At 37.6% G+C, this 72,089-nt stretch overlaps 3 protein-coding genes and 1 pseudogene across 3 annotated transcripts; all 4 read right to left on the minus strand.

The window, feature by feature from the left end:
- Positions 1-22,431: 22,431 nt before the first annotated feature.
- Positions 22,432-23,746, minus strand: LOC125477462 (transcriptional regulator SUPERMAN-like). Its single transcript, XM_048584609.1, has 2 exons — positions 23,526-23,746; positions 22,432-23,398 (listed from the first exon to the last, which is right to left on the minus strand). The coding sequence occupies exon 2, from the start codon at positions 23,361-23,363 to the stop codon at positions 22,644-22,646; it is 720 nt and encodes a 239-aa protein (XP_048440566.1). The 5' UTR covers positions 23,364-23,398; positions 23,526-23,746; the 3' UTR covers positions 22,432-22,643.
- Positions 23,747-30,345: 6,599 nt separating this feature from the next.
- LOC103963688 lies at positions 30,346-31,456 on the minus strand (annotated as a pseudogene).
- A 13,960-nt stretch (positions 31,457-45,416) lies between these two features.
- LOC103963668 (FHA domain-containing protein At4g14490) lies at positions 45,417-49,424 on the minus strand. The gene is made up of 2 exons (XM_009376502.3): positions 47,420-49,424; positions 45,417-45,935 (listed from the first exon to the last, which is right to left on the minus strand). Coding segments are annotated over exons 1-2 (1,149 nt in total). The 5' UTR covers positions 48,568-49,424; the 3' UTR covers positions 45,417-45,934.
- A 142-nt stretch (positions 49,425-49,566) lies between these two features.
- Positions 49,567-57,130, minus strand: LOC103963669. The gene is made up of 7 exons (XM_009376503.2): positions 56,970-57,130; positions 56,573-56,689; positions 54,247-54,316; positions 52,747-53,003; positions 52,270-52,386; positions 51,491-51,533; positions 49,567-50,277 (listed from the first exon to the last, which is right to left on the minus strand). The coding sequence occupies exons 2-7, from the start codon at positions 56,663-56,665 to the stop codon at positions 49,766-49,768; spliced, it is 1,092 nt and encodes a 363-aa protein (XP_009374778.2). The 5' UTR covers positions 56,666-56,689; positions 56,970-57,130; the 3' UTR covers positions 49,567-49,765.
- Between the last annotated feature and the right edge of the window lie 14,959 nt (positions 57,131-72,089).

The raw sequence follows: 72,089 nt of genomic DNA on the forward strand, positions 1-72,089 counted from the left end.
TATACAACCACACATTTTTGTGAAAGGTTAAACAAATTAGCATGCATATATGAAGCTTTATCCACTGCCGACATGCTACGCAGTTGATAAGCTTCACCTCTGCCAAGCACGGAATGATCAGTTAGATTTACACTAATTCCTAAAGTGTTGTGATACTTGCTACGTAGCCCACGAAATTGGTTACATAAAAAGCAAGGAGTTTTCTTGGACCTTTGCTTACAAAATTCCATACAACCACGTACTTTTGCTACAAAAAGTTAGCAAATTTCATAACCAAAAATCTTTAGTATGTTGTGATGCAAGCCACACAGCTTAAAGGATTGAAGAAAGCTAAGGTTAACAGCCAAGTGGTCAAATGGACTCGTCTACTTCTGTAAGTAAGCCGTCTGGCTACCGACTCTATAGCTAACAACTTTGCAAAAGTTCTACACCAACACCTATGGCTGCATAGGCTACGCAAACCTGTCTGCTTATAAAAATCAACACATTTGCCGCTGGCCTAAAAGTCAAAGGTTGGGCATAAACAAAAGAAGCGAAGATGATGAAAAACGAAGGAAGCAAGTTTATTAAATTTCCTAGCAAAATTGATAAACAAATAGCAAAGGCCAAAGGATTTCAAGCAAAGCAAAAAGCAACAAGGAAAACAAAGAAAATCCTAAAGGTTACCCAAAAGACCACTTTTCAGTAACTTGGACATCCCACGATTACACGGTTGCCATACCTTCAGCAGTCGCCATGCTCTCAGCAATGACATCATCCGATGCTTCATCCTCGACTGCCCTAACCTGGGCACCAACTTCTCCGACTACTTCGCCAATAGAAGTCTAAAAAATAAAGGCAAACAAGTCTTCCGAAGAAATAGATAAGGTCTTGAAGTCTTTCCCAGCAGACTCAAAGTCAAACGGCTAACCAAAGAGATGATCTTCATAACCCAGCTTGTAAAAATCGGCCTGACTCTGAACAAGTGAGCCTCGAGCCCAGCCTTCTCATTGTTCAGCTACTCGTTCTCCTCGAGCAGACCAACACAGACATGCTGCAGCTCATCCACTTCCTTCTTCAGACTTTCATTGATCTTCAGTGCACCTTGAAGTTCTAACACTTGGGGTTCAAGCATATCGATGATCTTCTTAAAGTGGATTACTTGATTATAAGTAGCAATCAACTCTTCATCCTTTGCGTATGCAGTAGAACGAAGCTCAGAAATGGCATACTTAAGATCTTAAATATCAGGTATGTAACAGCTAATCTCTTGGCATACTTAAGATCTTGAATATCAGGTATGTAACAGCTAATCTCTTTCTTTGCACTTTCATACATTACTTGGATCACGTCAAGCCTAACGATCTCGTGGCAAAAGGTCTCAAGCTGCAGAGAAGTGAAGGCAGAGATATTGGACCCGTTCAAACCGATGAGCTCAGACTCCAACTTTCTAATATTTCAACAGAAAAATAAGCTTCAGCTAACATAGTTTTTGCCATCTCCTTAATGGCCTTGGTATCTTCTTGGTCAAGGAGCATAAACTCGGTTGCCAGAATCATCGTTTTCTGCATCATATCAAGTAGAACAGTCCTTCTATATTGGGTTGTATGCTTCATAAAGAAACTTGGGCAAACAACCCTTCTAACGTCATCAACAAGTTTGGCACACTTGTCCATATCTTCAAGTAGATCAGGCTTAAAAATGCATAAATCTCAACAACCTCCCCATAAACAAGATTAGTGGATTTCTCACAATTGCCCACACGAGCAGTCTCTTCTTTCCCAGCAGGTGAAACAGTTTCAGCAGCAAGAGCCTTTTCGAAGGTGAACCAGACTTAGCTCCCAACAGATGTCTCAGTACAGACTTTAACATTGGGGGGCATAACAGAACCTCTACGTTAAGCAATCTTATCAGTAATCGTACTAGCCATTTTCAACATGACAGTCATCATAGGCTCAGATCTAGCAGCCTCATTTTTCTTCCAATCGAAAGAAGTCAAGTTAATCACAAGCCTCTTAGTAGAGGTAGACCTTCCTGAACAGCGAATGAAGTCTTCTTCCACCTTCATTCATAGTAGGCTCCACGACAGCAATAGAACGAGCCAATGCATCCACCTTGATCCTCTTCATCTTATCTCTCGGGAGTAGCCCACCTTTCTCCTGGCAAAGAGGACTAAGCAGCAAACGCTATTCACGGTACTCAGCAGAGGAGCTTAACCCATACTGGCTTTTACGTCAATTTTTCTCTCGGACCAACAGGCAGGATGTAATACCTGAAAATTTTAAATATATGTATTTGATATTCATAATTATGAATATGTGGAGAAAATAGAAAATAAATCGATTTATTGTTATGAATTTCGAACCAGGAAAATGTGAAATCCCGTTTCCGAATTTTATTATTATTTATGTCATATAATTTTTCGTTAAGTGGAAAATAATGAAAATGCCCCTAGTTGATTAACATAATTATACGAGGACGTATTTTTATCCTCATATATTTTATCATATTTCTTGGCATATTTGGATAGAGCTCGATCTCACGAATGCGTAGGCGCAAACTGTTTGTGAAACGAAGTTATAAACGAACGAAGGTAGGTGTAAAATAGTCATTTGCTAGGAATATTGATAGGAGCATATTTAGGCGACTTACTTAGCTTGTTTTCGTGCATCTATGTTGTTAATTCATAGTTGTTTTAGTAGTTTAAGCCATTTTCGTGTGTTTTTAGGTTCATATGGCTAAGGAAGCAAAAAGATGCATTTTGGAGCATTTTGGAGCAAAATTGGGCTTGGAATGGATAGCATATGTTTGGAGCCAAAGTGTTGGACGAATTTGAAAGCCTTGTATGCACTTTGGACATAAAACAAAGGGCCTAGCCCAATCAAACAATCCTTTGAGCCATGCAAAACCTCTAGCCCAATCAACAAGCCTTAGCCACATGCATTCACATGCATCACAACCCCAAAACCATCAAGAAACACCCATTCACACACACATGCACTCACATGCATTCACATGCATTTCCACCTTCCTACTTCATCATTTCACCACATTCTCCTTCTTTAACTCACATGCATTCTTTATTCACTCTTCATCATTGCATTCATTCTCCAAACACTCCCTTGTTACCGTGGCCTACCCCTCATTTTCCAAGCTTTTCATCATTCATCACACTATCCTTTGCCATGCAATGAATCATCCATACCATACAACAATTCCATGCCGTGGCCTTCACTTCCATTTTCAGCAACACCTTTCCAACCTAGCTAACCCTACATGCATTATTTATTCACTCTTCATCATTGCATTCATCACCAAAGAACTCCCCACTTCATCCATTCACATGCATTCACATGCATCACAACCCAAAAAATCCCCAATGCCGTGGCACTCCTTTAGCATTTCCAGCTTTTCCCTTTACATTTCACATGCATTTCCACCTTCCTACTTCATCATTTCAGCCACCATTCATTCTTTAATTCACATGCATTCACACACACTTCACACAAACAACATTCACATGCAAACACACGCTTCACCAACAAACAAATCAACAACACATGCACCAAAAACATCCATGCCGTGGGTTCCCTTTGCTCCCCTTGTGCAATTCCAGCTTTCACATGTTGTCCTAGCTGTTTTTCCATCATTCCTCCACACAAACACATTAAACAAACAGCCATATGTTCCCTCCATTACTCCTATAAATACCTTTGCATTCATTCATTCATTCATCATCTCATTTCATACACAACACCACACCACAAACACTTCCATTCCTTTCCTAGCCGTGAGTCTCCCTTAGAATTCAAAAAACCATTCTTCCAAATTCCACCACTCCTCATCCATTTCCATAATCCCCCAATCCATTCAACACACCAACAACATCCCTTAGTCCTTGTGCCACAATAAAGAGGAAGATAAGAGGGCCTAAACGTTCATACAATTCAAGATTGAGTTGTTGGAATGTTTAGGCATTTCTTTGATTTCAATGTTTAATTTCAATTCTCTTTGTTTTGTAATATGAGGAACTAAACCCTTTTTGGCTAGGGGTGATTTCAATACCATGATTATTTATGTGATATGAATTGATGAATTCCGGTTATGAACTCTTGATTCGTGAATGCAATTGGCTTAACTATTTGATGATTAACTTATTTGTGTTTGTTGATCGAGGGTCGAAACTTAATTAGCATGCATGAGTATGTGGCTAAAGTTTAAGAAGGTTTCACATAATCGTTACTAACTTATACTTGAAAGTAGTGAAGGTCGCTTGTCACGATCGCGTTAAGTTTAATTCTTAGCATGAGTAACATGATGTCATAGTTGCAAATGCTTTGTCAATGCTTATGGTTTTCATTATTCTTAATGATCTTCGATTGTATCTCTATTATGATGACATGTAGGGAACTTTTGAGAATGTTTTGGGTTGTCGAATGATGCCATCCAATCCAATAATATAAGAAAAATCTGAGGGTTAACTAGTGATGTCACGGTTAATTTGGGGCATTGTCGTTCATAATTCAATGAAGGAATAACTGGAAATTGATTCATATGCATAAATATCATGTGTGGAGAAAGAACCTCTAGCTAATTCACCAACCATCTTGTTTCACAACACTTGTTTACAATCTGTCCATTTTTGCATTTTGTTTGTTTATTTCAACTTCGTCAAAACTAAAACCCCCTTTTTTTTATTTTCCTTGTTCCCAAGTGTCTTAAATCTGTTTTAATTTAGTTTTTATGTTTTTAAGTCAATTTAGAAGGTTTTAGCAAGCCCTCCTAATCCCCGGTCTAGAACGATCCCTCACTTATCCATTCTACTACAATTGTCAAACGAGGGTTTAATTTGAGTGTCAAGTAATTCTCACATCAAATTTTGGCGCCGTTGCCGGGGATTAGCAACTTTGTTAATCCCTTGTCTTTATTTTTATTTTTATTTTTTTTGTTTTTCGTGCATTCTTATTTCAGATTCTTAGTTTGTTTGTTTTCTTGTTTTTCAGGTACTGTGTATGACTCGTAGCTCTCGGCCTATTATAGAGAACATCTCCGACTTTGACGGTGATTTTGAACGCACTTTGAGGAGAACGAGGAGTCAACAAGAGCCACCACAACCTCCACCACAACCTGGGCTTGAAGAAGACAAAGTAGGTGTAGAAGAAGAGCCCATGGATCAAATTTTTGAAGAAGAACAAGCCATGGCAGCAGATAATAGAACCATCAAGGAGCTTTCGGCCTCGGGTTTGGATAATGCATTGCCTCTTTGTATCCAATACCCCACGGCTGCAGAGGGGAAGACTGAGGTGTTTGAACTCAAATCCAGTTTGTTACACCATATTCCGAAGTTCCATGGCTTGTCTATGGAAGACCCCAACAAACACTTGAAGGAGTTCGAGGTGGTTTGTTCGAGCATGACCCCCGTCATTGTGGATGAGAGTATATTGAAGATGAAGGCCTTTCCATTTTCACTTATGGACAAGGCCAAAGATTGGCTCTACGAACTAGCCCCGGAAACTGTGACTTCATGGGAGAGTATGAAGCGTGCTTTCTTGGAGAAATTCTTCCCTACTTCGAGAGTGATTCTCATACGGAAGAAAATTAGTGGTATTCAACAGAATCATGGTGAGACATTCCCGGCTTATTATGAGCGCTTCAAGGGCCTTGTAGCTTCATGTCCTCAACATCAAATGAAGGAGGAACTTCTCCTTCAATATTTCTATGAGGGCCTCCTTCCTATCGAACGTCAAATGCTTGATGCATCAGCGGGAGGAGCATTGGTGGACAAAACACCAAGGGATGCCAAGATTCTCATAGCCAACCGAGCGCTCAACGCTCAACAATATGAAGGAGTGGGCTAAAGGGAAGCCCCACGGCAACAAAGTGTAAATGAGGTGAGTGCTATTTCTGAAATTCAATCACAACTTGCTAATCTTACTTCTCTTGTTTCTCAGGTTGTGATTGGTCCAAAAGCATAAGAACACCAAGTTTGTGGCGTGTGCTCAATTCAAGGGCATCCATCCGACAAGTGCCCTCAACTAATCGAGAATGGTGGGTGGGAATCTGCCAATGCAATTGGTTTCCAAGGGAAAAATCAAAACAACCCATACTCGAACACTTACAATGCCGGATGGAGGGACCATCCAAACTTCAAATGGAGGGAGCCACAACAAGCTGCCCAATAAGGAGGATTTAGGCCAAACCCCCCTGGTTTTTATTCCAAGCCGTATACACCCCAACAACCCCAACAACCTTCGACATCATCTCATTCAGGTACGTCCTTGGAAAGTGATCAAGCTATGCAATTACTAACCTCTATTTCGCAGGGGTTGCAAAATCAAAACAACCGGATAGCAAATAACGAGAAGGAGATGATGGATATGAAGAAACAAATAGGGCAGATTTCTGAGTTCCTTGGATAGATTAGAGAGCAAGGAAAGCTTCCTAGCTCAACCACAGTCAATCCAAAGGGAAGATTCGAATCCGCCAAGGCCATCACCCTAAGGGGTGGAAAAGAAGTTGGGACCGAGCCAAACAATCCCAAATCTGCCCAGAAAGTAGATGAAGAGACGACACAACCTGAGGAAGTGTCTAGCTCACCCACGGAAAGGGTGAAAAACCCAATGCCGCAGGCCCCCAATCACCCTAACTCGGCCAAATCAGGTAATTTAAGTTCAAATTCATGTACTTCACGTCCTAATCTGCCCAATGTACCTTTTCCTCGCAGGTTCATGCAAGAAAAAAAGGAAGAAAGCGAGAAGGACATTCTTGAAACGTTTCGGAAGGTGCAAGTGAACATACCGCTTCTCGATGCAATCAAACAGGTTCCAAAGTATGCTAAATTCCTCAAGGACCTATGCAATACAAAGAGAAGAAGGGCAAACAAAGAGGTAGTGAAGGTAAGCGAGAATGTGTCCGCTGTTTTGCAACGTAAACTGCCTACCAAGTGCAAAGACCCCGGTAGTTTCACGATTCCTTGTGTGATTGGACATAATCGTTTTGAACATGCCATGCTTGATTTAGGTGCATCCATAAATGTCATGCCTTATTCTATTTATGCATCTATGAATTTGGGTGAATTAAAACAAGATGGTGTAATTATACAATTGGCCGATCGTTCTAACGCGTATCCAAAAGGAGTTTTGGAAGATGTGCTTATGCAGGTGAACCATTTAATTTTTCCGGCTGATTTCTACGTCCTAGACATGGAGGATTCAGCCCATTCTACATCTTTGCCGATTCTCCTTGGTAGGCCATTCATGAAGACGGCCCGAACGAAGATTGATGTATACAAAGGCACCTTGACAATGGAATTCGATGGGGAAGTGATTGATTTTAATATTTCTGAAACTATGAGATATCCCGTTGATGACCATTCTTGTTTTTCCATTGATGTTATCGATTCTTTGGCGCAAGTATACCTTGAAGAATTGAACGAGGACGCCCTGGAAACAACCATCACTAAGGCCATAGAGTGCAAAAATGAAGGATTTGGGCCAATGCAAGGCCACGGCAAGGAGGAGGAATTCTTTGCCATGGGTTCTAGTGAAGAAATAATTGAGGTTGTGGCAGCCCTTGAGTCATTGCCACAACAATATGGTAAGGTTCCACTCTCACTTTCAAATTCAGTTTCCACTAAGATGCTACCTTCTGTTGTTCAGGCACCATCGCTTGAACTTAAGCCGTTGCCGGACCATTTGAAGTATGTGTTTTTGGGAGAAGGAGAAACATTGCCCGTCATCATTTCATCAAGTCTCACGGCAATGGAGGAGGAGAAGCTTGTGAGGGTGCTGCGAGAACACAAAACGGCCATAGGGTGGACTTTGGCCGACATTAAAGGAATAAGCCCTACCACATGCATGCATCGTATACTTCTTGAGGAGGGGACTAAGCCATCCCGAGAGGCTCAACGCCGTCTCAACCCTCCGATGATGGAAGTGGTGAAGAAGGAAATAATCAAGCTTCTGGATTGCGGAGTGATCTACCCTATCTCCGATAGCCGTTGGGTCTCTCCAGTTCAAGTCGTTCCCAAGAAGTCCGGAGTAACTGTTATCAAGAATGATGAGAATGAGCTCGTGCCTACACGCATTCAGACTGGATGGCGAGTATGTATCGATTACCGGAAGCTAAATGCCATGACTAGGAAAGATCACTTTCCTTTGCCATTCATCGACTAGATGCTCGAAAGGTTAGCCGGTCATGCTTTTTACTGTTTTCTTGATGGATACTCTGGATATAACCAAATTGTGATAGCCCCGGATGATCAAGAGAAGACCACATTCACATGTCCCTTTGGAACATTTGCTTATCGTCGCATGCCATTTGGCTTATGCAACGCACCGGCCACTTTCCAAAGGTGTATGGTAAGTATATTTTCCGATTTTGTTGAAAAGATCATTGAGGTTTTCATGGATGATTTCAGTGTGTTTGGGAGTTCATTTGATAATTGCTTGGATAATCTGACCTTAATTTTGAAACGATGTGTTGAAACTAACCTTGTCTTGAATTGGGAGAAATGTCACTTTATGGTGAAACAAGGTATAGTTTTAGGACATATTGTTTCAGAAAAAGGAATTGAAGTAGATAAATCGAAAATAGACCTTGTACGTCACTTACCCTCTCCTACTTCGGTTAGAGAGGTACGTTCGTTTCTTGGCCATGCAGGGTTCTATAGGCGTTTTATCAAGGACTTCTCCAAGATGTCCAACCCTCTTTGCCGATTGCTTCAAAAAGATGTGCCATTCAAGTTTGATGAAGAGTGTAATTCGGCATTTAACCAACTCAAGGAGAAGCTAGTCTCGGCCCCCATTATTGTACCTCCAGATTGGAGCCTTCCGTTCGAGCTCATGTGCGATGCATCCGACTATGCATTAGGAGCTGTTCTAGGACAAAGAAGAGACAAGCGGCCGCATGTCATATACTATGCCTCTCGGACTCTCAATGATGCCCAATTGAACTACTCCACGACGGAAAAAGAACTTCTAGCTGTGGTTTTTGCTTTAGATAAATTCCGTTCATATTTAATTGGTACTAAAGTAATCGTTTATTCTGATCATGCAGCTTTGAGGTACTTGCTCACAAAAAAGGAAGTAAAGCCGAGGCTTATCCGTTGGATTCTTCTTCTTCAAGAATTTGATATTGAAATCCGGGATAAGAAAGGAAGCGAGAATGTAGTGGCGGACCATCTAAGCCGAATGATCCACGAGGAGCATGAACATGCCGTACCTATCCCTGAAACTTTTCCCGATGAGCAGCTGCTATCCATTGAGGTAAGTGAACCATGGTATGCAGATTTAGTGAATTACTTGGTGGCTAAACAATTTCCAAATGAACTAAACAAGCACCAACGTGATAAGCTTAAAAATGATGCACGTTTCTATGTTTGGGATGACCCTTATTTGTGGAAGTATTGCTCAGATCAAATTGTACGTAGATGTGTGCATGATTCTGAATTTCACTCAATTCTAAGCTTTTGTCACACATATGCATGTGGTGGTCATTTTGGCACACAACGCACTGCCCTCAAGGTTCTAGAGTGTGGTTTTTATTGGCCGACTATATTTAGGGATGCTAGAACCTTTTGTATGTCTTGTGATCGTTGCCAACGAATGGGTAACATAGGTACCAAGGACCAAATGCCGCAAACCCCTGTCTTTAATGTTGAAATTTTTGATGTTTGGGGCATTGATTTCATGGGCCCTTTCCCTCCATCTTATGGTTTCACTTATATCTTGCTAGCCGTTGATTATGTTTCTAAATGGGTGGAAGCAAAAGCCACCCGTACTAACGATTCTAAGGTGGTTGCAGATTTCGTGAAAACTAACATTTTTGCTAGGTTTGGAATGCCGAGAGTAATCATAAGTGATTGAGGGTCTCACTTTTGCAATCGGACCATTGAGGCGTTGCTAAGAAAGTACCATGTCAACCATAAGGTCTCCACACCTTACCATCCTCAAACAAATGGCCAAGCCGAGGTGTCTAACCGAGAAATCAAACAAATTTTGGAAAAGACTGTTGGACCAACAAGGAGGGATTGGAGCTTACGTTTAGATGATGCACTGTGGGCATATCGTACGGCGTACAAAACACCCATTGGGATGTCACCTTTTCGGCTCGTCTATGGTAAGCCATGTCATTTGCCCGTAGAGTTAGAGCACAAGGCACATTGGGCCGTGAAGACTTTCAACATGGACATAGATGCAGCAGGAGTTCATAGGAAGCTCCAATTGAATGAACTTGAGGAGATTCGGAATGAAGCCTATGAGAATGCCCGGATGTACAAAGCCAAGACCAAAGCATTCCATGATAAAATGATTCGAACCAAGACCTTCACAGTTGGGCAGAAAGTGTTACTTTTCAACTCTCGCCTACGTTTGTTTCCTGGTAAGTTGCGTTCTAAATGGATTGGCCCGTTTGTTGTTACTAACGTTTTACCTTATGGTGCAGTCCACATAAAAAGCTTAAGGAATGGCGTAGAATTCAAGGTGAACGGGCATCGGTTGAAGCCATATTACGAGCATGGTGTGGGGCAAGTGGTGGAAGACATTCCTTTCCATTCCGTGGGCTCAAATGAAGATTGAAGAGAGTACTCGTCCGGCTGCAAGACGTAAAAGAAAGCGCTACTTGGGAGGCAACCCAATACAGTGAATAAAACAAAGCTTGTTTATTAATTTTCGAGAAATTACAAATGTATCTAACAAAACATGGCAGAAAGATGGAGTCTTCACAAAAGTTGTTTTTGTTTGAGTGAAGACCCACCACGAGGCAAAACTCTAGAAGCGGAAGGCATCGGAGCAGAAGGCATCGGAGCGGAAGGCATCGGAGCAGAAGGCATCGGAGCAGAAGGCATCGGAGCAGGAGGTCTCGGAGCAGAAGGCATTGGAGCAAGAGGCATCGGAGCGGAAGGCATCGGAGATAGATCATTCAAGGCCCCAAACCTTGGTGGAACGCTGGATGACCCAGGAAAGAGGTGCCTCTGGAAGAAAGCCGCAAGCCTTTGACGGTCATCAAGCTCATCAAGTTTCCTCTTCATGCCTGTCGAATAATTGTTGGCAAGCACGTGCAAACTTCGATTCTCGTGCTTAAGCTGTCTGATCTCCTGCTTAAGACTCTCCACCTCCGCCATCAAGGATTCAACCTGACGGGAGCGAGCAATAAGGCGTTGGCCCATGTTGGACACAGAGCCAGCGCACTGAACACTCAGAGCCAGGGATTCTTGAACGGCCAACTCATCGGACCGTCCTGAAAGCAGCTGACTGTCTTTGGGAGTGAGGAGGTTCCGAGCCACTATCGTAGCCGTTGTGGGATCCGTCATCACAGAGTCCTCATCTGTAAGAGGGCCATGGGAAAATAAGAAAGACGGGCACCATACCTTACCCTGACGAGGCGCGACCGGATCACTGCTTAGACTCAAATCTAAGCAAAGGTTCGATGGGTTGGATGAGATAGCCATTGTTCACGAAGTTAAAAGAGAAGGGTTGGATGGAGTGAAATCTCGACGGGCCGGAGACGATTTCTGGGCAATTTTCAAGTGTGCATGCTAGAGGTGATCGATCACCTCTATTAAAGGAGAGGCGTTCACCGATTCAGAAATGAAGAGACACCACTCTTCAAAACCGGAATTTCCGGCGTAAAGATCGCCAACTCGTCAGACCCAATCCCGGCTTTTCAGAAAGCGTGTGTAACGTTGTCAAAAGCTCCCAGCTTTTCAGAAGACGCGTGGAAGGCGAGAAATCAGCTGCACACTTTTGCCGACAAGAATGGGAGACAAAGCCGAAAGCTCCCGGCTTTCCAGAAAGCGAGTGCAAATTTGTCAAAAGCTCCCAGCTTTTTCAGAAAGCGCGTGCCACTTTGTCAAAAGCTCCCGGCTTTTCAGAAGACGCGTAGAGGACATTGCCGCATCCGCACTGCCATTTGCCATTACAATTCCTATATACATCAACCTTCATGGCAAGGCATACACCCACAAATGCATAATTTTCCTTCTCGGCCGAAAATGTAAGTTGCAACCAACCCTCTCAAACATGCTCAGATTTCTCCTTCTCTTGAGAACACACTTTCAAACATGGATGTATCCCCCAAAGAAGATACCAAATGCCTGCAGTACGAATGAGGAAGAGGAAACGGTGGATCGAAGCATGTGGATTCATTCGCTGCCTCTTCGAAAGCAAAGGTATCTCATATCATCAAGGGCGAAAGCAAAGGTATCTCATATCATGCTCTTTCCCTGTCTTTTCCTTTGTCCTTGATATTACTTGCATGGCAAAGTGAAAGAAGCAATCAGCCGGCACTTGGAGTCTATCTGGACTCTATTCCCTGGTTGCTTACCTAGCTTTGCTGAGCTATCCTCTAACCCTCTTCAATACGAATTGGAGAGATTGAACAAAGAAACAGATAAGAGGAGGAAGCTCAGACCTTCGGGGGAAACCAAAAGAATCATGCTGTCCAGTTCAAGAGTAGCACAAAGGAAAATCAACGATCGGAGGAAACCAAAAGAATCTCCAGCTCAGTTCAAGAGTAGCCTGTGGAAAAACTCAAGATGAAGCCTCACTGCAATCACCAAGGAGAAGATGGAACGAACACTCCATAACCAGATTTGCATCTCTAAACTCTTCTCTTTGTTAGATACATTCTGCCATGTTTAGTATGTTTAATTGCTGTTTATATGTTTGTTTGTGTTTAGTGTGGTTTTTAACATTGAGGACAATGTTTGATTTAAGTATGGGGGAGTTACTAAAGTGTTTTGATGCAAATTTGTAGGGTTTTATCCACCATAACTTCAAATGTTGTTTCTTGCTGTTTTTAAGTGTTTTTAAGTGTGTTTAGTGTGTTTTGACTTAAAAATTCAAAAATCACATAAAAATTTGAAAAACATGTTTTGAAAAGCCTAAAAAGAGTGTTTTGAGTCGTTTTTGTGTCGTAGGTCACCTTCCAACACAATGATAAGGATTTGGTTTCTAATTGCATAACTGTTGAAAAGAGTTATAAACATAGAGAAAAGTTTGATTTACTCTTGGTATATGCTTGGTTATGGTTATAATGTATGACTTCACATGCAATCATAAAAGAAAAATTCATTTTTGTAACATGCTTGAAGGAAGGAACTCAAACAAACGCTACAACCCTGAGAGACTTGAGCCTATAACGTTCTTTGGAGAGTATAATCTGTGATTTCTTGTTTTCTAAAGTCGTTGCATGATCTCATTATTCTTTGCTTGGTTACTACTTAGAAGGCGTTTCATCATATAGTTCCAAATGCTAGAACTCATGCCCATTTCATTCAAAGCATGTTATTGATTTGCAAAACACATATTCAAGAAGAAGTTGTGTAATGACCACCACCAAAGCCAAATTGCCATATTTCCCAATTTTATTTGTTTTGTAGGATTTAACCCCGTTGAGCATTGTGTAGCCTACTTTCTTTGTTAACCCGCAATTATCCTCACCTAGCCTAGAATATGACCATCCTTACCCTTGTTCTTGAAGCATAATAAGCAATGATTTCCTTTTGATTAAGGTATTGCAGAAAATAAGTGTGGGGGAAAGAGTGTTTATGTGAGTTGATGTGCCATAGGCACGGCCAAAAAGATGAAAAAAAAAAAAAAAAAAAAAAAAAAAAAAAAAAAGTTGATTTCTGCATACCAAGTGAATTCTAAGCCTTAATTTCATTACTTTGCTTGCTATTGTTTAAAGAACTTTTGTTTATCCCTACCTTTCCTTGTGAGCCAATACCCAAGCCCCGTTACAACCCTTGACTTCTATCGTGAGTGTTGTGCATTTCAATTGTGGAGTTTGAATTTGGTATGAGCATATGGTGTCACTGGTTCTCGCATCTAAGTAGTAAGCATTCCATTCATGAGATCATATCTAAACATGCTTATTAACTCCAGAAATTGCTTTCTTTGTGATACATATATGTGAGTGTTCGTTTTCATGTTTACATCAATCTTCTCACATATGACGAGATTAGGGTGTGTAGTTAGAAAATCTGAGTGAAAATCGAGTGCATATCTTGTAAGGAATTGAGCAAATTCTCTAAAGCATGTTACTACATTCAAAACATGGTTTTAAATGCTTAATTGTGAAATAGTATGTGGTGACTATGATTAAGAATGTACTTAAGTGTGAAGATGACTAAAATCTGTGGGAATGATGATTTTTAACATGTCATGTGCATTGGAAATCCCTAAGACGGTTGTTGGAAGGTTTAGGTTGTGTTTTACGTGTTTAGTGTCGTTTTGTTTGTTTGTTATTATTTTGTTTTGCTCAAGGACCAGCAAAAGCTAAGTGTGGGGGAATTTGATAGGAGCATATTTAGGCGACTTACTTAGCTTGTTTTCGTGCATCTATGTTGTTAATTCATAGTTGTTTTAGTAGTTTAAGCCATTTTCGTGTGTTTTTAGGTTCATATGGCTAAGGAAGCAAAAAGATGCATTTTGGAGCATTTTGGAGCAAAATTGGGCTTGGAATGGATAGCATATGTTTGGAGCCAAAGTGTTGGACGAATTTGAAAGCCTTGTATGCACTTTGGACATAAAACAAAGGGCCTAGCCCAATCAAACAATCCTTTGAGCCATGCAAAACCTCTAGCCCAATCAACAAGCCTTAGCCACATGCATTCACATGCATCACAACCCCAAAACCATCAAGAAACACCCATTCACACACACATGCACTCACATGCATTCACATGCATTTCCACCTTCCTACTTCATCATTTCACCACATTCTCCTTCTTTAACTCACATGCATTCTTTATTCACTCTTCATCATTGCATTCATTCTCCAAACACTCCCTTGTTGCCGTGGCCTACCCCTCCTTTTCCAAGCTTTTCATCATTCATCACACTATCATTTGCCATGCAATGAATCATCCATACCATACAACAATTCCATGTCGTGGCCTTCACTTCCATTTTCAGCAACACCTTTCCAACCTAGCTAACCCTACATGCATTATTTATTCACTCTTCATCATTGCATTCATCACCAAAGAACTCCCCACTTCATCCATTCACATGCATTCACATGCATCACAACCCAAAAAATCCCCAATGTCGTGGCACTCCTTTAGCATTTCCAGCTTTTCCCTTTACATTTCACATGCATTTCCACCTTCCTACTTCATCATTTCAGCCACCATTCATTCTTTAATTCACATGCATTCACACACACTTCACACAAACAACATTCACATGCAAACACATGCTTCACCAACAAACAAATCAACAACACATGCACCAAAAACATCCATGCCGTGGGTTCCCTTTGCTCCCCTTGTGCAATTCCAGCTTTCACATGTTGTCCTAGCTGTTTTTCCATCATTCCTCCACACAAACACATTAAACAAACAGTCATATGTTCCCTCCATTACTCCTATAAATACCCTTGCATTCATTCATTCATTCATCATCTCATTTCATACACAACACCACACCACAAACACTTCCATTCCTTTCCTAGCCGTGAGTCTCCCTTAGAATTCAAAAAACCATTCTTCCAAATTCCACCACTCCTCATCCATTTCCATAATCCCCCAATCCATTCAACACACCAACAACATCCCTTAGTCCTTGTGCCACAATAAAGAGGAAGATAAGAGGGCCTAAACGTTCATACAATTCAAGATTGAGTTGTTGGAATGTTTAGGCGTTTCTTTGATTTCAATGTTTAATTTCAATTCTCTTTGTTTTGTAATATGAGGAACTAAACCCTTTTTGGCTAGGGGTGATTTCAATACCATGATTATTTATGTGATATGAATTGATGAATTCCGGTTATGAACTCTTGATTCGTGAATGCAATTGGCTTAACTATTTGATGATTAACTTATTTGTGTTTGTTGATCGAGGGTCGACACTTAATTAGCATGCATGAGTATGTGGCTAAAGTTTAAGAAGGTTTCACATAATCGTTACTAACTTATACTTGAAAGTAGTGAAGGTCGCTTGTCACGATCGCGTTAAGTTTAATTCTTAGCATGAGTAACATGATGTCATAGTTGCAAATGCTTTGTCAATGCTTATGGTTTTCATTATTCTTAATGATCTTCGATTGTATCTCTATTATGATGACATGTAGGGAACTTTTGAGAATGTTTTGGGTTGTCGAATGATGCCATCCAATCCAATAATATAAGGAAAATCTGAGGGTTAACTAGTGATGTCACGGTTAATTTGGGGCATTGTCGTTCATAATTCAATGAAGGAATAACTGGAAATTGATTCATATGCATAAATATCATGTGTGGAGAAAGAACCTCTAGCTAATTCACCAACCATCTTGTTTCACAACACTTGTTTACAATCTGTCCATTTTTGCATTTTGTTTGTTTATTTCAACTTCGTCAAAACTAAAACCCCCTTTTTTTTATTTTCCTTGTTCCCAAGTGTCTTAAATCTGTTTTAATTTAGTTTTTATGTTTTTAAGTCAATTTAGAAGGTTTTAGCAAGCCCTCCTAATCCCCGGTCTAGAACGATCCCTCACTTATCCATTCTACTACAATTGTCAAACGAGGGTTTAATTTGAGTGTCAAGTAATTCTCACATCAAATATGTAAGGCTCAAATTTGTGGGAGCCTTGTTTAAAAAGGAAGTCACGTGAGTGGCTGAAGAGGGAGAAAGAGGGAAAAAATAAAAAAATAAAGCTGCTTGATGGCAGCAAAGGGAAGGAGAAAAAAGGGGAAGTGCGGGAAGTTAGGGGGAGGCCATTGGCTGCCCAATCAAAACAAAAACAAAAAAGGATGAATCAATTAGGAAATGAGGAGGAGAGGTGGATGAATGCGAGAGAAGGGAAATGAGGGAAAGAAGGGAAGGAGCAAATTAGGGGGGAAAATCAAGTTTCCCCTTGACCCATGCTACCCGACGAGCACCATGGCCAAATTCGGTCATTTTTCCAGAAAATCAAGGCAAACCACTACCTAGAAACAACTCCCTAGCCTTCCCTCTTTCATTTCCACTCAAAATTAGAAGGAATTTGGTGGTAATTTTAGGGAAAAATAGACGGTGGTATGTGTGGGTGTACAGCGGCGATCTACAAATCGTGAAGGTAACTCAACCAATTACCACCACCAATAGGCTCCCCTCAACCTCAGGAACAAAGCCCAAGTAGTGATGGAGGAGTCGGAGTGAGTATGGAGGTTGAATTGAAGCACACCTAATTCTAGGGTTCCGACGGTTCGTGGGCGATTTCACGTGTTTTCTGGCCGAATCGGACCTCGGCCCAGGTATGAAAATTTCTCCCCTCACTGAGATCTATTTGCTTGTAAAATTGAGAATTTTTGGAAATAGTTGAATTTTCTGGCAAGTCGGGGGCAGCTGCTCGCCGTGTGTGGTGGCGCATGGCGGTGGCACGTGGACTGAGGCACCCCCTGACTACCCTAAGCTAAATTTGATGCCCTTATTCCATTTATGACATCCAATTAACGAAATTCCATTGTTGAGTATAATTTCGTTAAGGTCCGATACTTGGATATTATAGCAATTGAGGATTCGACTGTTGGATTGTCACCAAAATTTGATACATTATAGTACATAATATTTGAGGACCATAGAAACTTACAAATTGGGAATCTGACATACTGATCTTCTCAAATTGGATTTGTAAGTTCGTAAAATAAAATGTTGACCATCACCGAAAATTATGATTGGCAGAGATTCGACCATCGGATTGTGGTGAGATTTTAGTATGTTGTTCTAGAAGCATAATGTGGATGTTGAGAAGTTGCGGATCAAAAATCTGAGAGACGGATCTTTTGGTTTAGATTTCTAGGGTTGTGGACCGTATCCTCGATATCGATCGATGATTGACTTTTTTTGTCAACTAAACTGAACTCTAGCGTGCCATTTATCTTAGAGTGTTGTTGGCATTTCATGGAGCTTAATGAGCTCACCATGATGACGTGTGTCTCGATTTATGTATTAGTGACACCATATTGAGTTATACTTGTTTATTAAATGTGTTTTCTATTGAATTGTTATTTTTATTGTTAGCCATCGATCTATGTTTACTAATTGTGATCTAGAAAATGGATAAAAGAATGAATGGTGAACTACGAAAGGCTTGATCCCTATTGAGGGTACGTAGGCAGTCTAACAGGGGTTCGATGCAACCTTAAATATTTGAGATTAATCTTTTGTTGGGAATTTTATTGAAGAAAGAAACTTTGGTGAATTATTTGGAAATTAAATCTTATGTTTTTGGTAAGTAAATTTTGGTTATAGTTTTTGTGAGTGAACAAGAATTTTAAATAAAGAACTATGATTAATAGTAGAAAATTAAACAAGAGTTTAATTTTTAGGCCTATCACCAAAATTATTTTCCGAAATAGAAATTTCGGGTCGGGGCGTTACACAGGAGGCCTGCATGCCCAACATTCCAGTAGCCCATGAAGCCCGCGACCTCCTCATTTCTCTCAATCGCCAGCCTAGCCTGCGTCAAGTCTAAGAGCCTAAAGGACATGAGCCATGCGGCTCGTTTAGCACTGCACCCCAGCGCCTCAATCCGCGACCCCAGCCGCACAGCTGCTCTTGGCTTTAGCTAAGCTGAGTAGCCTAAGTAGTAGTCTTTGCCACAACACCTCATCGGCCCATGCCGAGCCGACTCCTAGCCCCTGCCAACCGACATGCCGCACCACCCCGACAACTGCCCCGTGACAGCACTATCCAAGAAGAAGACAACGAAAATTAATTTTTTCTTACCTGGGTGTGGCATGGAGAAGACAAAGAAAGCAACAAAATACGGTCCTTGGCACAGGCAAGTGTAGAAGATTGCTAAGGGATAGGGAACAAATATCTTCTAGCTTTCTCTCTCTTGTAAGGTTGAATAAATTGCTCTCTGAAGTTGATTTAGTCATCTACTTAAGGTAGACTTAAATAGACTTTGGAAATGATTTATTTCCCCTTCCTAGAAGAATCTAATTTCCAATTAAAGAGGGAATCTATGTTCAAATAGGAAACAATCCTATGTTACCCAAAGCAAGAGAAGACCTCTACACCTGCTGCCATTTCTTGCGAGCAGCCTAATAGGTGTGAGGGCATTTGTGGAGCCAAAAATAATCAAGAAAATTATGACTTTTGGGTAAAAAAGACAAAATTACGTTTGAGGTATACTGGGATTCCCACGCGCATGCAACGGACAATAACAGCTCAATCAAGGTCAAAGGTGATCAAAATGGTATTTATTCAAAACCCTCTCATCACTCCTCATCAAATCCTCACCCACAAGGTAACTCCCAATTATTCTTTTCAAATTAGAATTAATTACCAAATTAATTGCAAGATATTATTTGACATAATATATTGCAATTATATTCAAAATACCACCATAAGTGGCCGGTCCCTATTTCTCCAAATGGGGCCAGCCACACCCTTATATATAGCCCTATCTTCACACCAAAATGCAAGTCAAATCTTTCTCTAAAATTCCCTAAACACTTACTCTCTCAAATTCTAACTTTGGCATCGGAGATTCTTCTGCCAAAGCCCCCCCATTCATCGTGGGCACGTGAGGCTCTTGACCTTGATCTTAGGTGTTAATTGATTTACAGATGCATTTTCATCAAAGGAGAAGAAGGCGGAAATTTGCATCCACAAGCATATAAAAAAAATTTTACAAAATTATGACGGAAGTACCACATTGATGAATTTTTAATTTCAATGACCATTTGATAAACACTATATTAATACAGCAATTTTACACCTATTTTTCCAACATAAACCATCTGACAATTGTACCATAATAATTATTAAAATTTGGATGTGGTAAAACGTCTTTGGATTAGTTCTTTGGGAGGAATAGTGCGATAATCGTTAAATAAAATTGCAATTAAGTCTATGGTTCAAACTTAATTGTCACTTAGTACTACGGTCTAATGCTATTCCTCTTTACATGCAAGTGAAAGATCTTAGGTTCGATTATCGTCAAATACATATTTGAATTAGATTATTGCTAGCCCATTGTGAGGCTAAGCCAAGCCCTGTCCCCATTAGTATATAGATAATATCGTTTGTTAAAAAAAAAAAAAATTCATAACTTAGTTAGCATATAATTTATTTTTTTCTTTTAGTTTTTGTTATGTGATAAATCATCAACTATTGAGAACCAAGCTCATAAATTCAAAATGGTACCTTATTGGTAATTATCGTGGCCAGTAAATAATAATTGAAAAGTGCTAAGGAGATTCTCTCAAAAGTGAGACTTTTTGCCACCTTCTGTTTTTGACATAATATTTTATATATAATGTTGGCATAGGAATTGACGTTATATTATAAGCTGACAAAGAGTCCTTTAGTACTAACTTTTTTTTTTTTTTTTTTTGGGAGTTGTGGGTGGGGGAGGAGTTTGTAACTAAGTGAGTGTCCTGGCTGACGAGTTCTATGTTTGGCTAACAGTTTGGGGTCTCTTGGTTCTCGGCAATTGTTTGAACTGACCCTAAAATTTCATTCCATGTAAGGCTAAGGCCATCATACCATTTGAAACCCTGACATTGTCGGGAACATGCAATCGATCAGGTTTTGGGAAAAGCACCCGATGACCTACCACACACACACACACACACACACACACACACACACATTACATATCATGCATTGACATGGCAAGTCATTCTGTAATATATAAAAATGCAAATCCAAGACATATTTGATAGAGATCCTACCATGTATATATAATTCTCATCGAACTTTTTCATCGATCAAATTTTTCTTTCTTTTTTTTTTTTTTGTACTATTAGCTATCAGCCTATCAATTTTTAGTTTTTAAAAAAAATCAGTCTATTGTAATCCTCCCTCGCATTCAAACAATATTGATATTAATTTTTCTGTTTGGTACAAGTGCATTGACGTGTTGTTTTGTTTATACTCTTTCAGCCAAGGCCTTACTTCAAGATGTTCATTATAAATAGATAGATGCATTCGGGTATTTTCCTATTCTTTGTTCTAGAGTTTATCAGTTAACTTGTAGAGATTAATGTAAAAAAGTTTCTGGGGATAGGATTGCATTATTATCATGTTCTAGCTCTATAAGCATAGTGTTAATATGGACTCGCTAGAATAGACTGCAAAATAACCATGTGAATTAATAACTAACTTTGTTATTATACCAGTTGGGTGGGGTGTTGAGACTCGTTTGATAACCATTTAAAATTTTTGCTTTATTTAAAAAATAAAATAAAAAGTTGAAAAAAATGCAAGATACTTGTCTAAAATCTGTTTGAAAGTTTTTTGCTAACTGGTTTAAGTTATAAGTTTCCATTTATTTGGGACTTCAAAAATGAAATTCTTCTTGAGGTCAAATTGCAAAATTGAGGACATATATAGAATGCAAGAGCATTTGACTAAGAGTCCATAGCATATTTTTGCATTGAAAATTTAAAGTGAGGATCATTTTTGTATGAATATTATGTTGGTAGTCCTAAGGCAGGTCCGAGGATTTCGAGCTGGGTTTCTGGCTAACAAACTAGTTGAGCAACTATGTCTAAGCTGGAAGATCCAAGATACCGATTTTAGGGAGTGGAGTACGATGTATAGTTTCAAACCTTCCTCCCTCTCCTTAATGATAATATTTATAAATAAAAAAAATAGAGAAAGGGTAGAAAAAATAGAGAAGTTGATTTTAGCTAAAATGTGATAACATATTTTAGTGAAAACTCAAGCTAGAATTGTATATTTTCAAACTAAACACTTTAACCAGCATTTCACATTATAAGCTCAACATGATGAGTCAGATTAGAAAAAACCCAAGAATTATTTAACAATGCCATTTTACATCATGCGTGGCTAGCAATAAATTAGTGTGCTTAATTCGTAGCTGATAGGTGAAGTTTTAGTTCCAAGTCTTCTTCATATATAAATTAATGGTAGACCAATTAAACCTGTAATTGTGATGCTTCGTATTGCTGATAGATGATGTTTTAGTTCATCTCTCTCTCTCACTCTCTCTAGTAATCGTGTGGAATGTTGCAAGTGGTTAGATTGATTGTAAGTGACCTAGGTTGGGTATATGACAACCACGTCTTACATCCCTCAAGATACTTCTATACGTACGTTTTCTTAAATAATTAAAACATCAGGAGTAGAATATATATAATCCCAAGATAAGCCCTCAGCTGAACCATTTTACTTTCCCATACATAGTTAAACCAACTGTTTGTGTTGTCACTTGTTAAGTTACAGTTAACCTAACAAGTGTCACAAACCAACAACGATTATATATATTTATAAATCACCAAAAAAATTTAAATAAGGAAGAAAGAACATAGATTTTTAGATGACTCTATCTCTCTCACTCCCTTACTCATGACTCACTGCCCCCTCCTTCTAAAGGGAAAAGAAAGGGACATCAGTAGTCAAACCTCATATATAACTCAGTCATCAACTGCAATTAAACTCTGTGACTAGTAGGCTAATTTTCCCCTCTGAATCAAGATATTAACGAAAACTATGCTTATTTGATAAATAATTCATCAAGAATATGATGTACTAATAATAAAATAGAAAATTGCATGCCAAATATAAAAATATAAGTTATAGAAATTAAGTCACCCGGGGATAACATCATAAATTCATACATTAATTCAATCAAAGCTGCCTGGACTGATAATAATCTCAGATTCAAATAACGTCTCTTCTAATTGTTGGGCCTTTTTCATCTTGTTGTCCAAATCAAAGCTAGGAGTATCCCAATCGAAGTTCCAAATCTAAGTCCTCCTTATTTGAGTCACCAGGCAGACCAATCTCCAAGCCCAACCTAAGAATCGGATGATGAGGATGATCAGCTGCCTTGAAAGTCTTTATGCACCCATGTTCTTCTTCTCCAATGAAACCATCACGTTGACGATCTCCTACTTCACAAAATGATTTTGCACTCTTCTTCACTTTAGTGCCAAGATCCGAGCCTTTGAGGTTTAGAGGGTGATTAAAAATGGTGTCTCCCACAACCCATTTCATATTTTCGCTAGATGACACCAAAAAAGTAGGTGAAGGAGGAGCTGATGGTGATACCAAAGAGGGTAATGTGCTACTAAATGGTGAAATCAAGGAGGATGGTGAGGTTGGTGATGGTGTTGATGAAAAATTAGGGTTAGGGTTTGGCACTTTGTTGAGGTTAAGGTTAAGGTTAAGAATAGTGCTAGCGTGCTGACCGTCTCTTGGGGATGAGCCTTTGAGCCTGGCTCGATCTCTTCGGTGAACATTCATATGGCCACCAAGAGCTTGAGCAGATCTAAATTCTCTTTTGCAGAAGCTACAAGCGTACGATCTTGGGGGCCATGAAAACCCATCAGTATTGTAATCTTCTTCTTCATAGGCAGTCTTGCTGCTCCTAATGGTTCTGGTGACAATACCAGCATGATCTTTCAAGCTGTTGCTCACCAAACTCTTTTTCTCCATGCGTATGCTTTGATTAATCAGTCAGACCTAACAAGCTAGCACAAATCATATCAAGTTAAAAAGCATGATGACCAAACAAAATCTCTCAGAAAGTTCGTTCATGGAAAAATAGAGAGAAACTGAAACATAAAAAGAAGAATAAATTAAAGGGAGGTGACTGACCTGAGAAAAAAAAACTGATCATGAAGTATTGGGGTTTGAGTCTCTCAGAGAGAGAGAGAGAGAAAGAACAGTGATTAAAGTTTTTGTGTGAATAAAAGGCCGTCAAATTTGTAAACGAAAGACTGAAAATCCGATTGGAGGGTACCCCTGAAAGTGTCCCATATGTTTGGTCACTGCTTACTATACGTCGAACCTCGGTCTGCTAGGGTTATACCTTTTTGCCAAATCTAGCTCTCAGTTTTTGTGGATGCCATTCATTTGTATCCCAACTATCATATATATTGGCTTTGTACGTGAGCTTCAGTACATGTCTCATTGTAACTGGCCAGTAGCTGAGAAACTCTAATTATACTAATCGTGTACTAATATATTATTAATTAACTTATTCCCAAGCTCCGATATTTGTGAGCATTAGCTCTAAAGAAATTGCACAATATAATTAGATTGGTAAACTGATCTTTGATCATCAGCTGAACCTTCTAATTATTGGTGAAGTTTAAATTTAGGATAATGTTAAGGAAATCAAATTTTTTAAACCAAATTGCAAACCAAATATTGTGTCACCAATAAGAAACAAGCACATTAATAGATACTTAATTAATAATTCAACCACATCATTTGATTTCCGAATTTGGTTTAAAAAAATTAGTTTTCCTAGCATTACCCTTAAATTTATTATGTTAGGTCATCCTTGCATATATATATATATATATATACATATACATATATATATATATATATATATATATATATATATATCCAGTGAAACTAGGGTAGATGCACTATTTCCCACAAAAGCAAATGCCATATTTCCAGTTATGTATAAAATTTGTTGAAATGAACGAGTGTACAAGTATGATCTCATTAATTTCACAAGCATGAATTTTCAGCCAATATTCATCATTAGTCATTTATGAGACTCATTCACTACTTGTTTTATTAAGAGGTTTCTTAATTAACTCCCATAATTTGCATCAAACCCCATAATTTGCACATGCATGCTTGGCCCGGTTAAGGTGTTTCTTTAATGTTATTCATTAGATTAGACGATAGTTTATGGTACCCTAAACAAAATATCGGTACACTTTAATCCAACGAGGTGTTTGTAAGTGATTACGTTCATGAAAAATAATATCTTATCTTGATAGTGTAATATGGCATCTATAACATAAAAATCAAAAAACAAAATCAAAAATCAAAAATCAAACCTTACTACAATAATAGTAATGTAATTCTGTGTTATTATTTACCTTACCATCATTAAGCACATAGGTATTGTACTTCTCCCATAATATGATTCATTCACTAACAATAACTTACGTTTATTGTAGTTCAGATGTTGATTATCAACATCTTGTTATAGCACCGTTATATCTAAGGTATGAAGCTCAAAAGTGAATAACGATAATAGGTAGTTTCATGACGTTCATTAACAATAACTTATGTTTGTATTGTAACAAGATGTTCATGGTGTAATAATTTGTCGCCAGTGTCGTAAACAATATCATTCTATAAGATCACCATTATTATGCTTTGGACAGTAAACTTGAACGATTATAATCTAATTTTATTAAAACATGGGAGTAGTACCCTTTTTTGAAGATAATTGTAGAATTTCCTAATCATTTAGCACATACGTACCATACTTATCTTATAATACAATTCACTAAAAATGTGCGTAGAAAGTGTGGTACCTTTAACATCACTCGTAAATTTAATGGAACATTGTAGTTTCATTCCTTCATGTTATTTATTTATGCATAATAGCTTGAGAAGAATTTGTAACTTTTGTTCGTAAAAGAACATATATGAAATAATATTCTACACCAAGGGACGGGAAATTTTGGCTAATGTTGACCAACATTGACTGATAAGGAGTGCCATGTCATCATTAGTATGGGTGAGATTGTATTAAGATAAGATTGCGATGCCATTACTAGTATTGGATAAAATTGGTTAGTTTAGCGCAGAGTGTAAGAGACGCAGTTATGCTCGTACAAAAGAGTGGATTGAGCTCATTTTGTAACAAATCAACCATTCTGTAACAAATCAACCATTCATGAATGGAATATACAGAATTCTCTTTCTTCTTATCTAAGTTTTCTTCGTATATATTTTTCTTCTTCTTTGAGATCTTCTACATATTCTGTATAATCTTGGTACAGTTAAGAAGATACACAATTAGTCAATCATAATAATCTTGTATCAAATTCACCTTCAGCTGAGTCTAGTCTTAAACATCTCACTCACAACTACACAAGAATATCATTAGTTCATCATATTACTAGTGCCAGATAAAATTTCTTTCAATCGGAAAATAAATTAAGGTTTCTTTCCGCTTCTATATATATACCTTCCATATTTTCTTGACCTCTTGTTTTATTTTCCAATTACGCACGCATGTTACATTGCATATAGGCTGGCTGATAAGTTGTAGGTTGAGTTGCTAAACTGCTTTACATGTTGTTTCCAGATACTTTTAAGTATAATATATACATGTGTATATATATATATTCAAAGATAAGTGAATGCATTGGTTTACACACTCTCAATGTCTCAAAAGAAAAGAAATCTGAGTGTACGCAGATTGCTTCTTTGCATTTTGTGGTAAAAAAGGAGTGAAAGTTTCATCAGAAAACCCACACAGCCAAAAGATCCTACCAAAAATTCAGAGATTTAGTAAAAGACCCATTGGCCAATTAGGTGAGTCCATGGAATGCTAAACACGGTTTGTGATTGTTCTAAGGTTCTAGAGCCTGAGTGGCAGGGTTTACCCGCAGTGTGCAAACTGGTGCCGTCTGTTCCACTCATAGTTTTATTTTTTTCTTGAAACAGTACAGATATATTAATATTTGTACCATGCAAGCAGCATAGCCGATGAAATCTTTGTCTGCTGCAATAACTAATGGGGATTTTGTTATTGATAATTACCATGTTTATGCATTAGGGACAATGAGAAACAGACGAAACGATGACTATATATATGGAGGCCTATTGGAGCTTAATCATATATTTGTCAGTCATCAAAATTACAGGGTTCTCCATGCTGTCTCATCAAAGTTGAAATCCTTGGACTGGCCTCTCTTGTCTCAATAAAGCCAAGAAAAACCAGGAAAAAGAAAACCTCCCATCACACGATCTCTGTGTGGAGAAATTTTTCATTGTAACTGAAACACGGGGTATATCACGTGTTTTTATATAAGTGGTGAAAATTTTTATTTTTTAAGTTATTAACTTTTTAACATACATATCCTACTATTTATATAGTAATACGTGGTGTACCATCCTGTGTAACAATCACATTGAAAAATTTCTCCTATGTGTGTGTCAAAACTGTGATATATCTAGGAAAATAAGTTAAATGAACAAGAAAATTGAAGAACCATGGTTCCCAATTAACACAAGTAAATCATACATTTATTGCTTAGTTAATTTGAACTTGGTTAAGCATAATTTTCAATTCGGTGTGCATACTTTTCCGATAACCAACGGAAACCACATTTTACAAAGCTTTAGCTTAAGGTAAAATGGTCGTAAAAGATGAATCATTTTTAATGGAGGCGAGGATGTTTTATAGAAGGGAGGAAAGCCTTCCTATCCTACAATTTAAAGGTGGGATAAACCCGTAAAGAGTGCCTTGTTTTAATTTTTTTTTCAGAATGGAGTAGTGTTATTATGTTTCGAGAGTTTTCCACATAGAAGTCCAGCGTGATTAGTATCTTATGTCAAAAAATGGAAGTTTGGCATAAGAGCTTTAAAGATTATGGGCATCTCCACCCGTTGCTAATTGATTTGGCTTTTTTTTTTTTTTGAACAATCGATATTATTTACACTGAAACGGAGGGCTGGTGGGCTTAGCCTCACAATGGGTTAGCAATAATGTGATTCAAATTCGCATTTGACGATAATCGAACCTAAAATCTCTCACATACAAGTGAAGATGAATACTACTAGACTAGTACCATCAAGTGCTTGCTAATTGGTTTGGCTTGGATTTTCACATTTTAGCTAGCATGCTATTAGAGCAATTACACCAATTGGGAAAGGGCAAGGGTAAGGCCAATGACAATGGTTGCCTTTATTAGTCACCTTGAAAAGTAATTGTTTTTGTGAAACTCCACTTCTTGGGTAAGAACAAGGATGATCACTAATCAAAAAATAATTTTTTATTTTTAATGCATAATTAAATGTATTACAACCCTAAAAGTTATTTAATAAATTTTGTAAACTCTTTTCAATGAACGTCAAATAAACTGTGAAATTGCAAAGCATTTTTTTGTGCTTTTAGAAATATGCTTTTGAATTTTTTTTTCTGAATTCTCTTTATTTTTTCCGATTTTTTTAAACTTTTATTCATTTTTTTTTAATTTTTAAATTTTAACTCGATTTAATTTCGGCCGTTGAATTTTGTAAACGATTCAAATTCAATGGTCCCATAGAATGTCACGTGCATTGCCGTTAGGGGGACTAGGTTTCTTTTACAAGTTGGGGCCCATGACAACAGATGATGGCCTACTCTCTTTATTGCGTGTGTAAGATGCGCACCGGACACAAAAAAATAGTAAACGTGGCTAAGGTCATTGGGTCGGGCAATTCTTGCAAGCAAGCAGAAGGCTGGCTGGACAATTCTTGCACGAGCATTGGGTCGCACTGGGCTTGGCCACCATTTGCCCTCACACATTTAGGTCACTTGAGGAGGTTTTTAGGTTAAAGGGAAATTGAGAATCCCTTGCCCTTGTCATTTGGCAAGGGGTGAAATTAGGGCTGGGCATGGGCCAAGCCGGGTCCAAATTTAAACGGACCAGACTGGACCCAGTTTTAAAAGAAAAGGGCCCAGCTGGGGTGGGTACAACAAATTTTAATACGGGAACCGGACCTAACCCAGCCTGTTTGAAACGGACCGGCTCCACGGGTCTTTTTTTTTTTTTTTTAAAAAATCCTGAATTTTTACCATCCCCGCCCAAGGTTCAACACCATCCATCCACCACCACTCATTTGTTGGACCAGAAACAAGGGCAAAATCTGAACTTTCTCGACCTCCCTCTCTCTGGTTCACTGCACTGAAGCATCAAGGCAAACCACCACGACGGAGCTCGCTGCTCCAGCAAGGCATATCAATAGATCTACAGAGTTATGGATGCATGCACATAAAATCATGGACTCACAAATAAGACAAAGAACAAAGTTTTTGGGGACCAAAATGATTCAGGCATCATTTGATTCAACAAATTTTTTGAGACAACAAATTTTTGGACCCGTGGATCCATACATATAAAATCATGGCACCATTTATCCAAAATCAACAAAGGGATCTAGGTTTATACCATTTCAATATTAGACTCAAAATCAATGGGTTCCACTTTGTCTCTAATTCCTTTTCAAAATCAACAAAAGGGATCTGAGTTTATACCCTTCGATTACAAGATCCCTACACAAATAACAACATGCAAGAGACATTGTCCTTCAATTTTTCCTTAATCTAAACATTAGAAACAAAATCAAAGAATGATGAGACTAAAATTTACCTTTGGGCGTCGGGTCCAAGAGAAATTTGAGGGTCGTGAGTGCAGAGGTCTGTGGCATGTGTGAAAAAGTTTGAAGGAAGGAGAGAGTTCTAGAAATAAGGGAGGGATTGAGAGAAATGGTGGATGCCGAAGCTCAAATATGCTTTTGGTATGTTATAAACGGGTCGGTCTGGGGCTTCGGGATACTAAAATTTTGGACCTACCCCGCCTCGTAAATACCCATGCCCCACCCCGCCCCGTCCCGTTTCTCTTCTACTAAATTCGAACCTGCCCCAAACCGGCTATACCCGCCCCGCACTGCGGGTCCTGATCCGTTTGCCCACCCCTAGTGAAATTGCTCTAAGAGCATGATATCATGCTTTGTCTCCTCTGTTTCTTACAAAAAAATTTCATGTGTTACTTGCAAAAAAATGTCACACATAATATAAGTAAGATTCTTGTGTGTATTTCAGGTCAAATAGTGAAATCTTGGGCTTTTTAGAGCCAATTTGTTTAAGATTGGATGCTTGACAAGAAAACAAAACAAAAGTTCGTAAAAAAATTGTTGTGGCTATAAAGTTAAATATTTTATCATGTTCTTGCTGAGAAAATAAATCGACTTAGAGTTTTCTTTTCGACTGGCTCATTTGCATATGAGGTTCATAGTCATATAGACAAAAGTCATTGAGTGGCAAAAGGTTCACTTATGGCCCCAACCCAGCCAATTGATCCATTTGGCTTTTTTCTTCTCCTTTTTTCTTCCGTTAGTTCCACTAGAAGGCCAAAAAACAAAGCTGTTTCATTTAACAACCTAATGTAATAACAAGGAGAAAACAGAGGATCCAAGCTTCAACCCAAAGCTAGTTTCACTTGTGCTAATTAAAACTCAATTCCTAAACACAGCAAAACACACGTTATCATCGACCTATGCCCGAATATGAAATTATTTATATACCTAAACCAAATTTTCTAAAATATTAAATAATCATATCTTGCAAAACAAAACAGAATTTAAGAAATAACACCAAGCCTTAAACCAATTATGAAAATCATGACTTATGCAGCATATATTTCACTTCAAGAACATATTAGTAATACTTCCCTATTTTTTAAGAAAACATTCTTGAGCATGAAGCAATTTCTAATCCATGTACAAAAAGAACAATTTTCAGTAGCAGTGACATCATTGTTTTCAGCAGAAATTTGAATCCTGACAAATCCCAATTCCATTTCCAACCGGAAATTCTTTTCCCTCTCATTGTCCAGCTCTGTCCTCAGCCTTTCAATCACCTGCCTTATTTGCTCCTCTCTGACTATTAGCACCCATATAGCCCTCGTCCTCCCAAGCTCCACTTGGTGAACTCGGTTGAGTGACGGCCGGTTTCCCCACCAAATCTTACCATTTTCACAACTGAATCATTGAATGACTCAGTCGGAAAAACCAAATCGCTGCAAGAAGATTGAGTTGGAAAAATCGGGTCGATATCAAACTCATCCTCATTGAATTTCCCGCGGCTAAATCTCATATCCCTAGCCCTCTGCCTCACCAACTCCCCTTCATCATCTTCCTCTTCCTCTTGAACCTCTCTTCAACGCTCGGCAAACCCAGAAGCACATTCATCATCAAAGAATCTCTTCCCCTGCAATTCTTGAAAAATGAGTGCCTCAGCAGCCTCTCTGCCATCGGTCTCTTCCCCTGGTCTTGATCTAGGCAAGAACCCACCAAGTCTTTGAAAGCCTTAGAGAACTTCTTGTTCTTGAAAGCTTTGTTCTGGGTTTCGTAATCTGAAAGCCATAACATTTTAGTTATCTTCAGAAGCAGAGACTTTGACGGCAGAAGGCCGCCACGAGCCAATTCCAGCGCCGTGATCCCAAACGACCAAATATCGGCATTGTTTTCACTCCCATTGTGCGAATATATCACCTCAGGTTCCATCCAGTACAGTGTTCTAGCGATGTCAGTTAGCCGAGTAGACGACTCCGCAGCTGAATTGGCCTCGTAGACAGAAGAAGAGACCCCGAAATCGGCGAGCTAGACGGACCCATCAGAATCAATCAATATATTTTCGGTCTTGATGTCTCTGTGGAGGTGGCCCTGATTGTGAAGATACGACATGGCGTTTAACGTCTCCTTGAGAACGATAGCAATGCAGGGCTCTAGCAATCTTTCTGGTAAAGCAGAGAAGATTATGGATTGCAGAGAACTAGCGGACATGAACGGCTTAACCATCCAAAGACGGTGGTCGATGGTGAATGATCAATGCATAGAAAGAATTTTGGGGTGGGAAAGAAGAAACAGAGTCTTAGTGCAAGCAAAATGGGCCCAGGATTGGTCGAGATGGACTTGATGGCGACGATAGTAGAATTCATGGCGGTGGAGACGGCCTTGTGGACGACAAAGCTGCTTCCGTATCCAATTTCAACAATGATATTTTCACAATGAGTATTTTATTGAACAGTTAAGTTATTACTGAAGAAAGAGGAATTGAAATTATTACTGAAATTATTAAATTAAAGAAAGGATGAGATCAATTCAGAAGTATTTTTTTTTTATTTAATTTTGAATTAAAATAATTATAACAGACATAATTCATTGGTCTAATTTGGGACCGGCCCATAGTTATCCATCCTACAAACATATCAAGATTCAAAAAAGAATACTGACGCGGTCTCTATTTATTTATGGCCTTCAAGGAGCCGTATGAGGTGAAAATTTCATGTACGGTTCTATAATAGCGATGGTAACAGTGATGCTATCACCAACTATAATTATCTAACAGTTCAAGTACAATTGATATTGCTGAGGTGCAATCAAAATATGGTTTTTGGGGATGAAATTTGTGGCGTCGGCCTATAGGGTTTATCATTTTTATTATTTCTTCCCTAGTAGAATGTGAGAGATTACCTTTTGATTTACCAGAAGCAGAAGAAGAGTTAGTAGCAAGTTATCAAACCGAATACTCGGGTACAAAATTTGCGTTATTTTATGTTGCTTCCTATCTAACCCTATTGGTTTCTTCATTATTTGTAACAGTTCTTTACTTGGGAGGTTGGAATATATCTATTCCGGACATATATGTTTTTGAGCTTTTTGAAATAAATAAAACATGTGGAGTTTTTGGAGCGATAATTGGTATCTTTATTACATTAGCTAAAACTTATTTGTTCTTGTTCATTCTTATCACCACAAGATGGACTTTACCGAGGCTAAGAATGGACCAACTATTGAATCTTGGATGGAAATTTCTTTTACCTCTTTCTCTCGGTAATCTATTATTAACAACTTCTTTCCAACTCTTTTCACTGTAAAGTAACATTTTATATTCACAACGTGTCTCAAACAAGAGAAATAAACAAACATAAAACTATTCATATATATTAACGATATGTTCTCTATGGTAACTGGGTTCATGAATTATGGTCAACAAACAGTACGAGTTGCAAGGTACATTGGTCAATGTTTCATGATTACTTTATCCCACGCAAATCGTTTACCCGTAACTATTCAATATCCTTATGAAAAATCAATCACCGCAGAGCGTTTCCACGGTCGAATCCATTTTGAATTTGATAAATGTATTGCTTGTGAAGTATGCATTCGTGTATGTCTTATAGATCTACCCGTTGTTGATTGGAAATTGGAAACTGATATTCGCAAGGAACAACTGCTTAATTACAGTATTGATTTCGAAGTCTGTATATTTTGTGGTAATTACGTTGAGTATTGTCCAACAAATTGTTTATCAATGATTGAAGAATATGAACTTTCTACTTATGATTGTCACGAATTGAATTATAATCAAATTGCTTTGGATCATTTACCAATGTCAGTAATTGACGATTATACAATTCGAACAATTTTGAATTCACCTCAAATAAATAAGTAAATCTCTTATTAACGAATAATTTATAATTACTTTACTAATAACTAATATAGAAGGAATTTAGGTTTCTTTCGTGTTGTTTGGTCAATAACTACAAATACCAACTATTGATTGGTTGGTAAGAAACGCGTCTTAATTTGGATTGAAAATCCATTAATTAATATATCCATAATTGTTGAAAAATATATCGTTTAGAATTAGAACGACTCTTTCAGATAAAGAATGAAATTAGTCCAATAATAGTACTCACATTTATTCATATCCCTTAGTATTTATTTACTTAGGATTAAATTAGGAATTGCTCAAAAATCATAAAAAAAAATAAATAAATAAATAAAATAAATTTCTTGTCGGGTCTCATCAATAAGGTCATGAAAAACATTTCTATTTATTTATCTCTTATTTTACATATAATGGATTTGCCCGGACCAATACATGATTTTCTTTTAGTATTTCTAGGATCGATTCTTATACTAGGAGGTATGGGGGTGGTATTATTTACCAACCCCATTTATTTTGCCTTTTCATTGGGATTGGTTCTTGTTTGTATATCCTTATTCTATATTCTATTAAACTCTTATTTTGTAGCTGCTTCACAACTCCTTATTTATGTGGGAGCTATAAATGTTTTAATTGTATTTGCTGTGATGTTCATGAATGGTTCACAATAATACAAAGATTTGAATCTTTGGATCATTGGGGATGTGGTTACTTTGCCAGTTTGTACAAGTATTTTTGTTTTACTCATGATTATTATTACGGATACGTCATGGTACAGAATTATTTGGACTACAAGATCAAACCAGATTATAGAGCAAGATTTGATAAGTAATAGTCAACAAATTGGAATTCATTTATCAACATATTTTTTTCTTCCATTTGAATTCATTTAGATTCTTTTAGCCACTTTGATAGGTGCAATTGTCATGGTGTGACAGTAAAAAAATTATAGAATTAGCAATGCACATTAAACTCTGTTCGGTTTTATTACATTACATTTATTTCCCTTTAATTAAAGATTGTTTATGTCTAAAATAGAAACTATTCAATCCATTCTATTAACAATAGAAAATATGCCTTTGTTCCGTACTTTTTTTTATTATAGTCAATTGAATCGGTTGAATTGTTGTTCAATTCATATTGAAATGAATCGAAATTGATAAGGAGTTGGTCAATGATGCTCGAGGAGTTGGTCGATAATTTAAATAATATTTCCTGTATTCATTGGAAAGATATACATAGATAGAAAGATATCTATGTATATCTTTTCAATGAAAAATATTATAAAATAATGGGATTTACGGATTAATCGAGCAGTTCTTCTTTTTAATATCTGCCAAATATTTTTTTGTGATTCCAATCTTTTATCATCATAACTTATTTTGTTAGAACTCAAATTTCTATCTGAAGTTATAAATCCCTTTTTCTTGTCTTTTGTAATTTTTTCTATTTGCTTTATGATTGTGTTTATTCTATCAGTCAGATCTTGCATTTTTTTTTCTGTTAATGAATAATTTGTCCAATCCTGAGATCTAATTTGAATGGACGATTCCTGAATCATCCGATTACTGATTATTGAATCTTTTTTAATTTCACTCAATTCATATACTTCTATTTCTCTCAATCCAAATAATATAATTGGGTTTATTTTTGAGAGTTCTTTTATTATTTCTTTTATAAACAGAATGTTTTTAATGATCCATTTTTTTGGTTTTTTTGAGACATTTAGAAACAATTTTGTTTGTTCTTTAAAAATTCCTAGAATTATAAAACATTTCTTTTGCAATTTTTTAATTTTTTTTTTGAGTTCTTTTAAAATCGGTTCAAAAAATGAAAGTTTTTTTCTGGGAGAACCAAAAGGTAGTTCAGCTTCCATTCCAAAAATTGTTAAAAAACAAAAATCATTTTTTTGACCTTGCTTTTTCTGTGCCAAGGTTTAAGACGAAAAGGAAATAGGATCTTGATCTGAATGCCGTCTGTTAACCAGTTTTTTGGAAATTCTTTTTCTGATAATTGAACGCCGTTATAGGTACATTTAACATGCATTTCTCTATTCCAATCCTTTAAGTCCTCATACCATTCCGGAAATTGAAATAATAGTATACGGACGATATTTTTAGCTATTATCAATGAAGGTAATATAATATATTTTCTAAGAATTGATTGGGTTACTAATAAAAAACCTCTCATTACTTGAGCAAGTAAAATACTATCCCAGGCTTCCGCTATTTGTATACGCACTTTCTCCTTTCTTTTGTCTTCTTCTTTTTTGTGAATTCTGTGTTTTTCCACATCCAATTTCTAAAAATATTTTTCATCCGTTCAGAAATATCAAAAAAAAAAAAAAAAGATTTGTCTATTCGGTCCAAAAAAAGAGGGGAATGCGCATTTGCTTCAAAGAGTTTCCAAGTAACTGTTTTACGTCTTTGAGCACGCATGGAGCCTTTGATTATGTCTCGACGAAAATCCGATTGTTGGGAATAACGTATCAAAGCAACTTCGCCTGTTTGATCAGTATTATTAGTTTCTTTGGTATTAGTATAAGCATCCGTATTTTGTTGGTTATCAGTAAAAATCACTACACGTTTGGATTTTCTTGAACGAATCTGATGATCCTCTACCACAGTTTCTTCGGTTTCCCCCTCCTGTTGTTCAAAATCGTTGATTAATTTGTATGACCATCGAGGAACTTTTTTATTAATTTCTTTTATTCCAATAGATTTTTTTTTAATCATTTTATCGTTGGGAACAGTTCTAATTGCATCAAATAATAATTTTAAAATTTTGATTCGATCCTCTGAATCAATTCTTACTTGTTCGTGTTCTGTAACTAAAAAAAGTCTTTTAAAATTTAAATTTGATGTGTATTTTACAACCAATTCATTGATTAAATTTAATAAATAAAAAATTTCTGTTGTTAATGATTTTCTATCAAATGAATTTATTTTTTGTTCAAATTCTAAGTAATTAATAATAAGAAGGATACCATGAATTTTATTTATCCAAATCTTGTAATTTTTTACAGAAGCTTCATTTATGCTTGAGAGTGTAAACAATTTTTTGATTCGTCCGCGGTAGGGTCCATTGACGAAAGGATCATATATTTTTGGTAAGTATTCTTTTTGAGTCTTATCAGTACACAATCTAGTTCTTTTTTCGAGTACATTCATAACAAGGGCTTCCTTAGGTTTTTCTTTTTATGTTCGTTGGTATAACTCCAATGATTATAAAATTCATTAGAGGGGAATGTTTCTTTTGTGAACAGAGACATCTTTCTTTGTATCATTTCAAAAAAAGTTGCTAAACTGGGTGGGTACGTAAAAGATATTCTTTCTTTTCCATCACTTTGGCATGTAGAAAAAAAATATTGTGACATTTCATTTCTTACAGACTTTTCAAATCGACTGTTTTTTATATATCGTAACGGACGGTTCCAACGTTTATAGTCGAAAAGAATAGTCACAATAGGTTTTTCAAACCAGAAGATATCTCTTTTTTTTAATATTTCTAACTTTGAATTTTCTTGTTCTTGATTCCCATCCAGATAATAAGTTTCATAAACGGGTCTTTTTTTATACCGTGTTTCTTTAAAGTGGAATTGATCCTTTGTTTTTTCCTTTCCATTCACTCGGATCTCTTTCGTTTCATCGATTTTGTCCGTATCCTCCTTTTCTTCCGAAAAAAGGGAAGGGGAAGGATCTTCTTCGGTGGATCCCTCTTGTTCCTGTTTAGTCCCCTTCGTTTCGGAAGTTGTTTCTATTTCTACATCTGTTAGTAGGAGGTGGGGTCCAACAGAAATTGGACCCTTTTGGTCTTTGGGTTTTCTTAGCGGGAAGAAGAGGAAGTTGCCATTGGAGATGAAAACACTAAAATCTTAAAGGATCGAAAATGAGTTTTTGGGATTTCTAGGAAGTGGGTTTTGATGGAGAAGATGAATGTATTCTGAAGAAGAAAGAAAAGTTGGGTTTTAAGTAGTAATCTTGTGAAAGGTTTGATGGGAGGTGTAGCTTTAGGATGATGCATGTAAGCGTCTACTGCTATTTGCTTTTTTGGGGCTTTCCTATTGCAGTTGGGGATCACCCTATGATGACACACCCTGACCTGAATCGAAGCGTGATGGCCATCACGTGAGGATGACGTAGCCATGTGCGCAATGTGAAAGTGATAAAGATATGAAAATGTGGGTAAATAAAAACCAAACTAGCTAGTTTACACTAGATACATACACAAGTGCGAGTAGAAGTGTTTAAAGTATAAATACACATAGTCAGAACATAGGTAGATGCAGTCTAGCTAGCTAAATATTAATTATAAAAGACAAGAAAGAAATTCCTACATTATTTGGAGTCTATCAGAACCGCCGTAGGTCCTTGTAAACCACCAACACGAACGTTTAACTAGAACCTGGAGGGGCGCAAAATAAAAAACGTGAGTGGGCAAAAACAAAGCTTTTTGAAACCATTTCTCTTTCCAAAAATAATAACCCCTCACCATAAACCCGTATAATTTCCCAGAAAATAATAATACATACGTATGCAAAATCATGCTCGAGAGAAATGAAACCAAATATATGCCATGTCAAGTATCTTAGTAATAAATATGTAATCAGGTGATGTGAATCAATATAAAAGGATATGTCAGCCGGAGTCACCTAACGTGACCTATACGGCTGAACCCATAGCTCATAAAAAAATTCTTGCACACAAGTCAGAACCACCTAATGTGATCTAGTAGACAGGCTAGGTGTAAATAAGTACGCTCAAGTGCTACGATCATGTGAAGGTTGTGCGATGAATCGTGGGTCACCTATGAGTCGAAACCACCTAATGTGGTCTGTATGACAGGCTGGCACCAAATTTGGATCCATGGTGAGCGTATGGTGCGGGAGGTGAACGATCACGTGAAGGCTGTGCCCTAGCCTCAGGCGAGAGCACTAACACCGGGGTGCAGGATAATGAGCTCTAAATGCATCTACGTATAACCATACACAATGCAACCACTACCATCATACAATACTCACCTGAAGCTTACATAGGCCTCCGCAGCGTTATTCAATATTATGCATACCCATACTAATGCATATACTAAAATGAAATGCAAGTATGACATGGCACTAAAAACATAATTCCATTTAGATCAGTTTCTAGGCAATGTAAAACATATATACATATATATAGAAAACCAAAAGCCCATCACTGGTATGTAGCAGGGTCGTAACCCCCGAGTCTCGCTTGGCTACGCTTGTCCTTCGAAAACGTCTCACCTATATGTGAAACAACTAATTTAACATTAATTCGAAAGTACATAACCAAAACCATGTAATAACTTCTCATACGCTGCTCAATTGGGGTGTTTGAATATACCATTGTTGCCTGCTCAACACCACGAGCATCCTCATATTTTTAGAAAAATTTTCTGATGTCTCACACGTCCGCCACGCTCAGGCATGTTAGACGGAAACCATGACGGCGTTAGGGAATATTCTGTTAAATAGAAGCATATTATGTTAGATTTACCTGATGCCGTTAGTATATTCTGTCAAAGTTGATGGAATATTCTATGTCTTCTCCGGTGGTCTTCGCCAGAGCTGCCATCTACAATGCCCAATTCTAGAAAATCTTAAAACCTTAATATCTCCCTCAATTCTCAACCAAAATTCACGAATTTTATATAGATTTGAAGTTCTTGAAGTCTAGAACACAACCACACCTATTTGAAGTCCTAAAACTGATGGAAAACGGCCAGAAAAATTCTTGGAATAACCGGCTAACCCTGCAATTCCATAATCGTGCTTATTCGGACGTCCAAACTTCTCCAAAACTAGTCTAAAATGCTAGGGAAGTTGAGTGAGTGCCTTACTAAGCCTCAAAACCAAGTGGATCACCCACAATCACGTCAAAGCTATTTTAGCTCTTCGTTGGAGTTTCTGAATTCTAGGGTTTTCGAGATCAACTCACTTAACAAATGGTACCACAAGATTCTAGAGCTCGAGCAAAGTATGGTTATAGAAACCTCGAGTTTGATATGTAAAATATGATGGTGTTTGAAGGTTGGAGGCCTCAGGTCGTACGAACGAGAAAGAAAGAGAGAAAGAAGAAAGGAGAAGGTAAAGGTTGCACGTGTGTGTATGTGTGTGGTCACGGGTTGGCCAATTTAAAATGGTCTCACGCCCTAATTGGGCTATAGAATTTAGGGCTTACACAAAAGAGTCCAAATAGGAATAAAACCAACCCAATCTCACTTATTGATCCGTAACATTTTCGTTACGAACCCGATTCGGCCCTAACTCACGTCAACACACTTGTGACGATGCATACAATTTAATTATGTCAGTGAGAAAAATAATTTAAAAATATATGCATACATCCACGTCACTAAGCTTCTAGGGCATTATCATCACTTTACACTCTTAGGGAGGAAATATATACAATAATTTTGGACGGGTCGTCACAACCTACCCCCCTAAGAAAACTTCATCCCCGAAATTTCAGCACACTAGCACAATAACATATCAATATCAGTAAAATAGGCGTGGATATAAATCTCACATATGATCCTCTGTCTCCCAAATGGCCTCCTCCACTAAATGGTTCCTCCACAAAAATTTCACCATGCGCATAGTCTTGTTCCTAAGAACTTTATCCTTCCAATCTAAGATCGTCACTGGCTTCTCGTCATATGCCAAGTCTGGATTAATTTATAGTGTCTGAGGAGGTATTATGTGTGATGGATCAGAGACGTAATGACGAAGAATAGAGACGTGAAAAACGTCATGCACCTTTGATAGCTCTGGAGGTAACTCGAGTCTATAGGCGACTTTACCGATTCCTTTAGTGATTTGGTAAGGTCCAATGTAGCGAGGACTTAATTTACCTTTCTTACCGAACCGTACTACACCCTTCCATGGAGATAGCTTTAGAAATACCCAATCTCCAACTTTATATACTCTATCAATTGCGTATTTATCGGCAAGGCTCTTTTGTCAATCTTGGGCCCCTTTCAAATTAGCTTTAATTACCTGAATATTTTGGGTAGTCTCATCAACAATCTCAAGGCCCACTAACACCCTCTCACCAACTTCTGACCAACATAGAGAAGTATGACAGGGCTTACCATAGAGTGCCTCGAAAGGTGACATACAGATGCTAGAATGGTAACTGTTATTGTAGGCAAACTCAATCAAATCCAAACGCTTGTGCCAAGCTTCGCCAAACTGCAGTACTAAAGGTCTCAGCATATCTTCTAGCATCTGGATAGTTCTCTCAGATTGCTCATCGGTCTGCGGATGATACGTTGTACTATAAAGCAATCTCGAACAAGAGCTTCCTAAAGCCACCTAAAACTTAGAAGTGAACCTAGGATCTCGATCAGAAATAATACTAACCAAAACCCCGTGGTATTTAACAATCTCTGATATAAATAGCTCAGCTAATCGGCTTAAAGAATATTTCTCTCGAACTGGTATAAAGTGTGTTGACTTGGTAAGCCGATCCACTATCACCCAAATGTCAGTGTAACCATTTCGCATACGAGGAAGTTTATTCATAAAGTCCAAGGTAATATCTTCCCATTTCCACTGAGGAACGGGAAATGTCTGCATTAATCCAAAAGGTTTCTTCCTCTCAGCTTTGACTTGCTGAAAAATTGCCCATCGACTCACATATTCAACAATTTCTCTCTTTATACCAGGCCAGTAATAGAAAGGTCGAATGGTGTGATACATCTTGGTACTCCCAAAATGCATCGCATAAGCCGAAATATGTGCTTCATCGGGTATCTCTTTCTTTAGTTCTGCAATATTCGACATATACATTCGATCTCCCTGCATAAGCATGCCATTAGGTTTTCGGATCCTGAGATCTTTCTTTTTCCCTCGTGACACTACCTCTATTAATTTCTAAGACTCCGGATCCTCTGCTTGAGTCTCAGGCACGTGATCTATCAAAATCAGTCTAACCTGAAAACTAGCAAGTAAACCTTCTTCCCGATCTTCCAACTCTAATTTCACTCTGGTGGATCTCAATTATGTGAGGAGGGGAATATGGAAAGCATATAAGGCATTAAGGCGGCCACGTGATTTCCTACTAAGTGCGTCTGCCACTGTGTTCTCACGACCAGGGTGATACTCAATCATGCAATCATAGTCGCTAAGCAATTCTATCCACCTCCATTATCGAAGGTTAAGATCTTTCTGGGTGAAAATGTACTTGAGGCTTTTATGATCTATGAAAAACTTGCACTTTTCCCCATACAAATAATGCCTCCAAATCTTCAAGGCAAAAATAATAGCTGCTAGCTCAAGATCGTGTGCGAGGTAATTCATCTCGTGAGGTTTCAACTGTCACGAGGCATATGCGATTACCCTGCCATGCGACATTAACACACCGCCCAAACCATTCAATAAAGCATCACTGTCATAAGCAATTCACCTTACATATTAGGTTTAGATTGTGACATGCATTGCAATGATGCAAGTTCGGCTCGGCAAGCAATGTGTTTCCACCTTGACCCCAAGATATCACCCTTTCTAGCATTTGTTCAATTTCCTAAAAAATTTCACAACAGTAACAACGATATCTATGACAGTCAGATGAGATCAACACTTAAGGTACATAAGAACTCAAGGACCAAACTTTACTTTAATCAATTATAAGTCATATGTACAAATGCACATAATAATCTTTGACTAGAATTGGTCTTGACAACTTGTATATAAATAGGTGCTATGTAAAGGTTATGATAGCCTTGGAGGGCCATGCGTGTGTGGTACTGGCTACTACATCAAGAGGGTGCCCTTATGTGAAAGTTCCATTAGTAAAGGCAAATACAAATACACTTAATGAAATACCTTAATTTGGTTTAAGAAGCATATATATTAAAATTATGAACTTGTCTGTAAAATATGCGTTCATACGTTTTTTAGGTCAGTAAGTTAGTTTCACTATTGAATGATCAGGATGCAATGAAACTTAGACAATGTTTTGGTCCATCCAATGAGTTCATCAAATCCCTCCGCCAAATCAACAATCCTGATCATATGCTCATCCACAGAAATACTGCACAGCCACATGAAACCCAACTACTAGCCTCTTGTGCTTATGAAGATGGCACCAAATGGGGTAAAGAGGCGAGTAAAATTAATCTATTGAAACCTTACTTATTCCGAAATAAGGAACTATGCCAAGCTTAGTCAATTGTGAGGAGTTAATACGTGTTAGTGGTACAATGTATCAAGCGCTCATAGTAACCCGCTCGGGAGGTGACCGAACCTAGCATTCCTCCAACTTTATGCTAATGGTGATCTTCTTTTATTTGTGGCATGCAGGTTGGTTTCTTATACGGTTCAGTGGTGGAAGATTACTTCACAGGGTTTCATTTGCATTGCAAAGGTTGGATTTAGTGTATTGTGATCCAAAAAGGCCACAATTCTTGGGCAGTGGCACCACCAATTTGGATGAGTTTTTGGTCCAATGGACAAGGTGGTCCTCTGGCTTGGTTGATGTTGCTATCTCCAAGTTTAGTCCTCTTCTATATGGCCCTTTCAAAACGCCCACTTTTCTTCACAGCATGTGTTATGCAGAACTTGCCCTTTTCCCCATTTTCTATTTCTTGTCGCTCTGGGGCTTTGCTACCATTCCTCAACTTTGCCTACTCAATGGCATTCCTTTATACCCTTAGGTAATTTTCTCTCATTATACCTATATTTTTTTTACAAGTTTCTTTAAAAATTCTTTTGTTTAAATTATTCAAAATATATGATTACTTTCACTATCAAGGGAAATGTTCACTTGCTTTATGTTCTTAAGACTGAAACTGAACCATTTACTGATTATGAACACATGTGTGGTTAAAATTTCAAACTCACAGTCTGTCGATATAAGTATTTGTATGGTATGTAAGAAAGAATTACCCTCTTAATTAGTTGTTATACAACTTTAGTAGTATGATTTTGACATGACAGTATGTTGGTCTTGTTCTTTGCAGGTCTCAAAACTTATTTCATTGTATTTTCGTTCATATTCCTATCACCCCATTCTAAACATTTATACGAGGTGCTCGCAACGGGGTCAACATTTCGACATTGGGTAAATGAGCAGAGGATGTGGATGATGAAGTTAGTCACATCCCACGTACATGGTAGTGTGGATGCTTTCATGGAGAAACTTGGTATGAGAGAAGCCAGTTTTTTTCCAAAGAATAAAGTCGACGACGTCGAACAACTCAAGCGTTACAATATGGGAGTATTTGATTTCCAAACATCACTACTATTTCTTGCTCCAATGGTTGCCCTAGTCATCTTGAACATGGCATCGTTTGCTGTGGGGATTGCTAGAGGGATCTTTGTGGGGGAGTTGGACAAGATGTTCATACAAGTTTTCATACCCTTCTATGTCATAGTAATGAACTGAAGGAAAGACAAAGGAAGCATTCCACTATCTGTTACCCTACTATCCGCCTTAGTTTCCCTAATTTTCTATTTTTTTGGTTCTATTATTTCATGTAGCAAGGCCATGGCCTATATATGTGTCCGTTATATACATACATTTTTACTATTAAATGTAGGGGTGTCTAAAAGATGTACTCCGTTTTTTCTTGTCTAAGAATTCTACTACTTGCCATTTAATGCTACGGTTTAGTGGTATTTCTCTTTACTTGTAAGTGAGAGGTCTTAGGTTCGATTCTCAAAGGTGAATTTGAATTACATTATTATTAGCTCATTACGAGATTAAGTCCATCCATTTTTCATTAGTGTAATATTATTTGTTAATGCATGAGTGGAGCCATAATTTGGAAGAAAGAAATGTCACCATTAAATTCACCATAAATTAAGCCCAATAACTGTCGACTGCAACATTGATAAGTAAGAACATGTATCTCCATAGTCCAAGTCCACAATAGTTCTGGACCTCTCATGTTGAGCTACTTTTTCTAAACCACCCTGATGCCTTAGTAAGTTTAAAGAACTAGTAATTAAACTCTTTTTTAACTTCTTTTGCACCTATGTTTAGTCTTATTTTTTGTTTCCATTTAATTTATGCAATATGACGATCATAAATAAAGTGGGTGTGTGAAAAAAATAAAAAGAATGTGTGAAAATCACCTCTCCAAATTTAACTAGGGATATAAATGTTGTGAATTTCATCATGTTTAAGTTGGGTTTGTTAAAATTTTGTAAAAGCTCAACTTGGTTGGCTCGTTTATTTTTGAGCCGATCTCAAGCGGAGTAAAAAATAAAAGTCAAACACGAGCTAATTTACAACAATGAGAGGGTCTGCTTGTATAACATTTTCAAGCTTCTTATTAACGAGCTACTCACGTGCTTTATGATTTGGGTATGTCTAAGTCAAGCTTGGCTTGTTTCTTAAACAAGTTGAATGCTCAATATAGCAAGAGAAGATAACATGTTTTAAGTTTTAGTCATTGTCTTCATAATCTAGTGATGCATTACCTCTCTTGGTGTTCAAATTCATAACAGTGGCGGATTTAGGATTTGAACCACGCAAAAAAATTCAGTTTATTCACTAAGGCATTTCTTCGAACAATTGTTGTCAGCTGAACCATGTTGCACACATGTCAACATATATCGACATACGCCAAAGCAATCTAATGAATGCTATCGAGAGAATTTGTCGAGTGCATTTGATGCAACCTACTAAGTGTTGCCGAAATATGCTTAGCATACATTACATCAAATACTTGCTGGGCACAAAAGGGACCTATACCAAACATTCGAAGAGTTCTCGGAAAACCTTCACATGTATATTTTTCGGACTCTAGGTGGTCTTGGGACCACCTTGGTCCCAACGTGCATCCACCACTAATTCATAGTAATACTTTTGACCACTACTCACTTTTCAAGGTACTTTATACCAGCTCCAATATAATTTTTTTGTTACTGAAAAATGTGAGATCAAACTTAAAATATGGGTGAAACAAAATTTAATCACAACTTTGATCAGCTCACCCAATGATGCTAAGACTCTACTCTTGATGCCTTAGTATCCAACACTCCAAAGATTTGCATCACAAAATAAATTATGGTCAAGATTGTTTTTGAGAAATAGATTTTTTTTTTTTTTGGTTCAAATAGAAAAAGAAAATTGTTAAGATTATCAAATGCCTTTGTTCCCAAGAAAATGCTGAGATGGCAAACTACTAAACTGACCAACCGTATTATCTTAACAAATAGTACCCATGTAGACATGTAAATTTTGTTGCATGCAAATGATGCATCATAAAGTTTCATGTGGCATATGACTCATCACAAATGAACAAGTCAACAATGACATGTGACACAAGTCAAGCAAAGAAAGCTCAAAAACATTCCCAAAAATCGGCCAAAAAGGGGAAATACCCCTTAAAATTGGCAAGGGGTCCAAATTGCTCCCAAAACCGGAAAGAAAGCTAAAATATCTTCACAAAACAAGCAAGAATTGAAGATTGCTCGCAAAATAGGCAAGAAAGCCCTATAGATTTCAGCCAAGCAAGGGAAAGTGGCTGAAAACAAGACACAAAACATGCCTAAATTCTCTCATGGACAAATCAAGACACAAATCAAAGGCAAATCCACCCAAAGGCATGGCTTTGGAAGTCTATAAATACAAGGTCCCAAGACAAGCATAAGGTCGACAATTTCTATATTCCAAGGCCGAAATTCTCACATTGAGAAGAACCTCTGCCAAAACTTTGAAGACTAATACACTGCCGAAGCTCTCTTCAAAGAACGCACAACCAAAGCCGAACCTTTCTTTCGACCAAAACCAAAGCATTCCCTTGAAGAATCAACAAGCACCGATTCCTTCAAGACTTTTGTTGCATGCTTAAAACTTGTAACGACATTCGATTCAAGATCAAGTCGTCAAGACCCTTGAGCCAACGAAATCCTACATCAACATTACCTTTGCCGCAGCTTTGAGGTGAAGACTATCTACGCATTGTTTCAAGCTCAAAACTTGAAGCAATTGTTCAATCGTTCATCCAAGATCAAGTCATCGCGACCCTTGGATCAACAACCTATGCATCTACATCAAATTTAAAGACTGAATCAGAGGAAAATTGTAAACAAAGATTGTAACCCTACAAATTCATCAATACAAATCTATTTTGTACACGTGTTCTCGTTTCATGCGTTATAGAATTTTTGTGTTTACAACCTAATCCTAATTATGCTTAAGTAAAAAAATTACCCCTAACTGCAATAGGAAAACCCTAAAAAAAACAGAGAGCAGTAAACAATCACATGCCTCGTCCTAAAGTCGCTCTCAATGCCTCACCATTGAACCTTTCACAAGACAACTCTTTAAAACTTAACTTTTCTAGTGTTAGGATCGGCTGCCAAGTCTAAATCAGAGAATGCAGTAATAGACTGATCTAAGGATGCAGAATATGTAAGACCACAATTGATAGTACCTTGGACATATCGAAGAATCCGTTTCACTAGAACATAATGGCTTAACCGTGACCACACATCACAGGAGGGCATAGGAAGAGTATGGAAATGGAAGGGCAGACAATTCACCTCCATAGATATATACGACAATGAGGGACCTACACCAATGACAGTACGCCCAGTATAATCAAGCAGTCTCACAAAACCTTCAATTACATCTGAAAACGATTTGTCCGCGGATCCCATTATCAAGCAGTCTCACAAAACCTTACTATGATTTATGATCGTCCCTCATAGTCGTCCACAAATTCCATTATCAAGAAGTGTATCCATAGCCTCTTGTACGTATTTCTCAATAGCTACCAGTCAGCCAAGACTCATTGTTTTGAAAGCTACGAATTTATAACAAAACATGTAGAAGCAGGCCGCTAAAGGAGAAGTGCATAAATTGGTTGCCTTGCCAAGCTAAACAGCTAAACTCAATGGATGGGACTCAATGGGAGGGACCGGGGAGAGATGTTTGAGACCTCATCACCTCCCTTACATGGCTAAAGGCCCTACTTGGAGAGAGTTCTCTGGGGATAAGGAACCCAGTTATTTCTTTCCTCACACGATGAACATAGACACACAAGCAATTGACAGAGAATGAAGCGCATCATATACAGTCTCGCCTTTTTCTTCGGATAAGTTAACAGAAGCAACTGCTTTGATATAGTAACATCTATGAACTCCCTGTCAGTAACACACGATTTGCAAAAGCTGACATCAAGCAGACGAGTTCAACACACAACCAACGTACCCAAAACATGAAAATTCTTGATTTTGCTATCAATATATAATGTGGTATGCAGAACACTCGATGAAAGTGCTAATGCTATTCCAGCCCTCTCAATATGAACGATGCTCACAACAGAAATAAACATAGTTTCATCTCGTCCCATATTAAAGATTCAATGGATTCAACTTCAATTTCACATCCAACACTTCAAATTGAAGACCAGGTAACTTTATCACAGTAAGAGATCACGTAAACACAATAAAACAAAACCAAACAACACAAATTTGATACGCCACGTAATTTACAAAAAAAAGAAGAAGAATTGAGCTGCAAATTACCAGAAAACACAAGTCCCAGCTCCCCCCTTGTAGCCCACAAGCACTTTCGCCTTCTCCTTCTCCTGCACAATGTACTCCTGAATTCGCTTAGCTTTCTCTGCCATTTCCGCAATTGCCTCCTCCGTCTCATCAATGATCTGTTGTGGAAAATTCCTCTCCAAATAATCAAACCACTCCCCAAGCGTCATCTTCTCCGAGTCACAGCTCTCATTTACACCCGAACCACTCCCACTTCCATTGACACCGATTTCACCACTTCCACTTCCTTTCTCACCCTTTTCACCACTCCCACTTCCATATTTACCCTTTTCGCCACTCTCTCCTCTAACATTAAACTCTCTATCTGCCTCTTCATGTCTCTCTTCCTCCAAATTCAGCCCTTTCGAAGCCTCTTCCTCCTTAACATCAAGCTTATCACACACCGGTACCTCCTCCGGTACATTTTTCCTCCTCCTTGCACCGACATGGGTCCTTTTCGGCTCAACGTTCACTCCTTCACTATCTACACCAGAGTTCTCTGGAATCTTCCCCAATTCCTCAATCCTGGAGCTCCGAGTTTGCCTCGTACTCACCTGCCGTGCCAAGTTTTCCTCCGCAGTCTTCTCCTCCGCAGCTTCACTCTTCAAAACCCTAGCTCTGGGCGGTCGGCCCCTCCCTCGTTTCCCTGCGACCTCAATTTCCTCAACATTCGCTCTCTCCACCTCCGCTTTCTCCTCGCCCTCCTTCGCAACCCTACCTCTCCGTCCCCGACTCTCCGAAACCGGCACCGCAGTAGCTTCCGCTGCGGCCGCCGCACGCCTAGGGTTCCGTCTCAGCCGGGTCTCTTCGTAGCCGGCGATCTTCACCTCGACGGAAGTGTACTCACCGATTTTGATTTCGTCGCCGTCGGTGAGATCCACGGGCGTATTTGGGGGAATATCCGACCCATTCAAAACAGTGCCGTTTGAGGAGTCGAGGTCTCGGAGAACCCATTTGCCTGATTCAGATTCGATGGAGAGGTGCTTGGAGGAAATGCCGGAGTCTTTGATCGGGAGGTTGTTGCCCCGAACAACGCGGCCGATTCGGACCTTGGATCCGGGTACGAATTCTAGGGTTTCGCCCTTCCGCGGACCTTGAACCATTACCAGTTTGAGAGCTGAAGGCTCCATTTTTGGCAGAGAAGAAAGGAGGGAAAAGTTGAGTTTTTGAAATGCTTTTTAGAGTGAAATACAGGCACGCAGAAATGCTTTCAAATATTTTGAGGTTTTTCTCTCTCTCTTCCGCAAATTTATGATCCAAAGCTAAATTCCTTTTTTGTCCTCACAACATAGATATAAATGTAACAAAATTCATAGCTACGTTCTAGAATTCGATTTGGATCTTACTTTGCCAAATTCAAAAGTCGAAACTTCACTTTTTGAAACTCAAAATTTGTTTTATTTTGTCTCTTGAAACTCAATTTTGATCTCATTTTGCCCTTGAAACTCAAAAATCGTAATTTACTCTATAAAACTCAAAATTTGTTATACCCTACTTTAATTCTAACCTGTGAGTTGGATTTGAAAGCAACAGACTAATCAATTTTTTTTTTTCTATTATTTTCCATCTTTGCGACTCAAGCACAGCCACATTCTTATTTTATTATTTTAAACTTAATTGTTAAATGTTAACGCATAGTAGAGATTTATAATCAAATTCATTAGCACATGTAGCATAACCTTATTAGGTGGTGGGTCACACATGTTTGGCGATTTTTGAATTTCAAGAAGAATAGAGTCCATAAGTCATAGTAAACGAATTTTAAGTTTCAAGAAGTAAAGTGATGAGTCTTTTCAATTGTAGAGCCATCCAAATCAAGTTCTATGGGTGTGGCTAAAGATAAGCAAAAAAAAAAAAAAGTTTGTGGTAACCACCGGACAACGGCAGTCGGAAGTTAAATTTTGATGACTTTGTTAAGAGGTCTAGCAGACGCTGGATGTGTAGAAATTTTCTATGGTCATGACAACAAGCTAGTTAGGCCAAACCATTGAGCCGGAATCCCGCTTCTAGGGCCAAAAAAACCTCCACCCCATCTCAATCAGCTTCTGCCGCTCTCCCAATTCAAAATCGGAAATTCACAAAACCATTCTTGTAAGAAGATTATGTACAGTCACTACAAGAAGTGTTTGTTTTGTACGGAAAGTTATGCATAAAGTTCATTCCTTTCAATATGTGCTTCACATTCACCCCAAAAGAAGTTCGTAAAAAGAAAACAGTCAAAACAGATGAGCATGAGTTAGTAACAATTTAAACGCCGGTAAAAAAATTTCACGATAGGTACACTTACTGGGAGGGAAACCTCTCGTTTTGGCGAGGACAAGGATGATGTCACAGAAACTTCCAAGTGGGGCGCGTGGCACTTGTCAAAGGCATTCCAATCTCTAAGACGCCCTTCATCCATTTAACCCGGCTTACAAGTTCCTCCAAGTCCAGAATTGCAGCTTCTAATGTATCAGACTTCGTCGAATTTAAAACTATGTTCCCATCCGTTTTCATTTTCTTCAACGACACATTGTTGTCAACTCTATCTTCTCCGGTTGCACTTCTTTGCATCCCCTTTGGCTCACTTTTAACATGCGAACTTGAAACACTATCTGAGCAACTTGCCTTCGCAATCCCACTATCTGCCATATCGGATCCAACATTTACATCTGGTGGTGGCTTCTCCGTAGTTTTTATAGTGCCTAGAGGTTGCTTTGCCATTTCCTCTAATCCTTTAGGAGGTTGCAATGAGCTAGCAGACACGTGAGAAGAAGGTGAACGATGTGATGCTGTAGCAAAAGCTTGGAGACACCTACTTTCATCACCCACAGCATGGGCTGTACAGCTTGGAACTTCCCCTGCAACAACAATAATCCCCTCTCAATCAGATCCATCCTGCTGGACAGAGAAATGAAAGACAAGATTCAAGAGAGGAAGTTAGGGTAACATTATATGTACCCTTCATCTTCTTCAAAATCATGGATAACTAACCAAAATTTCACTAGAACATTCTTATAGCCCTTGATCTGCTTTTCTTCTACAACTACTTGATATGGCACCATTTTATTGGTTATTCAAACGCTTCATACTTAGATCTGACTTCACCTCTCCACATCAGCCTTAACTGTGGGGGAATGGGACCGAGAAACGTATAATGTTCGTTCCTTGGATACTTAGAACCCATAATTTGTGTTCAACATTGCATATACCGTCAAAAGAAAAAACATTACATAACCTACAACAACATTAATACAGCACAAATCCAGTGTTCAACTACAGCTGGCCAAGTAACTTAAAAAGACAACACCACGATTGTGGGTAGACTGGTATAGCTTACAGCTTTCACTACAATCTCTGTATGGGTTCTACCTCTTGGATAACTAAAAGGTCAAAATCTTATTATGTATTAAGTCCCTTACCAACTCATCCTTTCAACTTTATTTTCTTGATACTGAGGATATATATTTCGCATTCATAACTCTCAAAGCAGCCTTTACTATTTTACTAATCAACTTCTTATTGCTCATCCAAAAAGGAGCTCTGTTTTTGCCAATTTGAGGCGTATTGAGTTGCATCTGAAACCCTTCAAACAGGATTGACAATCCCCAAAACCAACAAGGCTTGAGAAGATGTATGACTGTAGCAAACACTGAAGTTTCCAGAAGCAACCGTATTCTATCGAATTACAAAATTGTTTCCAGCCGTACTATCTGATTTGAATCTTTCTTCGTCAATTGGAGTTTAATTATTTACCAGGTTATAAACTGGCCAGCTATAAGTTAATAACTAAGATCAAATCACCACCTCATAGTCCTATGGAAAATATCATTTCCCTTAGGATCCATCTATTAGGAGCAAAAGAAATGGACCATTGCCTCCAACAGTACTACCAAAGAAAAAAAAAATTCAATAACATGATGTACAAGTATCCATCTCCAATGGCTCCAATTTTATTTTATCTCAGTCAATTGTCACAAGCCCTAGATGTTGAGGTCAGAAGGCTAATAGAAAATAATAACATGCATGCATGTATATACGTTGTTGAGAAAATATGTATTCGTAATTGATTACCAGGCTTCATTACTCGAGCACAAGGATGCACATGTTCACCCTCCTGCGACCAAAAAGGCATTTCAAAAAAATTCAGAAATTGAAGGATAAAAGAATTGTTTAGGACAGAATTTCATTTCTTATTAGGACAGAAAGCATCAAAACCTGCATGGTAGAAGAACCACCTAAAAACAAGGTAGAAGTAGCTTTAAAATATCAATACAAAATTGCCCTAACACTACAAACATCGGTGACAAAATGGAATCTTTTTTAGCCAAAGGATTGCAGCATTTATCATGAATCAGGATGATGGCCTGGCATTCATTTTTAGAAAGACATGAGGTATTGTTTCAACCCCAATGAAAAAGAAATATAACAAAAATTTGACGTATTTTTTTCAACAAAAGAATGCTAGAAGGTTAATACCCAAAGTGCAACACCAAATTAACAATGAGAGAGTAGTCAGCAAAAAGAAAACAGTTTTGTAACTTCACAATTGATTTCATGCATGGCATTCATTTTTAAATGCCAATTTCCTGAAGTGGCACGTCATCATCATCAGGTGATGGGAATGTGGATGCTCCTTGTCAGTTTCTGACAGTTCAAGCTGATCGAAGGTAGTATTTGAAACAAATGGAGAAGCTGGAATGACTGCTTAAGCAACAAATTTCTTGCTTAAGCAAGCCAACTAATTGAGCTCAACTCAGTTATTAATCAATTTAAAGTTTGGCAGTAATATCTGATAATTCCTCTTAAACAGGAAAAAAAAAGATGCAGAAATATGAATGGGCTGCAGGTACCATGGGTGTGGGTACTGTCCAACCATTCTCTGGAGACCAATCCAAGGATGGGCGCAATTCCTTGGAAGAAACTTCATAGGAATATCCTTCACCATCTGGAGGAGGTGGCAAATCAAACTGGAAAAACATAGAGAATACCAATTAGTAAATAGAAGCTCTCTTCACATCAAAGTAACTATAATTGAAGCAAGAAAATGCAGCTACATCTCAGTTGCACTAAACAAACATATTGCTTTCTCCTGATGCAAGAGTGTTATATGTAAGTTAACTCAGGAGCTCAAGTAACATCGTGTATTGCATGGATTTGTTATGAAGAATGAGAGGTCATAAAATAGGGCATGTGATTATTGGAGTTATAACATTTATTAACAGTGAGCAATTTGAAGGGGGGGGAATGCTTAACGCCTCATACAATGAACACATTGAGAACAAGCATACTAGAGTAAGCATTAATATGTTGAGAGATACAAAACCCACCTTAAAGCTCTCATTCCCCAATATTTCTGTTATTCTTCCAGACCAATAACAACCATCCTTCCACCAATCAACTAAATCTCCCACTTTCCAATCATCGTTGACAATAACCACCACTTCTGCTCTGGTATTGGCATCAGGTATTGTACTTCTATTATAGATGGGAGGAAACTGAGGACGCAACATCAATTGCACTTTTAATGACTTTGACTTCTTACCAACACCAGGGATTTTTTGATATACTCTTGTCCACTTCACTTCTGCAGATAAGAGCAACAATATGCAGAAATAAAAAACATCAGTCTCACTAAAATATTTATTAAACTTGATAACCAAGAGGAAAATAATTCTTCAGAGATATATATAGAAACTAGGCAATGACTACCAGTGCTCTTGGTAATATTCTCTCTTTGTTTTCCATTCAAAACAAGTAACAATAAAAGTAGCACACTCTCGTAACGAGGAATCATACATGCATTTCACATACCATGTTGTTCTGGTATGAGCATTCTTACATAGTAATTACTTTAAAATACTTTTTTTAAAAGAATTGGTCAATGTGCAATTCTTACATGCCCTACAATCAAAGTGCACTTGATAATGTACAGGTCTATTAATATTTTTTTCTTTAGAAAAGAACAGGTCAATTAATAAACACAACAAACATAGAACAAAAGAGAATAAGAGTCTGTTATTTATACTGCCAACCAAAACTGTTTGAGACACCACGACCCAAAACATAGTGAACTTTAATACCGGAGCTAGCTGATGATATTGCCACATTTAGCATTAATATGTTGATGTGGTCTATGGTCTTTGATGTGATCGAGGGCTCTATTTGAGCTGTCCAGTATTAATTACTAAGTTGTAATTAAGCTAATGATTAAATAGTCCATTTAGTTGAAGATTAAGTCAGCTGTATTAATCATTGAGTATAAATATGATCACTACAGTACGGAGATGTTTTATGTAATCATTTTACTAGTAATGAAATTCTGATTCTTGTTGTTGCTTGCTCGTGCTTTCTACAATGAAGGTTTTCTGATTTCTCATTCATGGTATTGAAGCAGATAGGTCCACATATCCGCATAAAGCTCAAAGGCTGCACATGCTCCACATCACCCAATATGTGTTATCCATGTGTTTGGCTTGAGTGTTGCCACACGTGAAGGCACGTGTGAGTGTGAAGTGTTGTCCCACATCAGAAAGCTAACAGACCTTGCATGTGTTTACAAGGAGTTGCGTCACTCCTCCTGTTGCCAATTGGTTTTAGGGTTCCTTCAAACTTAAGCCCCTCATACATGTGTTTGGCTTAAGTGTTGACACACGTGAAGGCGCGTGTAAGTATGTGAAGTGTTGTCCCAAATCAGAAAGTTAACGGACCTTGCATGTGTTTATAAGGAGTAGGGTCACTCCCCCTGTTGCCAATTGGTTTTACGGTTCCTTCAAACTTAAGCCCCAAAAAATGCTCATACAGGAAACATACCCACAGATATCACTTACTTTCATCAGGAAAGTCAATATACTCCATGCTAGACGACAACCGAGCTTGTCTCAAGCCGTATTCCTTTATCTGGAATATAATAAAAATATTATCAGAGAGCATGGTATCATTTTCTCAAAGATTTTTATACCAAGCATAAACAATGGAACCAACCTCAACCAAATGTATGGAAACAATCTCAAGCTGAAAACATCATATAAATGCAAATATGGGCTTTATAAAAGCAGATGGACACCTTAAACCATAAGTCATTGGAAGTTACATCATACACCCAATTGTTTCAGCAGAGCATCTAATGGTATGAGAAGTAAGAGAAGATTGATGGTAGTATTGGTAAAACCTAACTCTGTATACGTAGAATAATTCAAGGTTGAGAAAAGTAAATCATGCAACACATAGATCTAAAGGCTTAGTTGTAATTGCAAAAATGCTACCTAACATTGCAAAGTAATCAGTTCTTCATTACTGGAAGACGTACAGATTTCATGAAAATAAAAATATGCAAGGAAGCATAGAAGGCTTAAGTAAAAACAACACAAAATCTACATAAAAAGAAAAAAAAATCTTAAAGAAACGGGGAAAAAATACCAACCATAATAATTCTCTTCAACTTACAAAGTTATAATAAACACCACTTTTATTGAAGAAGAAAGAAATACATAACAAGATGGATTCAACTTCCATCAACAGTATTACAGCTAAAAAACAAACACACACCCAAATCTTAACTATCCTTGACAACACTTAGCAAGTAGCAAATCGATCCAGATAGATCTGACTAAGGTACAACATTAAAATCTTTATAGAGTAAAGCCCAAAGTGAGCAAAGAATACAAATCTATACTGCAGTGAACTCAACTAATCCTCCTCCCTATTATCCCAATTTATACCTGCCCCTCAAATAAACTACCATTTCTCTCTGATAATGAATATAGACCATAAAATACCAATGCTTGGTGGTTCAAGTGGTAAGGAGCTTGTTTCCCTTAAGCAAGGTCTCAAGTTCGAGCCTTGTGAATGGAGAAGCCAGCATTGGGAGAGCTTGCCCCCCGAATGGGATCCAACCCTGCTCGAGGGATTAGTCCTCGCCTACGTGTGGGGGATACCCTGCATTTATCCAAAATATAGACCATAAAATACGAGTAGTATCCCCCAGCTGCTCTGCTAGCCTTCTTGAAAAAAATACCATGCCATCCCACCAGACTCTAGGCCACAGAGCATGCAACACTCAAGAGTTCACAGAGAAAGAAAGCAGGAGGCCAACAAGCGTATGAAAACGTATAGTGTAGAAAACGACCAGTCACACATTCATTTGCTTGCAACACATTCAGCACTCATTCATAAGGAATAATCCTTGTTTAATAAAACTTTCCAACATCAGAATCTTTTCTAATGAGAAAGCAAATGCCTAAGCAAAGAATGAGGCCTTTAATTACCTAAATGGTCAGCAACTTCTCCGTGTATGATGTTAAACAGAAAATAAACGAGCCCCTCTCATATATAGTTGAGAACTAATCAGACTTCCTATGTTGTTCGAGCTTTGATCTTAAGGATAAATCAGGAAAAGATTCAATATACTTAACCCAAAAAAACAATAATTCTTATGGAACCCTATACATCTTAGACCACGTATATATTTGCTAGTTTCCTACTTGGGTCTTAGTCATTTGGACTTGCTGCCACCAACGAGAAGCATACCCTTTCAACTAAAATGCTACCAACTTCTCATTCGCATGACATGGAAGAACAATGTATTTAAAATTTCCTTCATGTTTATTTAACCAACCAACTTCCCCTAGTTATTCTCCACTAAATTCTGGTATCTCCACCTTAAATTGCGGTTCTTGAAATCTCTGCCAATAGTTGTCGTTGCAGGAATCTATCTAGAACATGTTGGTCATATGTTTGTGTTGGTTCCTTTGCCTACCAACGATCTTATCTAGTTGACAAATAGTACCAAGATTTTTTAACTCCGAATCTGAAAAGGCGTGATATACTAATACAACAACCAATACTTTGGTAAAAGGCCATAACTTGTCAAAATTCAATCTTCAAAACTGCAGTTTTGTCCCGTTACAATCTACTTAATGTTTACGAAAAAACATGGATGACTCTTTCCATACTCCTAATTAACTTCTTAGCATTCCCACTTCCTAATATTATTTTACAACTATCAACACTGAAAATGAAGAGACGAATACTAGAAACCGAAAACTAGTAATCATAATTGTAAGAAGTAAAATCTTCGAGTTCAAAACACGCTTGGAGCAAAACAAAATTGATCACCAATGGATATTTGCCAGTACTATTAACTGTGATCGTTACCTTACAACGGAACCACGCACCGCGATAACCCGGGATAAACGACCTGCATTCAACCTCTTGGCCAGCTTCAAAAGGTAGGCGATTCATGCCCATGATGATCCGTCAAAAACAATATACCTGCGACATGAGCATTTCTGACTTGCATGCAAATTTTTTGGCGAAAAGGAAAATGCACAATGATTCGAACATAATAGTGAACGATTCACTACGGTAGTACTAAAAATGGGCAATTTCGGCGATATATCGAGAATTTGAGGGATCGACATGGAAAGGGGGTGAAGCCTATTTCTTCACCCTCCATCGCCGATAGTCTGAATTATCAAACCTAATATCGCCAATAACCTGAAATATCGGGAAAATCGTAGTGAAAAGGCCTGAATTTCTGGAGAAATCTGACCTGTATTTCACTGAGCTCTGCGCAAGGAGTTGCAGAGGCGCGTGCCTCGCCGAGGGAGAAGAGCAGCCGCCTGCAACGCTTTTTCTCTATTCAGTCGATACGGCGTCGTCTCTTCGTTTGTTTACTACCATTTACCAAAACGATTATTTTCGTATCTATACTTATGGAGAAGGGGTGGACATTTGAAAGTTGGAACTCAAAACCGAAATCGAAATTATACATATACTAAAACTCAGTTGGCTTAGTACTGTTTTTCAATGTTCATAAACAGTGATTTGACGATTTTGCCCTTTATTTGGTACTCATTCTGAGCTTTTTAACGTGTATTGAAGTATAGATTTACTTATTTGCCCCTCCTATACACGTGTTGCTCATCATGGAAGGCAAGAAGTCTCTCAAGACCCGAACCCCCTGGCCTCCGCAAGAAGGGTCATCTCTCTCTCACACCATTTTTTTTTTTTTTAATTTGTGATCAAATTGCCTTTGCATGAATGCTTGTCTGACATATTTGTTTCGGGTTTGGTTTTTGGGTTCTCTTTTCTTTGTTCAAATTTTTGTGATTTTAATTTTTAAAATGTGGGTTTTCTTTGTTCAATGGTATGGTCCATCTTCAATTTTTTCACCAAAGATCTCTGCAAGCACTGCTTCTTTCTCGGACCATGTACGACTAATCATCAAGTACTCAAGGTATGGATTCATCTCTGAATATCCCATGCAAACTGTTTTCGGTTTTTCATCTGGGTTTTTTGAATTGCAGGAAGTTTGCTTCCGCATGCTCATTGTTTGCTTCCATTTTTCTTGCTTTGGCTTCAAATCGGACACCTAAACCCCTCTACCACTCTCAACACTTTCGATTCCATCCCCCAATTAAGATTACAGGGTGAACTACAATCCTTAAACATACCTTTAGAGGCTTTATTAAAGCAAAGATAAATTGAAAAAAACTAACCGGCTACAAAGTGGAATTGCTATATCTCCTTTAAAATTTGGGTGCTAGCCCTTCCTCCTAGCCTACATAAGATTGACATCGACTTTGTTCTTCTAAATCAAGGATCGACCTAAAGATGTAGGCAAAACTTATAGCTTCTTCAAAGATTGCTAAAGATATGTATATTTTCATCTCTTTTTTCCCTATATGTGTGTGTGACACACACACACACGCACACACATACATACATACATACATATATATATATATATCTTTTTTGTGTTCTATATATAGTCCATATTATTCTAAGCTTTGAGTTAATATCTAAACCATGATTGGCCATGTTGCCTGTTTTATTTTGCATGTGAGAACCAAATGGTTACCAAGTAAATCGATAGAGTTCATACTATTATTTAGTTAATTTAATAAGCATAATAAGATATTAAATGTTATCATCTTTTGTTATGTTTTTGCAAATTCATAGATCATTTGAATTGAATATAATTCCTATAAAGATTATATTATTATCTTATCACAAAAGATTATATCCAAACATGAATCGCAACAATTAGCTTTGATTCATGTTCTAATTAAACAAATATTTATGTTGCAGATTTTAACTTGAATCATCTTTTAATATGTTCAAATTATCTAATATGAACCTATGCATATTGTCATTTCATAGTTATTATAGTTAAGAATTTCTCAATTATGCTCCACTATTGTTTTATAGTGTTTTTGTTGATGTTGGTACACTTATATTACTGTAAAATGAGCTCTTTAGCTAGGTTTGTTTGGCATATGGATAATTTTAATTACTTTAATTGATATGCCCAAGTTACAAATGCGGACTATTAGGGAAAAAAACATTAGTTGTATAATTCCGGGAAAGGTGTAAATGAGAACTATTAGGGAAAAGAATAATAATTGTATAATTTCAGGGCTATGAAGAAGGTTAGAAAAACAATTTTAATCATCCAATTGTATTCAAATTTTCATTTCTATTGGAGCTAAAAACTAACATCACTGAAAGAATGCAATCTTGCTATGCCTTTAGTTTGGATGAGAAAAGCAGTAGCAGTAAGCTTTTTCAATTATTTTCCCTTTCATGTAAATGATACTAGATTAATTCTTTTAAGCGTTTCTGCCAGTGTTTTCCTTACCTATTCATTGTTCATAGAGATCCCTTCTAACTCGAGTGTTTAGAGTCGTACCTTCTATGACTTTTTGCACATAACAAGCTTCACTCTCAACCTCGTTAGGCTTCAATCTACCAATTAATTTAATGTCATGTCTTCTAATTTGTATTAGTTAAGGCTTTCAAAATTAATGTTTGATTTCTACCATTTCTTAGGCTCCATGTGAAGTGTAAAGTGTTATACATGTTAGGTAGAATGAAGAAGTGAATTAGGTACTCTTGAGAATACAGTGGATAAATCCATGAGTGTTAACTTGGTTTTTAGATTGTTTGTTTAGTAATAACGTAGATCTCAATATTCACACCTCCAAAATATTTAACATCATCTACTAACTAAATATTAGATTGCACTGATCTAAATAAGAGCCTATTAAATCTGTTAGTATAAAATAATTGCATGTAATTTCATTTTATTTCTTTGCCTAGGCTTCTTGACAATCAAGAGTACTGGAGGGAAACTTTTGGTGCTCCAGTGAACAATTTCGGTCATATTTTCTCAATATAAATGAAACAACATTCCCTAATATTTTTTGCATGTAAATAACCCAACGTTTCGTAATCTTTTGTATATAAGTTCTGCTATCGATCAAAAACCATAATCAATTGGATGGTCCAGATCTTTTTTTTTGTTTTTTGTAATTTAGATAAGCCAAGAGTTCTAAGATTTTTTGTATGTGGACTGTATTGATTAAATCTTTTGTATGAAAAAAATCTTCCTAATGATTTCAATGTAAATAATGTTAAACTTCTATGACTCAATTTTTTAGATTTTTCAAACATAATCTCTTACAATTTTTAATCTCGCAGCATTGCACGGGAAGCAATATCTAGTATGGACTAAATTGGACTGCACTAAACAGTTTAATTTTGCAATTCTGAAAAGGTTTCGGTTTGAACCAAACTGCAAGTTCAAAAAAAACGATTTGGTTTCAACATATTATCTCTGAAGCCGAACTGTACCACATAATATAAAAAAATTTAATTTAATACTTGTAGGCCCACGTTGGTACTTCTTTTTTTTATCAAAAGTTGTTTCACTTTCAAGTTAAGCAACAAAAAAATGTTTAGTAAAAATAAAAGTAATGATCTCCAAATAATAGTTTTTAAAAGTAGCATGTGGTTGTTTTTAAAAGATACTTTAAAAACAAGGCTAAGCTTTTAATGAATATCTTTAACTCGTTAATTTTAAAAAAATAACATTATTTATCCTTCTAAACACATTTAATTTAGGGCTGGGTTTCAGTATGGTTACCAAACCCCCCCCCCCCAATACCAATTACCGTGCCAAATTTTTAGTTTGGCAAAATATATTACCATTACCGTATCAAACTTTAGATGTAATAAGTTTCAGTATGCCAAATAATTCAGTTGGCATGGTCTAGTAATACTAATTGCCTGCCAGGACCACTTTTTTAGGTCAAAACCTTTTTTTTTTTTTTTTTAACCCAATTCAAGGGCAAGACATTTTTTGCGCCTTCATCACATATACTGTAGTCTAACGTCATCAATCATTCACAATTCACACATATATATATATATAATAAATCAAATGATGCATCAAGATTCATGATGAAAATTAAGGTTACAATCCAAATAAAAGTTACAAACTAAATCAAATCGAAGTTAGGTTTATAATCCAAATAGAAGTTAAAATTTCAAACCAAATAACAATTGGAAGTGGATCTAAACTTCAAAAAATAAATATTCATTAATCAATTTTTCAAGTTTTAGATGTAGAAGCATTTGGAGTAAGCATTGAACTTATAGAAGATTGAGGTTGAGTTTGTGTCAAACCTACATTACAAACAAAGAAAACATATTAGTAGCATTTAGTACAAGAATTAAAGTTAAATACCATTTAATATTACTGAAATATTATATATATTATTTATATATGGATATAAATAATATTATTATATAATTTATATTTTTCTGACAGTACGATAATATCATTGGTAATGGTATTGAACACTAGTATCGTACCATAAAATTTTGGGTTTGTACAATATCATGCCATTATCGATTGGCACAAAAAAATTGTGCACAAAATCATCACGGTACAGTTGGCATTTTGGTTGACCCAGTAAATTGGCAAAATAATCCACCCCTAGTATTACCCTTGGAAAACAAAGTGATCACCACTACAAACCTAAATCTTTTACACCATCATTGCCAATACCACCACCATTATTGCCACCACTACCACACCACAATTGTATCACCCCCACCACAACTACAACCACTACCACAACCGTACCCGCCACCACAACCATAATTGTCACTATCATTGTTGTCGTTGCCGCCACCACCTCACCACCATAAACATAACCACCACGATTGCTACTACAACCACAATTGCCAATGTCGCCAGTGTCGTCGCATTACCAATATTGTCATCTTTGCAGCCTAACCAACATACTCTTTTATTGGCACCACCACCACCATTGTCATCACCATCGTTGTTGTTATAATTGCCCACAAAATCATGTCCATGTTCATCATTATATACAATTATATCACTTCTACATTAAAATTTACCAAACGCTTTTATACTGATTTTCATACTCATAACTTTAATAGAAATACAGTTTATCAAACACTCAACAACTATATTTTGCAGCTGATTATTCTTAAAGCACATCAAAAGCAGTTTTTAAAAACATAGAGTAATCCCACAATGACCCTTAATCCACAACCACAACAACAAGCTTCAAGGCAATCTCAAACTTCTAGTTCACAAGGTTCAACGACTTCTCATCCATCAGTTTCACTTTTACAAGGTCCAAGGTCTTCCCAACTATCACATTCTCAAGCTCAAAGGCCTATGTTTGGAACCAAATTCATCAACCGTCATAGGAGGTTGAGATGCATAAATCCAAGTAACCTATAAAAGAACAAACAACTATGAGCTAGCCAAAGACAAAGGCTATGTTGGTCAAAGACTCTTTGACGGGCAAGTTAGTAAGCAATATAAGAGTCAAGTGGTGGACAAGAGAGTAAGTATGTCATAATTGCGTTGTTAGAGATGAACTCTAGAATGGTGATCTATACCAGTTGAGAATGTGACCTTCTAGGATAGTGGAATCCTTATTAAACAAGGAGAATCTTAAATAATATCTAGGACCATCTCTAAAGGAGATGTCAAAAAATCCACATCAGCAATAACGGTGAGAAAAAACAGAAGCAATATTTTGCAACCGAGAAGTCAAATCGACGTGGCATGACATGAAATAACATCTCTCCTCTTGTGTTAAATTTGACGGTAGCTTCAAATATTTTTTTAATTAATTATTAAATGCTTTTGTATTATTTTTTTTTATATCAAATATGCAAATCTCCTATCTCACTCAAACCTGACTTCTTTTTCCTATTTCTTAGAACCAAACCCAAAAACCAACCTCTCTCACTCGAACGTCATGATCTCAGCCTCGACAATCGTCTCTCCATTAGTCATTAGAAAATCAACAATTCATAAATTTGAGTTCGCAATCTATGAAATCTAGAGAGAGTGAGAGTTAGATAGAGAAGAGTGAGGAAGTAACATGGGAGAAATCGACGACTGTGATTCGATTGGGAGGTGGAGCTCCGGTGGATATGAGCGCAGTTGATGGAAGCTCAGATTGTGAAGTGAGTTTAACATCAGAGACTTGGTTGTAGAAGACTGAAGAAGTGGCGGGATGATAGAGAGAAGGGTAGGATCCTTATCAATGTTTTATTTTTGTTTTCGGTTCATCTCTAGGGGGATCATGGTAGATATAATTCGGTGAAGGTCATTATCAATTATTTATATATGTAAAATTTAAAATATATAATAGAAATTATGAAAATAAAATAGTGTAATAAAATAATAATTTAATTTGACATATCAAGTGGAGAGCAAAACTTTAAAAAATGTCAAAGTGCCACGTAAGCTCTCAATTTCAAATTTTATGTTTAAAATTTAGCATCTCCTTTGAAGTTGCTCTAGGAAGTAGATATTGCAATCTTTAAGGAGTGTAATTACTTGTGACGCACATCAATCCTTAGATTGTAAGGATTCCAAGATTATAGGAAATATGTTGGTTCCTTATAGGATTAGGTTTCTGTATCTTGCGGAACACGTGTGGTTAATCTCAGGAAAGTCCTCGGACTTTGCCCACTAATTTCGAAACAGGATGATGGTGGCATCTCTACTCTTTTTATTCAGCTCCGCAGCAGAAGTTGTTGAGTCCATAATCGGACTTCTGAGGTATTCATATTCCGATCCGCCTTACTCCGACTATGGACAATCATGGTCGTATAAATGACCCTAACTATGTCTCTGAAATGACTTGTGTCCCCTTGAGGATGGATAGTTATCCAACGACCATGCCTTTCAGTGTAAGTCGTAATACGTACCGTTTTAACTCTTCTGATGTGAGGCATTTTGGCTTTGAGCCTCATAAACTTTTGACGTTTCATATTCAAACATGCAGCCTCGAGAATCATAGCGCGTATCTGGCAATGATGAGGGAGGTCATGTTGCTTGTGTACATTTAACAAGAAGTGGTCTTTTTGCATCACCAAGTGACTTCGATTTTTTAACACACTAATCTCTAGGCAAGACTCTTCAAATTCGACGGTGAGATTTCTTGGCACTCCCCTTTGAATAGCCCAACCTTGGCTTTATTTTTCCAAATCCTTTCTCATAAGTTCTCAACTTCGTTGTGGATTCTCTTTATTTCTTTCATGTTTTAGCTTTTAAACTCAAATTTCACTTTGAACCTTCAATAATTAGGATTTGTAACCAAGAAATTTGCCACATACATATTCACTTTGATGGTGGGACAATATCAATGATGTTGGTGGTGAACCATGCTAGGCCTTAAAAGTTTAACAAAACCACATCACTAAACATCACCGATATGTCCCAACTTAACGACCTATTACAAGGTGTTAAGTTTTATCATAAAAGGTCTCGATGATGCTAGGAGAAAATTATAAATCAAAATATACTTTATAAAGTAAAATCTCTCATATGTTAATACTGTATATTTTTTTTTCATATGCCCGATGTAGAATTCTATTCTTATACAGATATCAAATTATTGTTGATTTCTTTGTTGTTGATATTATTATTGATTCATTGTGTGACTTATGATAACTTTAAGGAAATAAACCTAGAAGACTTTGGAAAGAATAAGACTTGAGATACTTTACTGGATGCCTTTGATTGATATCAAAGGTTACAATATATTGGAATACAAGAGCCTAATTTAAGTAGGTAAATTAATATAGTTCAATGTATAAGGATGTACTTAATTCAATGAACATGCTACAATACATGTACTCCGATAAAGTCTAACTATTTCTAGAAGGATCTACAACATTGGTTGGGCTATGGGCGTCTCTCAAACTTTTCCCGTCCCTGGCAAACTGGACGGACTTGAGCAGACAAGTTTGGAACGGAGGAGATCAAGCCATGGTTTATGAAGGCTTTCACGAGCAAACAACATGTTGATCAACATAAATATTATAATAGACATAGTGAGTACCCACAACAATCTTTTCGGGAACAAAATGATAATTCAGTTCATTATGACAAGTATGAAAACAAGGTACAGGGTTTATACCCAAGAAAACAAGGTAGCCACTTGTAGAGTGACGACTGACTAAACACTCAACGGACTCAACATCAGAGTAGCAAAGAGACTGAGAGAAACCGAATCAAGATGGAATGTTGGTTTATAATCGATGGTGCCCTTGATATACTAAAGAATACACTCGATAGCTATTATGTGAGAAGTACGAGGAGCGCTCATGAATTGTGCAATAATGTTGATAGACAAGGACAAATCTGGCTTAGTGAGAGTGAGGTACTAAGGAAGCCGACAATTTCACAATAAGTAATGGGGGAGGCCAATAAGGAATCGTCCTGGGCTGTTAAGGTAACTTTGGCCGTAAGAGGAGTGGACTCAGGCTTGTAGTCAATTATGTTCTGCTTAACAAGAAAGTCATGATCATATCTATCTTGATTTATACATAGACAGTTAGAGTCACAAATCACTTGTAATCAAAAGATATACCTGAGTGGTCTTAGGTACTTAATGTCAAATATGTTGCCCAAAATGTTGATGAATGTTAAAAGTAAGGAAGATTCCAGTATAAGACTGTCATCTATATAAAGTAGTGAATAAATCAACTATGAGCCATGTCAAAAAATAAATAGGGAATTGTCGGCCTGGCTTTGAAGGAATCTAACGTATAAGAGAAATAAGCTAATACGAGTGAACCATGCACGATGAGTTTGCTTAAGAACATAGAGGGACTTGCGTAAATGATGCATATATGTTGAGTCGAATCAATGAACCTTTGAGGCTGAGTCATAAAAACATCTTTCTGTAAGTAGCCATGAAAGAAGGTATTCTTCATATCAATTTGACGAAGAAACTAACCATGAGAGGTAGCGAGACAACAGATAGGGGACGGTGCAAAAGGTGGTCAATTTGACAACCAAGCTAAATGTTTCACCATAATATGCTAGGGCATTGATGGAAACTCTTAGCAACAATGTGATAGCAGTCAATAGAGTCGTCATATTTTCTTTTAAAACAAAAAACCATTTACAACCAACTGTATTCTGACCGGAATAGAGGAACAAGACTATAAATGTCTATTTTAAGGAAGGTGTTGATCTCTTCTGTCATAGCAGTGCATCATTCAAGATGCTTGGAGACTTGTGAAAAACATGTTGGTTCAACAAAATCAAGTATGGTAAGAAGAGCACGAGGATGAGGGTACTACACGGTGCCATCAAAATAAATTTTCAGTTGAGTGATGCCTTCCTAAGTGCGTGTGACCATTAGGTGAATGGTGATAGTTGTGGAGAAGAATGTGTTATAGAAGGTTGATCTAATGATTGTGCTAGCCTAATTTGAGAGGCAGAGGCAAATAGGCAGAAAAGATGGATCTAGAGTTAGGAGGGACATAATTCAGTGTGATGTAGACGTTGAGATATGCTGTTACAACAACTGAGGTGGTAAAAGATGAAGCTATAGAGTTTGGGCGGCCGGCGTGAGTCAGAGCCAAGATTGTTCCTGAATGGGCTTGGGCCAGAACAGAGGCAGATAAAGGCCCTAGGGGGCCGATGCAGGAGATAAATTAGTGATGTTAAATGGGACTACTGATAAAGAAGCATGGACATGCAAATCACTGTAAAGAATATAATTTTCGTTAAGTAAACATGACGCGAGACATAGATATAACCAATGGATGTATTAAGACAACGATAGCCTTGTGGTAGAAGTTATAACCTATGAAGACACAAGGAATAGAACGACTCATTAGTTTGTGTTATGCATAAGCCCGAGACGAGGAAAGCAAAAACACAAAAAAACTTTGAGATGATAGTAGGTTGGAGGAGAGTTGAAAATGAGGGAATATGGACTTGAATGTAAGAATGCGAAGTTCCGATAAATAAAGGAGATGATGAGTGTTGAGGATCCATGTGTGTAACATGATGTAGTCCCAACCAAGAACTTGAATGACTAGTAGGACCAAATCTTTGTTAGAGAATGAGATAGGTTCACCAATAGAGGCAAGGGAGTAAGAAAGCGACTTTGTAGTGTGGAGAAACTTGTCAACAGTTTGGTGCCCCTTGTGCATCTTGTGGGACACTTTAAAATGAGTAATGCTTACCATTCCATTATTCACACAAACCTTTCCATGACTTATCGACTGCCTTGCTTGAGGAATAGGTTCACAAAAATAGAGATGAATTAGAATAACGTTGGAGTTGGATTCGAATATGAGCTTCATTAGCAAATGATTTATGGGCAAAATGGATTGTGAGAGCCTCCCAGATGTTTTCAATAGTTTCGCAACTGATAATGAAGGAGAAGATTTCCTTGGTAAAGATGGTGATGAGCTAGGAAATAGTGAGCTGGTTCTATTGAACCCAAAGTTCATGAATGAGATTCACAACTTTGGTGATGAGTTAATCCTTATCAACAGGAACATTAAGAAGGGAAATAAAGGGAAGATAAATGCCAATCACAAATTTCCATAAGCCATGTCTGATGAGGAACAACTTCATCTGACGAAGCTAAAACAAGTAGTTAGTGTGGTCAAGTTTTTCAAAATGGACAGTATTAGTACTGGGAAGGTGTGGGAGGGAAGGGGAAGAAGAGGCGGAAGTTGATAAGGCCATGGACCATGGAAAACTAAGAAGATTGAAGACTTCAATGGAAGATTTAGGAGGCAATGAAACCATGTAAAAGACTTTGGAGAGAATAAGACTTAAGATAATTTACTGGAGGCCTTTGATTGATATCAAAGGTTACAATATATAGGAATACAACTAGGTAAATTAATTAGTTCAATGTATAGGATGTACTCAGTTCAATGTACATGATACATGTACTCCAATAAAGTCTAACTATTTCTAGGAAAATTTGTGGCATTGGCAGGCCTATGGGCCATCTTTGTAACAATAACTCTAATATTATTGTATTGAAGAGGCTTAATTATTGTCATAAGACTTTTTAGCCAAAATGGTCCCTGACATTTGCATAACACGTCACTTTGGTCCCTGAGATTGAAAATCAATATAAATGGTCCCTGAGATTGTCCACCATCTATTATTTTGGTCATTCCGTTAAAAACTTCGTTAAGTGTCCTAGAGCTCTTGGCCGGAAGTTAGGACAATTTTCAAAGCTTCGTAACTCAATCGTTTCTTAACCAAATTCGACCCATAATATATCAAAATGAAGATAAGAAAGTGTAGAACAAGATTATACCAATTTAGAAGCCCAATGGTTGCCGGAGATGGCCAGAAGATAGCCTGAAATGTGACTGGTCCGCGGAAAAACTGGAAAACTTGTCGGAAACTGGGTAAACTTTAAACGTTCATAACTTCTTCAATACTCAATGAAATCGAGTGATTCAAAAACGAAAATCATACTGATCGATGAGATGAAGAGAATGGTATTTTTCTTGACACCTAAATCATTGTGGGTTGGTTGGAAAACGGCTTGAAAGTGGCTAACTCGAGACCAAGATAGCCACTTTCGAGCTATTTTTCGGCCAAACCATGGTGATTTAGCCATCAAGAAAGGTACCATTCTCTTCGTCTCATTGAGGAGTATGATTTTTGTTTTTGAATCACTCAATTTCGTTGAGTATTGAAGAAGTTATGAATGTTTAAAGTTTACCTAGTTTCCGACAAGTTTTTCAGTTTTCCCGCAGACCAGTCACATTTCAGGCTATTTTCCGGCCATCTCTGGAAACCATTGGGCTTCTAAATTGGTATAATCTTGTTCTACACTTTCTTATCTTCATTTTGATATATTATGGGTCGAATTTGGTTAAGAAACGATTGAGTTACGAAGCTTTGAAAATTGTCCTAACTTTTGGCCAAGAGCTCCAGGACACTTAACAAAGTTTTTAACGGAAGGACCAAAATAATAGATGGTGGACAATCTCAGGGACCATTTCTATTGATTTTCAATCTCAGGGACCAAAGTGATGTGTTATGCAAATCTCAGGGACCATTTTGGCTTAGAAGGCTTGTTATAAAGACAAAAACCTTCATGAATTGAGAGACCTCATACTTTTGTCATAATACTCATATGGAAATATTTGGGAAAAAATATCCAACCACTATTTTTTTACATTGAAATCATGTTTTAAACGTATCTAATCCTAAATCATTAGAGCATCTCTAATCATGTTCTCCATTTCAAGTTAAATTTAACTCTTTAAAGCCATTATGGGTTGGTCGAAAAAAATCCCAAAACTCCACCTTGAGATGGAAACCCTTAAGCCCAATATTGGGCTGGGTTAGATAGTGGCGTGGGTGTAGGGTCATGGCCTATGACCATTTTGGAATGTATGGATTTCGTTGTAAATCTAGGTTTCATGTGATAGAGTCGAGATGTTGTAATAATTTGCGAAGTCAGGCGTAAATGAATGGTGGCTCAAGGCTGTCATCGCAACCTATTCCTCGAATTTCGTCGAGGAGGGAGGAGCCTAGCGCCATCGCAAAAAGAGTGCTCATATTACGTCTAATGTTCAATATTCTTATGATGATTATGACTAGGGGTGGTTCGGTATGGGATCCCATACCGAAACCCTTGTCCCGATTCCCAAACCGAAATTTTCTGGAATCGCAATTTCAATACCGATCCCAAACCAAATTTTCGGGAATCCCAAAATGGTTTTGGGCTTTTACATTTGATATATTATGCTTTTGGACTAAAATTCAACCTTTTATATTGAAATTTGGGCTTTTGGGCAGGCTGCCAATCTACCGCCCAATTTGTTGTTGGACTATAATCTGAATCTGTGCATAATAGCATATGTGATCTGCCTATTTAATTTCTACTAATAGCATATGTGATCTGCCTATTCAATTTATACTACACTTGACATGCATGCAATAAAAATAAATTAAGTAACAAATCCAAAAGCAAAAAAAATTAGTTACAAGCCAAGGTTTTAAAATAAATAAAGTAACAAACTCAAAAGCAAAAAATTAGTTACGAGCCAAAGTTTCAAAATAATTAAGTTACAAACCAAAAGCAAAAAAGCAAAGCTTAACGTTTATGAAGATTATTGGCCTCTTTGGCCCCTTCGGCCCTTTGATATTGTTGATGCTTGTGGTTGCTCCCTTCGTGTTGGTACTTGCACTCTTCCCCTTGGTTGAGCCCTTCCCCTTGATATTGATGGTTGAGCCCTTCTCCTTAAAGTGGGTGGTCGTGGAGGTAGTGATTAATTAATTTGATTTTGACATTGAACCTCAACTTGAGATGGTCGAAGAGGTGGAGGTGGAGGTGGCATTTCATTTTCTTGTGTTGTATTCTCCTCACCTCCCAAATTAGCCATGCCTAAAACAATAAACCACAAATTAGATTGAATTATAGTCTAATAGTAATAGATAATAAATACTAAGAAAATAAAAGAGGAAATTAAATTGTTTGCTTACTTTTTTCTAAACATTCAAGCTCCTCATAGAAATATAATTCGTCAAGTGTAGGCTCCTTGTAGAAACAAAATTCTTTTCCTCTAAGCCAATCACTAGTACACACTAAAGCCTCAACGTTTTTAGGTGTTAAGGAAGCTCTAAAAGGATCAACAACTCTCCCACCAAGACTAAAGGCATTTTCACTAGCAACGGTGCATCTAGGAAGGCCCAATACATCCTTAGCAACTTTACTAAGAGTTGGATATTGACCACAATTTCCTTTCCACCAATCCAAAAGATTGAAACCCTCATATGTTAGGCTTTGATATGGATCATTGAAGTACATATTCACTTCATTGGCTATCTCATTTTGTTGTGCCTCCGTTCTCTTTCTTTGGATCTTCTTTGTCATCCTTGAAGCAACATCAATATCTACTATCATACCCCCCCTCCCATGATCTAGTACAACACTTGATCTTTGCTCCACATTTGAGGTAACACTACTACTAGTACTACTACCACTAAGGACCACTCCCTCTTTATATGCATTATACAACTCGGTTACATAGTCTTTAACCCTTACTTTCTCCTCCCTTATTTTGTCACATCCATAGCCGAGCTCTTCTAGATTTGTCTCTAACATATCAAATTTGTACCTCGGGTCAAGTGATTGGGCCACAAGGAGAATAGGATTCACCTTTTCAATGTCACCCCAATATTTGTCAAACTTGAGCTTCATTAAGGTAGCCACACTTTGCAAAGTGGCATTAGAAGCGTTTAAAATTTGTTCTTCTATCTCCACTTGCAAGGCAATCACCGTGCTAAGTATTAAGTGTGACATTGGAGTAAGGGTTACACTCAATGTCAAAGTGGCATCATAAATTTTTTTAAGAAAGTGAGCAAAACTCACCGACCTTTCCCAATCATCCACCTCTGGAAGACCCACCCGCTTGGCCTTTGTTGTCACCCTATCAACCTCTTTCGAGACTTCTTCTTTAAAGTGAGCAATAAAAGAATCACACTCAAATGCCATCTTAGAGAACACTTCTTTAAACTTGAAAGCACTATTAAGCATTTGATACGTGGCATTCCACCTTGTGACAACATCAAAAGGGATACTTGACATCCTATCAAATCTCAACAAGACACAATATTCCCTAAAAGACTTCAACCTTGTCGGGGATGAGTGTATAAACTTCACACAATTTCTTATGGCATCAATCTCCCTACTAGGCTCTGCCATTCCATCCTTAACTATCAAATTGAGGATGTGACAAGCGCACCTCATGTGCAAGTGAGCCCCGTTAAGTAAAAGAGTACCATTTGACTTGAGTCTTCTTTTCATGTATGCAATATCGGTGTTATTTGCACTAGCATTGTCAATAGTAATGCTAAACACATTATCTATGCCTTAATCATTCAAGCAAACCTCTAGACATCTTCCAATATCATCACCTTTGTGAGAAGTAACTTGGACAAAGTTTAGGATCCTTTTATGTAATCCCCAATTAGCGTCCAAAAAATGGGTCGTGATGACCATGTAGTTTATCATTGGAATCGAGGTCCAAGTATCGGTTGTGATACTCACTCTCAAACCCTCAATCACACATTTTATTTTTGCCTTCTTTTCAAAATACAACTCCAAAACCGTCGCTGCCACCTTATGCCTATTAGGAAGTTTGTACTTTGGATTCAAGTCACGAATAAAAGCTCGAAAGTCCTCTTGATCAACCACCCTAAAAGGCATCTTCGCTATTATAATTCACCTCACATATCTCCTATCAAGTCTTTTTTGATTGAAAGTGTGAGTGACAACTGGACCTCTCATCCTCGCTTGTGTCAATGTAGGTTGTTCGAATCCATATTCTCAAAGAGACTAGAACCCGGGCATTTCCTCAAATGTTTAAGAATTCCGGCCGTCCCATGAGTTCTAGGGTGTGTCGGTACTAAGAGTTTGCAATGCTTGCATTCAGCCATGAACAATCTCTCCCCATTATTATCGATGATCGTTACCCTTTTAGCATCGTTCCACGCCGGACTTGGACCCTTTCTCCTATTGCCCTTTTTTCCAAG

Source organism: the organism of the source record quoted next, unplaced genomic scaffold (genome assembly GCF_019419815.1).
Source record: "Pyrus x bretschneideri cultivar Hongxiangsu unplaced genomic scaffold, Pyrus_bretschneideri_v1 Contig21, whole genome shotgun sequence".
In the NCBI taxonomy this organism is placed as follows: domain Eukaryota; kingdom Viridiplantae; phylum Streptophyta; class Magnoliopsida; order Rosales; family Rosaceae; genus Pyrus; species Pyrus x bretschneideri.

Bases quoted from the DNA above. Each gene is read 5' to 3' on its own strand.
- LOC125477462 (XM_048584609.1), bottom strand. From the start codon at position 23,363: ATGGAGAAAAAGAGTTTGGTGAGCAACAGCTTGAAAGATCATGCTGGT.
- LOC103963668 (XM_009376502.3), bottom strand. From the start codon at position 48,567: ATGGAGCCTTCAGCTCTCAAACTGGTAATGGTTCAAGGTCCGCGGAAG.
- LOC103963669 (XM_009376503.2), bottom strand. From the start codon at position 56,665: ATGGGCATGAATCGCCTACCTTTTGAAGCTGGCCAAGAGGTTGAATGC. The intron at 53,004-54,246 runs GTAAGTGATATC...TCTTATCTGCAG, and splicing joins TATTGACTTTCCTGATGAAA to AAGTGAAGTGGACAAGAGTA. The intron at 50,278-51,490 runs GTAATCAATTAC...TTGTTGTTGCAG, and splicing joins TGCTCGAGTAATGAAGCCTG to GGGAAGTTCCAAGCTGTACA.